The sequence below is a fragment of the Varroa destructor genome, unplaced genomic scaffold, assembly GCF_002443255.2.
Source record: "Varroa destructor unplaced genomic scaffold, Vdes_3.0 BEIS01000006.1, whole genome shotgun sequence".
Lineage (NCBI taxonomy): Eukaryota > Metazoa > Arthropoda > Arachnida > Mesostigmata > Varroidae > Varroa > Varroa destructor.
Window position 1 is genome coordinate 3,664,361 of NW_019211459.1, and position 72,089 is coordinate 3,736,449.

Below are 72,089 nucleotides of genomic sequence, written 5' to 3' on the forward strand. Positions count from 1 at the left end.
AGCGTCAACAGGATTTTTTGTGGCAAAAAAAAACCATTTCCCACAAGCGTCTAGCCTGGGTCCTGTAAAAGAGAATCATTGTACGAGTAATTTCTTGGCAAGTTACAACTATTTCCGCAGTTTAAATAGTTCCATTGGCATGCTATCTTTTAGTTCAACTTTTTTCGACTGAAAAGTAAGAGTATCGGGTATAGATGCCTCAAAAAATGTTTTGTTTTCAAAAAAATTAGTTTTTGACAGGTTTTTATGAAGGAAGAGCATTTTGCTAGAACCCTGAACCTTAATGTGTAGGGTAAAGGAATAACAGGACATGGAATTCTGTAAGATATTCTGGAAAGGTAAGAAGATATACCTAAGGTGACAAATAATAATAACATTTGGATTACCATTACGTACCTACTTTTTGTAGTAGGATTCCATATTAGGTTTAAGCTAGCACTTCTATTAGCTATATAGTAGCTTTCTTCTATATAGGAAGGAAATCGTTTTTTGGTACTACTGGGCAGCTTTTAGGGAAGTACTCATTTTTGGACTAAATCACTAATCGCTCAACATTTCCACAATTATCCAAACTTCAAACAAACGTCCATCATACTGTCCATTCTTTAGTCGCCATGAGTTTTACAAAGCCTTTCCTTTCGTCAAGCTTCGATATCTCTTCGAAAATATAAGCTAGATTTTCGTCTTATTTTTCTTCTACCATAACGTACATCCTTCGTAGTTTTTCTCAAAGCTTACATATTCATCACATTAAAAAATTTCATAGTAAGGATTGTTGATAAACTGAAACAAGTTGTTTTTGTACGAAGCATGCGTTCGTCAGCTGTTATTGGTACTAAACAGTCAATTCTTTTTATTAAGCTATCTGGAAGTGTCTAGAGGATTGCAAAACTTGAACAGCTTTCAAGCTAGTGAACCATATTGGTAAGTATTTACAATAAGTTATTGCCTCTACACTACTATAGGCTGATTTAGTACCCTCAGAGAATCATTAACCTAGAGACGAAAATATTGTGAGGCGTTGTAGATCAATGCTCATCAATGAAGCTCCTGCTTCTTAAAAATGAAAATGCTAGTCGAGTCTAGGGAAATGAGAACGTAGAGTTAGAAGTCCCCTAGAGAAACAATAGTTTATTATTGGGACACGCAATCAAGCTGGCTAATGATGATGTGAGGTAAGCATGGGTAAGATGTTTAAAGCCTAAGACGTCAATCTAATTGTCGTGATTAGAAGCTTCTGGTTTATGGCAACAATACTCTGCAGCTGGGTCTTTTGTTGCTAATAGTTGCATAAATTATTGCATGTTTCTTTATCTTCGATTTTCTCATTTACTATAATTTCATAATTCGCTGTAACGTACGTTATAACTCGTTGTTAGTAAAGACAGGGCACACATTGTTCTTGCCTTATCTGTTCAGAAGCTTCCATGATTGCGCAACCCGTTAAGGGTCCTGAGATGGTCAGCTCGAGTGCATACAGTCTCCTAATTCCCGCTGCTGAATATACCCGGCACCTTCAGGAAACGGAAACTCAATCACTGAGCGTTCATTTTCAGATTTACGCGATACCTTTTCACGCGAACTCAGTATTCTCTGATAACGCCCGATCAGCTTATGATAGAAGACAGCCAAAGTTTAGCAATTCAAGGTGTTTTCAAATTCCATCCGCTATTGGTGAATAGCTTAACAGCTGGTTCTTTTTGTTTTAGGCTTAGTTCCGAACAGCCCCTAGGCGACCGATGCCGTCAGGTCGTTATGGCAAGAGCAGGAGGTTCATTTAAAGAATACCAGAGTATATAAACTTCTTCATGTCGTAGGTAGAACTCTGAGGTAACCTCCGAAGGGTCCCATATGCAAACACATACAAAAAAGACGGATGATTGTTGAGAGTTACTAGACATCCCGCTTCTGTCACAGTTGTTCTGGCTTTTGGACAATTATCGAACTGAGAATGAACTATAATTTTTCCTCTATGTTATCAACAACTTAGAAAATTACAAGAATAATAATGTATACTGTTGTATAATAGAGTAATAACATTGAATATAAAATAATATTGAATATATGAAGAATAATAATATTGTATGTCCTAACGCCCCCGGCATTTTTAATCCGTGTTACACGTCAGTAGAGATAGAACTGTTGTTTGTTGACTTTTCCTAAATAATAATAATAATATTTTTTTCTAGAGGATTAACTGTAAAATGGCTCGTGGACTAGTTCCGAACTTCACACATGGGCACTGGCCCGGAAGTGTGAGACCCGCTCTCACTAAACATCAGCCATGTGCTTATCCTCACCTAAGCCAATCACACATTATTTTGGTCGAGCCAATAACCGAGAACTGGTACTACGATATAATGATTGTAGGACCGTCAGTAAACGTTCCAACCCTTGCTGGATTTGTCGTCGTCCCGGGCAGTCGTTCAAGCTCTTTGTTTCTCTCCGTCACCGTTGATATTTTACGGTTGCTATTTAGGATCTAAGGCATAATTTTGGACTGGTCTTGCAGGGCTTATCCGAGTTTTCCTCAAACAGACTTATAAACCGACCTGGCATGGTAATCATTTTCCAACGCTAGCATCCGTGACATCGGTTGTCATGCTTGCGTTGTATATCATACAAATGGTGATTTCAGTCTTATTTATTGTACCTGGGCATCATATAGTACGTTGTGACACGACCATTTCTCTTGAGTCACTTGACTAAAATTCTAACAATCAGTCTGTACTTCTAAGGAGTTGTCTAACGGGGCGCTTCGCCACTGCTGTCATTCCCTTCTAATTCGCTGTTTTGTCTTTTCCTTTTCTAGCTTGATTGTCTCTTCGATGATCTGGGGCCAGATTACGAGCTATACTACGGTGATTACTGCCTATGTTTCCCATATTTCATAGACTTTCATCGTTCTTTTTACCAAGCGCTTCTTCCCTCCGCAATGTTTCGCCCTGTATCACTTCTGTTCGATCACGGTCATTTTCTACGTGGACGCTGCGCGTAGCGTCACATATTCTTGAAGGCCTTCTTTTTTGTTTTGTGGCTCCTCTTACAGTATTTTCGTTAGGCTATTCACCAGGTCTACTACCTTCTTAGGTGTTCTGCCGACATATGGATCCCTATAAAAATTCGACCCACTGCCACCTCTACGTATCAGCCTTCCTAATCTCTATTTCTATCCTTAATGGAAAAAAATGGATGAATATGTTTTGTTTACAATTACTTGCGGCGTTTCATTGTTTCCTTGGGCCGTATACTCGTATGCCTTTATCCATATACCTATTTTCTTCAGAACAGTTTGCGTTCTGTGTTGTAAACTATCTTAGTTACGCGCTGTGACTAGAATGTCCATGTGATCCGCGTATGGTATCGTTTGAGCTCTTTAGAGCTTCAGAATTTTTATTTATTTCTTAACATGCTTGTATTGGCCTTCGTTGATACGCTGGTGGTCATGTAGAAGTCTTTCAGCTGATGATTAACGGCTTTTTTACAAAAGTGGGAAGCCTTAAGCTTTTGAGGCTATGAGCGGTTTTTTTTACCTTATTGTGTCTATTATGACCTATGACCTAAACGACTTAACCGCATAGCATGTGTATAGGTAAATAACCATGCACATTTTCCTGGACCTCTGGTTTTGTTCGTTTGAATTTCGGGTGTCTTGTAAAACCTGTTTTGACTGCCGTTTAGCTAGACCGACTCCTACGGAATTTGTATTAAGTATCCAAGACCGCAAATCTATTCTTTGGTGACACTGTTAGTCTCTTACCTATTCAAGACCCTTGTTAATTGTGTCTAGTAAGTAGATTAGGCGGTATGCTTTAGGCTCTCTGTAAGGTTTCTCTGGTTCTCTGATGCGGACCAGAATGGCTCTTTTCCATCATTTTCTTTCACATCCCGCCCGATCCAGGTGCGTTGCATTTAAAGAATCTTCTAGTCACTGACTCAGTTTTCTTTCGAAAGTAAAAGGGAATAATGCATTTATTATTATTATTAATTATTTTGTCCATCAAGGTTTGGAATCCGGTGACTACTTTTTACTTCTTCCCTCTTGCGCTGTCCTCCACTTATTTAAGCAATTCTTTCTAGCTCTTATCTTTGTGTTTTGCGAATTCATATTTCTCTGCTTAAAATAATATTCAATTCCTTTGCGTCGTCGTTTCTTCTTCTTGGCTTTGGTGATTTTCGTCCGGCTTTATCGCAGGCCTTTCTGCGAGCTAGAGTGCCTGCTGCGTCCATGGGCGTTTCCGAAGGTGTATGTCGGACCATGTTGGCATTGTGCGGCCGCTCAAGAGGCCTTCTTACCTGTATTTCCAACTTGTGTTTTAACAAAACCTTAGGCTGAAGGTTGCAGAGAGAAGCAGAGATTTCGCACATCGATTGTACCTACAGGATACCTGTTCCATGCTAAAGATGCTATTTAAGAGTAATAATTATCGTCTTCAAGAACGAAAAAAAATTCTGGATGGGATCATTTATTTGGTGGGACATAAATGGAACGATTTAACTCTTTCCATTAAAAACCAAAGAACAGTCATCTTTGCACGTCATCGAGGATGGCGACCGCAACATTTCCACGATAACCGCATATAAAAGCATCCTCAATTGTATCAAACTGCCACAAAACTGCTTTTTACTTTGCATTGTAAACATTTTTTAATATAAGTATGAAGTTGGCGACGACATATTTTGGTTGGCAATGATACTTCACACAATTCTTTCTTAAGGACAGCTAAAGAAGCAGTGGGAACGATCGTTACGCCATACGTAAAGAAAGCGTCACCCTAACAACGGGTATTGTTTGTAAAAAAACAAAAGGTGCCTTGCTTACACATATCCGTGCATCGGCTAACAGTTTATTTGTCGCTAATCCTTATACCTATATAGACATGACATTGAGAATAGGTCAGTGGAAATCTACTACCTAGGCGATATACATCGTACTCTTGGGGGGGTCATCGAACGAACAAGTCAGGGCACGTTCTACAAGTAATCGCATATTAACACTTCCATCATAACATTGTGAAAAAACGTACGTTTACGCTATAAAACATTAACAGTTTTTTTTTTTTCTCTCAGACTCATAGCTAATTTGTATTCTGATGGTTTCCCTTATCACCTATTATAGTCGTGCTGGCTGCCTGGTTTTAGCTATGAAACTGTATTCGATAGCCGAGGAAAGTAAAGACATAGCATTCACACAATCCGTGCAGATTACGGCTGGCCATACCGCATTGTGTAGACAGTCTGAATGTTCAGGTTAATTGCGTCTGATTACTTACTGTATACAAAGCGTTTTCTACAGTCATATAGTTTGATGTTTTTGAGCTAAATTGCATGTAAGTTAAATTCTATTTTTTAAGTTAACCCGATACTTGATTTTTTTTTATCTAAAAAAAAAAAACTTTTAGAATCTCTGTGTCAAATATCAGCCTGATAATATAACTTTCGTTGTCTAAATTGTGTAGTATACTAAACAAAGAATGACTGTTTAGAGCTGCACAGCGAATTTGAACGTACTCGATCTTTCTCCACCACTCGACCATACACTTATCGTCCAGTTTTTACTGCTTTATTATACGTTTTGAATTTTATCTTCAAAACCCCAAAACTAATAATATAGTAGACGGCCAGAGCAAAGCACGAAATAAACACGACAATATCAAGCTTCGTATATTACCCTAAGATTCGCACACACACGGTGCTTGCACGTGAGTTCGGATGTCTTTCAAACTTCGGCGTGAGTGTACAGAGTCTTGTACATCGTGCTATTACGGTAATTATACTTGTGGCTAGATAATTTTTTTTTTTAACTAAAAATAGCCCATACAACATTAAACATTGAGGCGGTAGTATTTCGAACATCGCCCTGTAATCCCCTCAAGCTAGTCTTCGGTTGTACATGAAAAGAACGGTCATCAGAGCGATCATTGAGATTCCTGAAAGCGAATGTTGTACGGGATAGCTGCAGGTACGAACGAATACCGGCATCAAGATGTGCAATGTAATAATAAGGAATTGTGCCAGTTCAATCTTATCTAGATAGCGCTTCCAGGTCAGATAGGGGGTTAGACGGGGTCCAAATGTTGCTAAAAATATATACGTATACAATATGATATGCACACACATATTAACGCACACCCCAAATACGGCCTGACCCTCAACACCGTAAGTCAACCCGTACACCCCAATAGTCACCGAAGCGCAATGATGGTAAACGTGGAACAACGAAATTCGATAGAATTTCTTTTGTAGCGCGTATATAATTGTGCCAACGAAGTCGAAAATACGAACAAATAGATAAGAGTGCATTAGCCCAATAACTTCCATTGTGCGAGACGACCGGTCATCATAATCCACTCCTGAAAGAAAACATTTACAGACATTAGAAAGGTGCAGTTAGTTAAAACATAGTTCAATGCTTTTTAAGGCTTTTGTCCAACCATAACCGTCGAGCCTGAGTTGTAGATTTTATAGTCGTCCCGCTAGGCGCAGGTGAATTTTCAATTCTGATTTGGTAGGAGCCTGCACCTTTTTAGTTGATATGTGTTCGGCGAGGCGCAAAATTTCGTATATTATGCTATGGGCGATTACTGGTAAACAGCCTATTTAGCAGTCTTCTGAACGATAATATATTTTAATCCCACGTACTATTTTTTCGTCCCTTGCATATTATTACAGGGTGGTTTAGTAAACCCTCATCATCGGTAAAGTCAATCCTGGAATCATGATTAACGAAAGTATTCAATGGATCTGTACACTATGCCATTATATATGACCCGAGATAAATTTTCATCACTCTGCTCCGATTTAACGTAAGCTAAGCTTCGCTATATCCCGAAGAACGCGTTCAGATACGTGTTTGTGTCGACATACATGAGTGAATGAGTATGTGTTTTGTACATTTTGGCAGTAAAGGAAGAAGAAAAAAGAAGATGTTACGCATGCGTTAGTGGTGACGAGACATTTTCCGCGTTTACAATCGATTACACATATAAAGTAGAAGGGTTAACTTTTTCCGATTAAACGGTTTCTCTTGCCGAATATAATATGTATTTTCTTTGGGGGAAGGATAGAGAATCGAAACTCAAATGCGGCATTTTTCATTTGTTACTTTATAGTAAAGCTTTTTACTTAAGAGTGTTATAAACATTCAGGGGTCGTGTGGTACAAATCAAGTAAGTTTGCTACGTATGCGAAACGTTCTTACCGCAGTCTTGTGATAGTATGACTAGTCACCTTAATGATTTCTGACTGAACGCTCGCTCTGGTACTGAAGAATAACACACCTTCGCTTGATGCGGTTAAATTATATTCTACGCAGCGTAGCTAAAAATTGTACGAAAAACAGAAACTTTTTATGATCAATCCGCTAGATTTTAGAAAGTTATCATAAACAATAGCTTGTGTCAGGACGGCCTGACTTCGCGTGGTCTCGCACCTTCGTTTTTACCATTCGACCTAAAATGTGATATCAGATTAGGATTGGCGCTGCAGCAGCAAACAGCAGGTAAACAGCCCTACGCATTTTTATGCAGTGGTCCATTTCTCAAATTCATAGATTATCTTGTCGAGTGCAGGTGGAACCTGGTACAGCCACTGTTTACACTCCTAGTTAATAGAATTTTCTTTCCATTCGAACTAATTCGAGTAGATGAAATTTTTTGAGAAAAACCATTTTTAAAATCTAATTTTCTGCGCAAAATTCTCGGGTTAAGCATCCACTGCTATGACGTAACCCTCAAAAATAGCAGAAATAGTGGCAATCATAAGCGGTCACTATCTCCACGTTAGAACTTGAACTAAACGAGGAATTCGTATCCAAAAATGGTTTACTTTGAGTGTAACCAAAAACGATCCGGTTAGAAAAAAACACAATTCTTTTTGCCGCCTGACTAAACGGCTAGATCCTTCAAGGTTTCAACTGACAAAAACTTCCCGCTCTCCCAGAGTACTTCACAGTAGAGAGCGCGCGAGAAGTGCACAGCAGGTTACTGCAATTGAGTCAATTCATACATGGTACTCATTTCTTGGAAATAGGTAGACGGCCATTTGACATCTGAACTTCGTTACCTTTTACCAACGATATCCAAGATGTACTGCCACAATGATATGTACCGATCATTGCGTAAAGCTACTAAATCTGACTAGTCGTTGGCGATGTCTGTATACTGTTGACGTTACAGCAGCTAAAATCGTAAAATGAGACCGGCGTTAGGATGGCCCACATTTGTGGTCCTGTATGCGTACATATGCTATCTGATAAACAGTCGTGCATTTAATTGCCCTAGCCTTTTGCGTAAATAAGTATTTCGTGCTAAAACAGGAAACGTTTCCACGACCGAAGGAGCCGGGGCTAGCCTGTGTAAGTATGTGAATTGTAGAAACTACCAGGCTCGTGATGGCTAAAAGTAAGTGATTTGAACAAATAGAAATCGACGCGTGACAGACAAATTCCCACTTTTAACTAGAACGATTTTTAATATTTAAAAGACACAAATTTCTATATAAAAATACTGTACCTAATTAAAACTGAGCCGGTATTTATTCTGGCCAAAACGTATCTATCTCGCGAATGAATATTATAGGTTCGTTTTAGATAATTCTTGATAATACCGGGTAAACGATACCTGCTCTGCAAAATGCCTTGTTTACTATTAACGGAACACACATTTATCGGAAACTGAGTTAATGTTTTCGCACAAATGTATTCTGTAGTAACGTCCAGGAATTGAATGAATAAGTTAATGCCGACCCGACCCGGAAAGCTAGAGTATTAGCTCTGTAACATAATAGTTTCCTTTCAAAATATTGGCCTATTGGCTAAAAAGCCAGCACTCAGGATGCCATATACGTACTTGATCGAATTCAATGTGTTCCACCCTTCACATGTTACGAGGCATTTCTAAGCGTAATTAATACAAAGGCTTTTGCTATAACGAAACAAACTAATATTAAGGCAAACTTAAAGTTAAGAGATAACTTATAAAATAAGGCAGATAAATATCCAAGACAAAAGGACACAACGAATCATAGAACTCTTTTTATAACCACAACAAAAAAGCCATTCGCGGAACGGTACGACCGAAGGGACAGCATGACAGTTCGAAAGTCAACTTACCTTGGCACAGGAAGCTGTAGCCTCCACCGAAGTACGTTAAAGGTAGCGTCCTGCACAAGAAATATACATTTGAGGCCACCATAATTAACGAATAGAGCCTTGTAGACCACACCAACTCGAACGGTTTCCGGTTCGCCATCACGGACGGGATGGCACGTTTTACCTGGTTTAGCACATTTGCAGGGAAAATGTCGCCGAACATATAGGAACTTCAACTCGATCATCTATTAATCTAAATGAATATCTATTTGGCTATAGAGTTTCAATAGAGAGTTTCTTTGTTTAGATCATAGTTCGTACCTACCAAGTTTCTAGCAATAAAAATAGCCAGTTCCAACAGGCGCTAACGAACGTGAGGGCAAAATACGGTAAAGGATCTTCTTTTCGTTTCAAGTGGTGGCCTAGCATTGTATAATAACAGATGTATCAAACACTATAAAGAATATGGTAAAATTCATTTCAAATGAGCTACAACCACTTGACACGGTACTTACTACATTGTGTATGTAGGTCTATTTGAGGGTTAATTAGAGCGCGTGATCAAGTCGTTTCGAAATAAATAAATAAATAAAGCTTCGGGAGGATCAAGCTTTGGCATTTTCGAACTGACAGTGCACGCAGCCATGCACGTATTTCAACTGTATAAAATTGCTAATAATAAGCATTGCTATTAGTTAGAAAGCAGATTATCTTAAGAAGGATTACTGATTACCGCTATACAGACATAGGACAGAACGCTTTACGCAGTTTTACTATAACCGGAGTAGTAACTGTGCTGTATTTTAAACGGTGAACTCATTTTGCAAACGTTATCTACAGTGATTGTTTGGGACCCTGTATAATTCATTCAATTTTGATATCCATCAAGCGGTTGAGAAGCGAAACAGACCCCCTGGCTTGTGCGAATAGTAGTCTCTTACCAGATAAACGTAGCAAGCGAGTATGGTAATAAGTAATTTCGGATCGTCAAGCATTAGCCATCCTTCCGTCCGTTGATCCTTGCTGGAAAAGAAGGGACTTTGAATCGGGCCTAGCACCTCGGACGACATTTTTGCTGTTTGTGCTGCAATAAATATAACGATAGAGAAATTTAAGTTCATGCCACTTTGGTCGACGCATTCAAAACGACCCCTTTCAACATCTCGTAATTACATCTAAACTAGAACTATTAACTTAATCTAAGTTGCGTGGAAAACCTGCCCGTATAAGGGTATCATAAGCCAATGCTGACGAACTTAAAGCATGTACATGGTGCTTCTAAAAAATGTATTTGGCTGTGCCAGTAGAATATTAAGTCCAAGTCCGCGTTATCTAAAATAATAGATTGCTTTTAACACTGCGGACATAGTTATGATGTAGGCCTGTGTAGGATGACTAAAACTGGCTTCAGGTATTAGAAGCATGACCTATTTTTTGAGAGGCTCTAAATAAAACGCAAGCCTCGGGAACACCCGAGAATTCCGGAAAAATTTCCTATGTCGCAGAACAAACAGCTGCCTAGGAATCTTATCTGTTTGAGCCTTAGCTATCTTTTCTAATATGATAATCTATAGAGACATATACGTCGGAGTAGAACCCTGTGCAGCACATTATTTTCTGCAGCAATATTATTGATGACTATATCAATATGTTATGCTGCAGATCGATAGTAGAATAAAGACTAACTTGTATGTGCGTATGTACGGTGAAGCAGGTATTAGTGAAGAAGTTGGATTTATAAGCGGCTCGAAGCTTAGAGATGCCACTGTGGGCAACTGTGTATCTGAACATATCATTGTGAGGAAAAAATATTCCAGCATTTTCAAGTGTTTTACGTGACGAGCCCGTGAAAATGAGAATAAATTTAATGCGATCTTCAGATACGACGAGGCATAGCATCACCACTAGCAACAACGGCGGCGGCTACAACATTAGTTGCTACAACAATCGATAGAATTATTTTCGTCGTTATTAACACAGTTTAGGAGTGAGGATCAGCTGTGCCTGAGCGGATCCTTAATGAAATCTCTCCGTAGATCATCGTGGACGGTTCAATAGTTAGGAAAATGGATATCGTCACGCATACGTCTAACTTGTTTAAAACTGTTCCGTGTGTTCTTGTTTAGAAGTGTTCCTGTGGCGACAGCTAGCAGTCGGTACGCTGGGGCTGTGTATGCTCAACGCCGACGTGAGCTTGCGCGTATCGTGTCATGCTAGCGGCATTCTGTACAAAGCAATTGGCAATCCATGGCGGACGATAGCACGGTAAACTCGGCTTATCGTCATGCTTGCGATCCCCAGTGCCGTTCTACAGAAGTCTGCATGCAAGGCGATGAAGAATGTAAGATAGAAAATGGAGAATCACCTAGATAATCTAGCACTAATATACGGAGCAAATAAAACCTTCGAACTAGGCATTTGTTTTATTCCGGTAGTAACCAAGAGGCCTAACGAGAATCGATTGCGAGTCTGTTGGCTTTTCATACGTCTAGCGTAGCATCCGATCTGGATGAATAACGACAGTGTCCTTTCCAAATCCTTAGATCGTAAATCTGGCGGTTCTGGGGTGCGAAACTGATCACTGAAGGACCACATTGTTTTGGTAGTGCGTCCTGCTATCCTTTTTATGTTTTGTCATTTTAGGCCTCTTGCATAAAATTAAATAATTATATTTGTTATATACGCCTTCCTGGCGGCAATGTCTGGCCTTTTGCACACTTGCTCCTAATCCGACGAACTGCATACTTTAATTCCACCTGCAGACCCCAATCCTACTGTCTATTTTAGACCTTTTCCCGCCTGTGACATCTCATCAATTCCATCTGCTCCCTAATGATTCAAGCTTTCTACAAGACCGGGCTAAAAGCTAGTCTGGACTATCGTAACGGTAATTTATAGTGGAACACGAAACGTGTGATAGCCAGTATGAGTTGTAGATTATGTAGATGCTATAGTGGTTACGGAGATCGGCAAGGCACGGATGCAAAGCCATTTTCAAAGAGCTCCATGACATGCCTAGAAGAAGAAAGAAGAACTACTTGCAGTCCACCTATGACATTTGCGTTCATCTCGTATCAAGTTGCTTTATAGTGGCTATAAATAAGTATATAATTATGTCAAATCTGTAAGTTACTCTATTTCTGGTTGCGCAAGATGTCGTAGTCAAATAGAGGAGAGCTCAGCGCTTCTGCCTGCCATTATTCTTATTGCATGAGAGGCTTTAAAATCTTTGAAAAGTCGACTGTTTTTGGGAAAGCTTTACCTATGTGTTAACAAAATGTTTAAAGCCATTATGTCAATTAATCGAATAAGTGATTCAGTCTCACAAGCAGGAAGTTTCCCTCGTGTTATCTTTCCCTGTAATTCATACAAAGCGTTTGACACATTGAAATGAAATAGGCGCGGTCCTTGAATAGATGACTGATACCCGAAATTTAATTAATTTTAATGGCAACAGTGACGCGTATGGTAAGATCGCTATTTGTTTGTTTCTCGAATGGGGATGCTGCAGGTAGCCTTAGCTATTGTATGCATACATATTTCATTGATGTGGTTTAATTTTTTCCAAAAGCTTCTAAGTTGAACAAGAGAATAACATCGACATGGCGATAGAAAACGTATGTAAGTAAAAAGTAATTAATAAAATTTATTGTATTATGAATTGGTTCCAGGGGTCAAATGTTTAACAGGAAGCTCCATCTTAGATCGGTAGTCAGAGGTAGGCCTTTATCGGGGGTTTTAAAATGCATTTTTAGTTTCAAACGTATGAGGGTCATGTCTCTGAAATTTGTAGAAAAGTTTAGGCAAACATTTCTATTGCCTCGAAACCTATTATAACCAAATTTTTATCTATACAAATCAATTTTAGGACATATTAAACTACTGGTGATCGACTGCAGCTGTGTTAAAGATGCCGCTTCGAATACTCGACAAGGAGTATCATCTAAGAGAACCTAAAACAGCCAAATTGAGAAATTGGACCTTGTATCCAAAATCATAAAGTAATCAAAAATGACAGAGGCAAATAACGATTTACAAGGGCTAAGGACAGGCTATATTAAAAGGCCAATGTACAGAGCTGTCCGATAACATGTAAAGACCTAAATTACTTTGTGAACCACAACAAGTGGCGCTAGAATACAACTTTCTTCTTCATACCCGAACTGATAGCAAATAAGAAGTTCACTTGCGCCACCTGTGTAATTGGCTCCCAGATTCGAAAAGAAACTCAAGCTAAAACCCTATCACTTCATCAGCAGCGCCTAAACAGAGCTCTACTGTTGGTAATGCTGATTCAGGATTATATTTACGGCTATTAGAAATTTTCTCTAGACGCTTACACGCAGGTTTAAACGGTTATACAGCTGGGAGGGATAGTCGTTTAGAATGACGTTGGGGTTGACATTGAACAATTGTTATACGGATAATGAGGGGTGTTTGGTTGGGGGGCGAACATGGTTATTTTTTTTCTGGCGAAACACGTTGGCTCAACGTTGCCGTCGGCTAACATCAGTGAGCGTCAATATCATCACAGACACATATTTATTCGTTAACTCATATTAGTCTCCGTATCAGCACAATGTATTTTTCAAGCATTTCTGAATACCTGAATATCTGAGTCAATAACACAGTGACGCCTGACACGAACTGAGGTAATTATCTTATCTATCTTCAAACTGCATAGCATATGAGCTGCTTAGTTAAAAAATTTCGGTAGACCGTTTGTAAGCATAATATGCCAGATAGCGATTTCGCATAGGAAGAACATGAAGAACTGTGGTAATGGCGAATCGGACGACGGCACAGTTCGGCGCCTCATGCTAAGAAATGATCTCGCAAAGCTCGGTCCTGGCGCTGAAAGCAGGATGCTTTGCGTTTTTGTTGCACGTATGTAGCGCTGACGTAAAGCTCGATTTGAAAACAATGGCGCCAATTCAGAAACATGCGGTCGCTATGGCAACCCCGAAGCAGTTGTTTCAAGTGGAGATGTCGCGGGTGCTAGCATGGATATTGTTCGTCATAGAAATTATACAATGGTAGACTTTTAATAGTTGGACTTGTTACTGGCCCTGAGGTTGAGAACCTATAATCGTTGTGGCAATATATATTACTTCTGTTTATGGACGCGCTATAAGCGAGTTATTGGGGAATCTTTTCAATGCGCGAGGCATTTCTAGATATATTGTTGTTCGAGCAGATACTTTTTTAAATTTATGCTATAAAAGTAAAGTCGCTTGACGCATATACCCTTTAAAAAAATGGCATATGAAGGTAAGATATGACACCTCACACAATTGTTATTATCGAGTTTTGCAGTAGTAGCACTAACTGGATGTTGGCAGGGCAAGCATATAAATGTGCACTGAATACATAACCTAGCCACGGAGCTTTGTCCTTAAAAATTGTTACCTGGTAGTTTCCAAATACCCTGCCAAAGCTCTTAAAAGGGCACGCAATAAGATTAAATATACAGTACGGCATCATCTTGAAACGATGTCAATGATGCTATGCGCGTTGTCGAGCCTCAAATATCAAATTTATGACGGAAATTCGTTGGATTTCCATGTGTATGATATAATACATGAAGTAACAATGCTATGTGATATGCAAAATGGCATCAACCGTTAGGTCACCTTACATGTCCAGGCCTTGTGACAGAGTTTGCCGCCACAATGCTGAAAGGTTTTAAATATTACCGCGAGTGAGAGGCGTTGCTGTCTTCTTGAAAGCTCACGAGCGCATGCATATTGAAACTGCTTAGATTTCAAAGGCTAAATTTCCAAATCCCCTAGATTTCCGGCATCATTGGCAGCGCCGTTGCCGGCAGCAGAATTACGATGGAAACTCATAATGATCCCTATGTACTTTTCAAGTTGATTGGATCATGTTTACTGAAAGTCTGCTTTCGTAAGGTTACGACAGGATCTTTCACAAGCTCGGGATTCATGGATTGAAATTTTTCTCAAATTTCCTTGTTTCTGAAGCATTTAGTTGCAGTTTATGTGCTTCTCGATGCTGGCGTCTTCACAAACTGGTTCCAAAACAATCACTTAGTTATCGAGGCTTGAAGAGACTAACCGTTTACCCGGAGCTGCCCGCGGTTGCTTGGTATAATGGCCTTGGCGTAACCTTATTGTTTCTACCAATCTATGTCGCATGTAAAAATGTCTCATAGGCCCTTCCCGACGTTCTTATGGATTCGCCTTGCTTAGACTTGAATTCAGACCATCTTCCTCAGATGTAACTTTCGCATATTGATCTGAATATTAACCCATGTCAGTTGGTAGTTCCCATTTTAGGTGTCACTCGGCCTTTGTTGTACATGTAGGGACGAGCCGATATGCAATATATTAATGCAATCGAATGTTACGAATCCAGCCACGATGCAACACGGTTAGTACGACGCTGTGTATAACTCATGGTGGCTATATAGTATCGAAGATTGAGCATTACGTAATGGGTAAAGGATAGTTAGAAAATGGCGGACGTATTTACCGCTGACGAGACAAATTTTCTCATCTATTATTATGGGTTGTCTTGATGAGTTTCTATGTTGCAATATTACGTTGTGGGTAATAGTATCTCTGGTTATACCAATTAGGATCAGTAAATCGCCATGACTGCAGATCCAACATTATTTCATGAAACGAAAACAGAGTCATATTTTTTCTCTGCTGCAGTTGCGCATATCGAAGCGTTAATATGGCACAGATATCCAAATTCCGTGTCTGATCATCATCAAGTCTGGTCTGTACCATAAGCGTCTCTTTTAATTTTAGTTTATATTTTTCCTAATTGTCTTAATTGATATCTCAATTTGTAGGCTGCTCGAAGAGTACTTCTGAATGGAACGCGCAACTTCAAGTTAGCAACCACCTGTCTAGTTCTATACTGAACACTGAGCTGCAACAACAAAAATCAAACCTATTTATAGAAGGCACATTCGCACATCGACCCTTTTCCTTTCTCATACGACACCTTTTCATATGAAGCTCAAGTCTCCTCAATACCTTGTGGAACCGCTTGTGCCCATAATCACCGCCAAATTACGCTTGAGAATAAAATAATTTCACTGTTGGGTTATATTCCAAGTTCTAAATTTAGTATTATATCTTATATATGATATCTATTACATGTGGAATATATAGATATAGACATGATAGATGGCGGCTTCCAGCATGAAACGAAGTGTGTCTACACCCCGGGTCTCTCTCTCTCTCTCTCTCTCTCTCTCTCTCTCTCTCTCTCTCCAAGAGTACAGTGACTTACATTTTCAAGACGCACACCCGAGTACAGCTATAACTGTGCCGTTGATAGTAAAGGCGTCAAAAATCATTGTCACTATTCGTATATTTCCAATGTCGCTTAATGAATCGTATACTTCTTGTAAACCTAAGTCTTCTCTAAACCTGTCTCCCGGCTGCAAATTTAGCTATCGGCCTTAATAAAATGAGATCGATTTCTATCAAATACGATTGGTCTATGTTTCACAAAAATTCACTTTAACCTAATACTGGAATATGCGAACAAGGATCAGTTCGACAGGTTATGGTACGCTTAGTGTTCAACACACTTTTACTATAATTTTTATAATTGGGGTACTTGAAATAGTTGGGGCTTAGTATAGTTAGAAGCGAGTTTTCTTTGATCCCTACTTATGGGGCCGTATGGTTGGGGCCTTAGGCCACGATGTCTGCGGTTCTAATCCTTTGCTGAATAACATTATACGTTCAATTCGAACTATAATAATAATAATAATTACATTTCTTTGAACAAAAAGAACATCCAACATTACAGTTATCCGGCTTAGTGTTCATAAGTGCTATTCGAAATTTTCGATATGGATTCGGTCGCTCAAAAGTGGGGTAATGGAAGAGAGGGGTTGCTGCGTTTTCTCCAGTACACAGGCTAGTGAGGTCTTAAAAAGCCTCTGAACATTGTCAAGAAGATTGATATAGATTATGAGTGTTCTGCCTGTTTTTAAATGTTTGAAGATTCTACTAGTTGTGGTGTGTTTTGGTTAATATTATATTTGGTTGTCACTTCTACACAAGATCCTTCGTACCATAATATATTTTGTAGTTATAGTCGAGGAATGAATTTTTCAATACATTTTGCTCGATATTGTTGCAAAAAAAAATATCTACGGTTATTTAACCATATATATATAACGAGTGGAAGCTAAATATCTAATAAAAATTGACGCCATTGAAGGTTAAAAGATGACCTCGCTGTCCCTCTCATCTCACACAATGCAGCTCAGTCCATCATAACTAATCATAAACTATTGGTGCTGTGGGGTTTTTCTCACTGATCAGACATTGTCAGCGACACGAAACCAGAAAATACCACAAAAGAGATGTCAAAGTGTGTACAGAAGGAAAATGACCGAAAAAAAAAAAAAAAGATAGAACAATAAAAGCTTTGAGTTAGCTAGCGGCCCTTGCCTTGTAAAATAGTTTCCTAACAGTTTGTGCAAGTTTATTAGATTGCGGTAGAATAGGCTCGTCACGAAGGCCGTTTTTTTTTTTTTTTTTTTAGTGTTACAGTCATCCCATTCACAGTACTAATAGGCAGTTATAAGAAAATTACTTGGATATATGTGTTTGTGTGTGTATGTATGTGTAGCGTGAACGTGGCAAGCTGACGTTAGATAATACCGATTATGCGAGGGATTTGTCCAGCATAATTGAGATATTTTTTTTAGAAGTATTTGCGTTTATGTTAATCGGTGGTAAAGGTACGCAAATGTCGTCACACGCGTGGGCTGCTCGCTACGCTCTAAATCAAGAGACGGAAAGCCTCTCAGTGTGTTTATTATTATTTATGGCACCTAGATTATGGAATCAATAACATGTTCAGTATGATGGTAATCTCCAACGTTGAACTCTTATTGTTAGCTTAGCGGGCTCGCATTATTAGCAGACTATTTAGCGGTTCGTTTGAACTGAGCTGAATAGTAAATAGGATAAAACATAACGGAGGCATTATTTTTATATAGCGCTAGGAATGTGTACGCAACAAATACTATCTATCTGGTATTATCTTGCTACCTTTTCCGATATCAGCTAAAGTGGGTTCGATGTTAGATTCGTTTATGGCGTAACTGCATAAAGCTATGTAATCAGTTCGACCATCATTATTGTACTGGATATTCGTACTAGATATATATCTAGTAAGATAGTTTACGATCGTGTGTTTGAATCGTCTTTTGATCCTCGTGTTAACATCCGATACGCTCCCATCGGTCAGTTGTCTCTAACTGTTAGCAGTTTAATTTTTTTAAGCTTCTAGGTAATTATTAGACCGGTCGAGAAAGCAAGCAACGTACGTGAAAAGACCGATCCTTTCTCAGAAACTTCTTCAACAAGCCATGTAGTTCTTAATCCCTCCTAGTTCACGATAGTCTTCCCTGCACTCCAATATAGAGCGAATCGTTAATTTTTTCAAATTGTTGTCCAGTAGTAATTGTTGAGATTGTTCTCAAACATGTCTTTTCTTTTTTATCATGACCATATTAGTCATTAAATCAAAGCTAAATTGAAAATTTATTCGAGACAGACGTATTTCCGTTCACGTTGATCGGCGACAAAGATACGCAAATATGCTTATGTTATAAAAATATCATTAGAAGCATCTTTGAGATAACTGGCACGTACGGTTATGTTCAGTTGATCTCGAAAACGATTCGAACGATTTTTCAGATCAACGAGGAGACGTTATGGGAAAATAAATAGCCCATCAAAAAATGCTTAGGCTAAGAATTTTATGGATCTTTTTTCCACACTCTGATATAGACGGTGTTGAAGTGGCACATATTCGGACATTTTTTTTTTTCAGCAATGACTTAAAGCTTGTAAAACTTCTAAATATGCTTAATTTTCAGAGCGGTACGCTTTAAGATCTATGTATGGTGTTTCTCCAGGTAACGACGAAGAAATCGAAACCAAGGAAATTTCACTTGTTTGGTTTTTACCTATCAATCTACTTCTTCTTATATAGTCGTGAAAGTTTCACCTCGAGATAACGAGTCAATGTGACCACGAGCAGAGTGACGGACGGCTAGTTGCAATAAAAGAATAAGTTTATTGACCTAAGGGAAAACATTTCTTATAAGATTATGGAGTACCTAGTACGTTACGGTGAAATATCTGAATCAAGTGACCGCGCGAGCAGTCAACGTGACGTTTCATGCAATTCTTACAAGAATTATGTAATGAGCTTACTGAAACAGGGTGATGGGAGAGCTGAATAAAGAAAATTGCTTTGGAACCACAAGGATAATTTCGGCATGGTAACTACATCATTGCTTTCAAGTGTAGATTCAGGACATGCGGGTCTGAACCCACTTGAAGTTAGGCTACGGAAATAACAGCGTTCAGTTAGAGTGTCCGGTATTTATGTTCAATGCGAATCAAGGATGAAAAATATAACAAGGAATAGACAAAAATTCTGGGTGTCTCCGGATGAAAGTGGGCTGATGCTGTACACGTATGTTGCTGTTTGCTATAACATAAATTAGATAATTACAGGCACTCCATCGTGATCTCACAGATGTCCATATCTTTCGGAGTAAAAATAATAACAAACAGATGGAACCTGTTATAACTGTTACAGTGCCGTAGGAGAGGGATAATTGAGAAAATTATCGTTACCAAGCCTAATTCGCTTAACTACTGCTTCTCTGATAAAATCGACATCTATATAACGTAAGCCATTAATCATATTATTATTATTATTATTATTATTATGATTTTTCACAATATATAAATAGACACAATAGAAATTACACTATCTTAAAAACAGTAGTGGTAAAGATTTGAAGTCATCGCTTAACGTTGAAACCATAGATGCTAGCCAATTATCTTGAAACACCTATATATATATATATATATATGTCCAAGTTTTGTTCGTTCAAAATCTACAAAATCTTGCAAATGTGGTTTACATATTGAGCTTATTTTTCTGGAAACGGTAACTTAAAGCTGCGCGCCGCTGTATAAAATGGTCTAATATCTGCTTTCAAACGTATTTGCAGTACTTAAGTCGCTATATAAAATTACTTTTGATGGTCCCCACTTGAAGAACAAATGAGTCCCAGGGTTTTTGGGCTAAGTTGATGAAGTATTTTCCGTACGAGAATGGATACCTGCAGATACGCGGTTACCAAAATTTATTACCAAACTGGAACATTTTAAGATTCTGGTGAAAATATTAAGCCTTTTGAGAATACGAGGCCGATTGAAAATGGTATTGATTGTCTTTATTGCACAGAATATACAAGCGCTTTGGCCAACAAACGCGTAGTGCTTATATATTAGAATAGTAGCACTGCATAATATTTTTATTTGAATTAATTAATAAATATTAGTTAATTAATAATAAAAATTAATTAATATATAATAATAACTTAACTCGAAACAATAGAGCCCCATTTAATTTAAGGCAATAATTAGTGACACTTTTAATACGTCTTGCAAAACTTCGGGGCCTCGTCTCACAATGCCTGCGTAAGCTAGTTGACTGTTATAGCAGAATAAGTACATTCAATATTGCTCGTTCTCAAACCTCTCGATGTTTCACAATTAAAGAAAACAAACACAGATTGTTGAAAGATCATAATAGTCTGTCGCTCACGGTTAAACGAAGTGTATAAGTTCCATCTCACCTTGCTACGTAGAAGGGTTTGATCAGCCTCACTATTCCGCTATGACCAAACAAAGTATTGCCACTACACTGAGTCTCTTTCTATACGTGCTCTGTCATTCGCTTGTGACTTACGCTCACACTCGAACACTTAACGTGACTTCACGCGACGAGGCGTGAAGTCCTAAATGCAACGAGCAGGTGAATTACTAGTAGTCCTAAGGCACACGGGCACTAGTGCCAGATTCAAGTTGAAGAAAGAACAAATCAGCAAATGGCACAGACCATCACGACGACCAACACCCGGTCGCACTAGGATCCTTCAATAGAGACCCAGGGACAGGGGAGCCAACTACAACGAAACTTTTTGCAACCCCAAATGTGCACAGCTGGCGGTTAAAAGAACGGATCTAGGATTTAGATCAATGCGCACACCAGTCTGCTTCAGAACGGAAGTGACGCTAGTTCAGCTGTTGCTTCTGGGCTCTTAAGTGATTGTCGCTACAGATCTTGTGCTTTGTTAACACTGCTACAACATCGGATTGATGATTTTCCAAGGATAGTCGCATTCGTCTAGTAGCCAGTCTGTGGCCGCTGTCTTTGATGCTCCTTGGCGCTAGGCGCTGATCGACGGTCTGAAGCGAATACGCGTTGAAAGAGGGTCAAGAAAGTGGCGTTACTTATGGTGATGATGGCAGCTATGAAACGAGTGGCTTAAGACCATATAAGAAGGACGGTACAAACCGAGCTGCACTGAAAAATAACTACGAGTCACTTCCAGTTTCTATCAGTCTAATGCCTTTGCTTTGTAGCGGAATGGTTATTCTCTCCACATCGCTTTACTGTGTGTGTACAAGATATGGCCTATGTAAAGGGAACATTTTTATCTTGCCTTTACTTGTATCGACTGTAATCGTTGGTAAATTCGGGTTAATTTTCTAGCATATTATATTAAATAATAAAATAAAATCTCTATTGAACCCACAAAGCACACTTCTCAGAGGTGTCGATTGTTACGCTGCAGTTATAAAAATTTAATAATGTAAAATTTTTGTACATCAAAGCTTCTATCTATTAACATTTAGAATGGATTTAATTTGGATTAATTAAAAGATAATGGATTTACTTTCCGAGAGCTATATTCGCTCGTTGTTCAGAGGAAGTCCCTCGTCTCCTTTGATGAACCAACAAGTCAAGTATCAGAGACAATTCACTTGGGAAAGTCTGACATTATATATGAAACAATAAATAATTGTTTAGCAAATTCAGCAGGTTATGATAGAAGTGCATCTCGAACTTTTAACTTAATTACATAAAATTGAAGTAATGTAAAGTAACTGTAAGCAGAACATCAGTGATTATTTAAGTTGTGAATGCATCTTTTGGAAGTGAACGAATCCACTATTTAGTGAGCATATATGTTAGCTTTGTTCAAAGTTGCCATATTTACAAAATGTAACTATTTTTAACACCGAATTGGATACCCTGTCTTTTAAAAGTTCGGACATCTCGTCGGTAATAATGATATGCGCTGGTCGTCAAAGGCGTGGTAAAACTAGAGAAGTGCAGCTTATGAAGAAAAATTAGAAAACGAAAGGTTCAAGTGATAGCAAAGTAATTATACAACTTGGCAAATGCCTTCGTTTCCTATAATATTCTAACTTTTGCTTATACCATAAAACGGCCAAGGAACAAACGCGAGTCCTCTATTCTATGGAAAATCATACTATAATTAGTATTAATAATAGCAGAGGTAATATTAATAACAAGAATAATATAATGGTGTTTCGGGAAAACGTTGACCGTTTTTCTGACGTATCTCAGGTAGTGTGAATTTCGGTAAATTGACATTACTATCATGTGAAAGCTGACGTTTTAGTAGAGTGTTTAATTTGTTTGAATATCTTCTTTAAGATAAAGCACCATGAAGATGAGTAGACTTTCGTTACGTTCCACAAGTTTCTTACGATAATGGCGCAAATACTGTCCGGACCCGTAGAAAAAAAATCTGTGCTATTTATAATCAAAACGGCTTATCGGAAGAACCGGCCCAAAGACGGTTCTGTTGCTTTTATTCTGGGAACTTCATCGGGAAAAATCAATGAAGTTCTTACAAAAGTTAGGCAAGAGTAACACGTGAGTGGTCGCGATATCGCCTAGAAGCTAAGCATCCGCAAGCGAACAGCTTTTAAGTGCTTTGAAGAAGGTCAGCTGCAAAAAAGCTCGTTGATTGGGTGCCACACGAACAAATATGCTTGGTTGCATTTTCATCTGCGGAACCCTACAGAAATATAACGAAACCAAATTACTTCTAACATTGAATTTCTTGTTCATTGATGATGAACAGTGAATCACAAACGTAAGTAAAAAAAAAAAACTAACAGATAGGCTGTAAAATTTATGGCAAATTTCGGACTACCGCCAAAAAGACGGTACTAGGTGTTCGTGAATTGTGAGTTGTTGCTATAGCCTACCAAAACGATGGATACGGACTTTTACTGTCTATAAAATTGCAACAAGCCATTGAAAAGAATCAATTAGCGAACGCAAGAGGTGTGTTTTTTGCCACGGCAAACTGTCAGACCATGTATATATAGTTACTCCCCACAAGTTAAGGAATCTTGAATAGGAAATTTCAATGCATCTGCCGTATAGCCTAAATCTTATACCGTCACTTAGGTTTCTGTAGAACTTCTGTTAATTTAGCTTCAATGATGGGCTACAGAAATTACTTGTCACAATTTTTTCGCTCAGAAAGCATAGTTCTCCGTTATATATATTACTGCCGAAAGCCTAATTATAAAATAAGGTCGGCAAGCTTTGTAATTACAGCCTAACAGACTCTTCGTTCACGTACTTCGTGCTGACGAAACAAGTTTACTCTTATTGTGCATAATAAATAAATTACTCTGGATTCAGATAGACATATGGACCGGTTCATGCGGACACAGTAACATTTCACCCCATCTTGTCAAGATAAATGGTTCCCTGCTTTACAATAGTAGCTCTCATTTATATGCAAAGTAATGAAACGCCTGCCGTATATTAGTGTATATTTCAGTAAACAATACGTTGTTTGGCGTGAAGAAAAAGCTTAAAGTATTGGATGTCGTTGCATTTTGGACTTATTTAACTGACAAATAAACGTGGGCTCCGACAGCCAGCTGTTTCGGGTCAAGAGCAAAAGCCAATGTGGTAGACAAAGACTGTAAAATCTAGTAACGTTTTATTTATTCAGATTATCATTACCGTTATCGTACATTTGAAACGAGTGCTGAATATCAAGCTTGCACAGATAGAAGCAGACTTTACAAAACGAGTACTAGTATCAGACCTACAGAGAAGTCACAGAAAAATCATTGTAGCAGAAGTATATGAAGTTGTGTGTATTTTTGTAGCGTTGTAGTTTGCCCAAGCCCACATTGTCGTACTACCTACAAACCCGAGAATCCCTGAAAATCGGCCTTAGCTTGGAGGTGGACATATTATAAACGATCTGCGCATATCTCATTCCATTATAAATACGATAAGCAATAATATCCTACTCATTGATGTAAAGAGTAAAGATATTTCCATATCAGACGGTAACATCTGAATTCGGTGAATAGCTGATTTAGACAAGAATTAAACGTTTTTTGTACAAAGATTTGTTCAAAAAGGAGGTTATTCGAGCAGTGAGATACAGCCTGATATCGCGTATTAGCTGTTTGTTTCTTTTATGTACATTCATTTTGCGATTGTGTTATGTTTCTTTTGAAACATCGTTGCGTCGTCTGCCATCTATAAAAAAATAGAGCTACTACGATCAAATTCACGAAAGGAACAGTCCAAACTATTTGCGTCGTATAAACGTCCATATGCAATTATGTTTTATAATTTGCTCTATAATCAGTATCGATTCGTTGTAGGTCGTCGTACGGTAGAAATGAGCCTCAAATGTTTGTCCTTATTCCACGTATCCTCTTTTGAACCTAAGGAAATTTTAGCCTGCATAATCATCGTGGTAGCGCCATCGTCTCAAGAAATACCAATAATGCAGAACCCGAAAATGTGTACGTGCCGTACTAGTAATTCAATCAACACCTCTATCTCGCGTCATTCAAGCAAAAGGATCACGAATAGTATCGAACGGTAAATAGATGTGCGGCGTTGATCGAGGTTTATTTACGTTCCGAGAGTAGGTTCCATTGGTTATGTCCATTTCGTAACTACCGCGTTCCGTAAAGCTGGTGTAAATATTTATTTATTTTTTCGTTATAATTTTTGGATGTGAGCCAGTACAGCAAGTTTCACAAAAATATTCTCTTCACTTATTTATACTTTTGGCATATAAAATTGTTTTGGTGCATCTGAGATGGCTGTGCGTACGTATATACAGTGAAAACAACCGGTTGATGGTGATATGATTCGGATCATTAATTTTTAATAAACGAAGTTTAGTACGGCTTTCAATTAGCACATGTCATAGGTGCAGCAGGCCCAGCGCTTGTCAGACCACTGGCGTTGGTCCAGCCCGGCGGTTGCGTAAGCGTATTTCATTACGTGAGGAAGGGAACATAAAAGGCGAAAAAACGTGGCCAGCGACTCGATTAAACTAGGCAACATTGATCTTTTTACCGAAACCCATTTGTAAGGCCGCTTACAACTTATGATGAAGTTATCAGCCAGCGCGCAGCTTTGATGCAACCAACTTATTATCGCATTTAGCGTACTCGAAATTCGTATGCACAGTAAAAAATAATACTAATAATAGCACTAACTAATTCTGAAAAATCAATAAGTTGAATTTTATGACAAATTTTACCAGCTTGTTAAGTAAGGTGGCACGAGACAACGAACCCTATCGAATCCTGCAGATCTGTCGTTAATCGATATAATTAGGTTTGCGTATGGAAGAGTGAATAAACATATGCTGTACAGAAACTTCCGTTCCTGCACGGCTTGTCAAAATTTTAGACACATTTTTCATAGATTTGTGTAAAATTCATGGTTCAGAAGGAATAGCCATATAGATAGAAGTAATGTTTATGAATTCTGAAATTTTAGCCGTAATAACCAGCATAGACTGCTACTGTGCCGCCTCCTGAAAAATGAGAACATTTGCGGATGCAGCTATAGATATATGTATATATATACATAAAACATAGATACATATATATATATTTGCATCTGATAGCTACTCTGTTTTGTGGTCGTACGAAATACGCATGGGCCAACTAAGCATTAAAACATAGCCCACGATATATATATATATATAGATATAATAACATCTACCTACCTAGATCTTACCGTAAAGGGTTGTTTTATCGTATGGAGGAGTATTAATTAACTGGGCTTTACTTTAGTAAACTTATAATCCAAGATGGACTTTGCCTAGCAAAGTTATTAAGTCACACTTCCTTTCGCTGTACAACCGGCCATTGCATTAATGCAATCTCATATATACATTTAGTGGTACCTTGTTCATATGTGTTTTCAATTAATTTATTATTAATCTAAATCCCAATCGTAGTGTTTGACATAATTGTATCAAAGATTTAGATATTTTTTTTTCCAGAACTAGCAGAGCTATTAGTTTTAACTATTCTCTTCTACCTTGCTTTAATTTAACCAGTGCTCACACGACAATAATGGAACGTCAGGTTCGAACTTCCGCAAAGACAAACGCTCCCTTCTAAGATAGGTAGAACTTCAACGGTTCAAGGCAATCTTTCAACTTATATGTACTCTCTCTACTGTTCGATTTTTCTTTTTAGTTTACTTAATCCATTTAGCATTCCATCACACGGCTGGATGAAGAAAATCGGCAGTCAATGACCGGATTCGAACCTAAACCACAACCGTCCCTACGACTATCAACCAGACTCGTTACCCACCAAGCTATCACAGGGATATTAGAAATCTACTCAGCTATAGTATGCTCCCAACAACACGTTTTGTTTCAATTTCACATATGTATGTAGTTAGGAATCAGCTGAGCAGTAGCGGAAAGCTGATCACTGTTCCGACACGGCCCATGCATGCACATGGACGATAGTCGCGGAAAGCACCATCAGAAATAACCAAAGATTAACAGCCCACCTCGCAATGATTTCGCTTGATCCATTTCCAAATACTTAGCCCCATGTTTGAGCACTTCTTGGCTTCTTCGTTCGCAAAGATCGTGCTCGCCATTTGTTGTCTACGGTATCGCACATTACTATGCAATTGAAATGAAGTAAGTTGCGCGAATCAGTTCTGCATGTACAGTATATGCAATATTATGTGACTTTACCTTTTGCATAATACACATACAAACACTTAGTAATCATGTATGCCGTAAAATTTTGCTCGAACCTATACGTGGGAGAAAGCGTTGTTCACTGTTATGTAGCGGAAATACAGATCTAGATCCAGATGGTCAGGTAAGCAGTGTTTTCGAATACTTATATTTCTATCGTTTTTTTTTCTTACTTCACTGCATCACTCACTTAAGCGCACAAACACAAAGACATGTAAACCCACTGTATGATCAATTGCACGTAAAAACGAGCCTGCGAAACGTTTGTGTAGGTCCGGCCTGGCCTAGCAACCCGATTCTCCAGTCGTAGGAAGTTTTTCAGATATCTTACAAAGGGCCTCTTACATCCTCTTCAGCGGGTTCCCTTGACTAGCGGAAAAACCAGTTGAACGCAACCAGTAGGAGCCTGACGTGGCTGTTGACTGGGGTCGGTTCGCTCTGCAGTCCGGTCATCAGCCGATCACAGACGACAACACAGGGCGCACCGTTATCATCTAGCTGCAACTCTAGCGGCTAAGAAGACCAGACAATCCCGTCTTTATTTCCTTCACTATGTTGAGCTTAACACTATTACGACCAAGCTGAAGAAGCTAGACAAGCATCGGAACACGTGAAGACTAAATAGGACCTAGGAACGCTTCTTAGACGAAGTGCCACCGAAGCAAAATTTAGCATAGAAAAGATTCGAGCCGATTCACAACCATCCTTCTGCTCCGCTCGACGTAGCCGGGAGGGTCCGGAGCGCGAGAAGACTATGTTATAGAAGACACAGATATAGAGCGACAGTCGTGTGTTACGCAGACATGCGCAGGAAATATGTCGCTTATGTTGATATGAAATTATTACTTCAATACACACAGTATTCTTAAAGAACAGATAACGTTAAGTAACAACTATACAAGCACTTGGAAACATGCACAAAGTAGCGCCTGTGATATTCCGGCAGTACGGTTTTTAAACATCACGAACAAGAATCAATGGATAAACTATCTAAAGTCTCTGAACCGAAAGCAACGGATATCGATCGATTTTAAATTTATCTAGTTGTCTCGTCGAAAAGCAATTTATCGAGGCCGGACTTTCCACTTTAATAGTCTGTCAGCAGTACTTTGAAAACGCATAGGAAAAAACGACCACTTTTATACGACCTTAGTCAAAAGCATGAAAAAGTGTGAAAGTGAGAATCATTTCAATAATGCAACGATATATTTGAATTTTCATTACGTGTCCTGTTCTACTTTTTAGGCCCTATACTCTTTCCTGTTCTACTTATCGAATCCTCGGCTGAGCCCTGTCAAACAATAACGATTCCTGCATCCGTACGAAAAACATTTCGATTTAGTTGACGTCGCCGACAGTGCAAACAATTAACTCGAAAGATTAGAAAAAAAAAAAAAGAAAATTTTGCTTTGGCAAGCAATTATCTGTGTAAGGTACACGCAGCGTGATGAGTTTTATTAATATAATTGGAATTGATTTAGGCACGCTCACAGGATTAGCGTCTTAGGACAAATTCCCTGTTAGCTAGTTTGACCGGTCTTCGTCCAAAGCATTTAGTATGAATCAGGAATAGTTCCCTGGTTCGTGCTACGAACCACACGTATGTATAGGCAGTCATTTTCACATGTGGGCATAAGTTGTAGAAGCCACGCTGTGCATTCATCAGTAGACGAGCTAGAATGCCGTACGTCAGTAGTTCGCTTCGCTTTCAAAAGACGTCGATACAACGTTAGTAAATTGTCTGATTCTAGTAATTGCCGTGACGCAGAATCCCGATTCGGGTTGTAACGTTGCACGATGAAAACAAAAAGTGTTGCCAAATTAGTAGCGTTCCGGAGGCACCGAGATATTTCTATTAGTTCTATTGCGTTCTGGACGATCCTCCCTTCTCCCGCATTGACCCATTTACGTCAGCCACGGACTTCTTACGGAAAGAAGCGCAGCACCGCACACCGACACACAGATCGTTTCGACTGACGTCGAAGGTATACACGAGTGTTTCGAACCAAATAGTACAGTTCTTCAAAGAAGGCTGCGTACCAGCTCATGAGATCGCTTCTTCTGCCAGCATTTGGTTCAGCTTCGCGCACAGTCGTTACTAGCCATAAAGATATTCAACATGGTATGATTCGCCCGGACACGGAGCTGGAAGCACGGGAGCGGTACCAGCAAGCAGCCATGGATCGCCGGTTTGGCGCTTCATATATTCTCTATTTATAGTTGTTATCTAGAGTTTCGCTGAATGCCGCCATTTTGATTTTGGTATGTAAAAAATCGACGACAATCAGATATGTTTAATAGGCCCAAGTGAAGCAACTATATAAATATACTGGTGGTAATACGCATTATCATATAACAATATGCGTGCATTTTGCACGGAAGCCAGATGCGGATTAATTTCCTAACATGCAGCAGAACATCAGCTTGATAAAGGAAATTTTGAGATACGTATTGAAACTTACAAGCGAAGGCCTAAACACACGCTTAAGTATCACGATACATGCCACATATATCAGTATGAGTATTGAAATGGATATTCTAAAGTGCTACACAATTATTTTAGGATAGATTGTTCAGATCACTTAATTAAATCAGTTAGATATATAGACATTAAGATATATCTTGTATCATTCGTCCTAATAGGCTTTAAGAGGCAGCCTTCGCAGCGCGAAAAAACTAGCGCGATCTACTAGGTATTCCTCTACTAGAATAGCTTGAACGAGTGTACAGGACCGCGTATCTGTTAGATATGTTGGGGGATTTTTGAAGAGATCTGATTGATCCGGAACAGCTGAAAATATAGCTCTCTCCACTACAGCCTGATAAACCGTTTGTACTGTTGCCTGGTAGAGCGATGCTAAAAATCAGTATCCAGACTTGTCAACTGCGAGTCGGCTATAGAAGTATTAGCCAATTACCATATATATCAGCCATAAGTAAACCAATATTTTATCTAAATTTATATAAAGATTAAGATATGTTTGCTAGGACCTTCCGATTTGTGGGTGACTGCTATTAATTGCTGACGATTGTGTGCGTGCTTTCAACCTCTTTACAGATTTTAATCATTTTGAATAGTTGAATTTATTAATATTTGAAGTAATTTCTAATATTACAGGCTGAAAGTAGAAGCAAAGCATGACGCTTTCCTTTTCGTTGTATTTCATAGGGTTGCCTCAGTGTACGAATATTTAATTTGTATTTCCTTTCGATTTATTCTGCTACAGGTAGAGATTAACAGATAAGAAATAAAATTACGTCGACGTAACCTCACTGCAGTGTGGGCTTCAAATCTAGTGTTGCCGCATTCCCGAATAAGGTGCCAATTTTTGCTATTAATTAACCTCTAAATCGCTATAATCGTATTATATTCTTTACGAACACCATATTTGTGCGCCAGCATTGTGCCAGATCTTCGAGGAAGCACAAGGCTTTTCCGTCATTAAAATATGTGCCTTCTACGCCTTTTTAATAACATATAGTAATATGCTTTGGACATTTTCTTATTGCCTCTCACCTAACCACACTTTATTTTCTCTAATTTCAATTTAATTTATACACATGAGACTGGCGATGCTTGTAAATCTGATGTCTGAAACAGTGAAGAATGAACGATACAAGGCGAAATAGATGTCCTACCTAACTAACCTTACGCTGGATAAGTGCGCAGTAATGTAAAAGCGCTCGAACATGTCCGCAGCATGAGGCGCGGGGTATACGGGGCAGATTGGGCAACGAGTTGGCATTTACCACAATATGGTTCACAGAAATTGAACGACTGAGGGAAACAGTGAGTGATTCCTACTTAGTATAAGATAGCATCGTTTACTAAGATTTGTATAAATACTTGTGTAATCATATATGAAGTAGCTGCGCCTTTCTTTTTTTTATGTTTACGTTCCAGTCTCTCACAGTATTTTCATGCTGACAAGGTGAAACAGAACGAGAGGTTCCGTGGCCATTATGTCACAGCTTGAAACTTTCTTTGATCAGGTGCGTGGTACCAACAGTATCGAACAACAACAACAACAACAAATCTTAACGGCGCCGGCGGCGGGCTAACTGTCCATTACAACCAGGTACTACTCGATAGCCGTGGCGTCTCACCGTAGTGGACAAGATATTCAATCGTAGGGCGCTCCACCCTTGCAGTAACACAGTAAGGCGAAGAGAACAATCCACGGTTCTGAGATCGAAGCTATCCGCAGTACTTTCGACTTTTTTTTTTTTGGCAACTTTCACACTTTGGCAACTTTGTGAACTAAAATTAGTTACTAAATATTTAGTTTTTGTTATTGTTGCAATAGTTCGTATGTTCAATTCAAAGGTTCGGTTGACAAATAGCTTTTGCATGTACATAATATATTTTATTTCAAGCAATACGGTATTACGGTGACACCCAATGTAACCGGGCGAGACGACACTTCGTTTCGTACTGTGGGGCCGGTTATGTGAGGCATTGATTAACTGCAATACTGAAGTCGAAAACTCAAAATGGTTGCTTCAGCGTAATTTCATCACCAGTTGGTTAAGATCGATGTTTTCCTAGCGCATACCCTATGTTTCATCCGCAACATAAACTAGTTAACGTTTAGCAGTAATTAAGCCATGATTGAATGGTATATCGGGTGAGTTCTCATTTAGTTACCTCGCTAGTTACTATCGTTCGGGACGCGTGGCTATCTAGTTTCTGTTGCTTTTGGACCTGATATTTCTCAAATGGATGCTATTGCCAGAATCTATAATTCGAAATTTCCTGCACCCTCGTCTCCACTCTGCTATTTCGCCTCGTCTCCCTAAAGCTTATCGATCAGTCCAGGTAGCTCTTTAGATCTATTGTGCCTTAACGCAAACTTAGCGTAAAATTAATTGTGCGCCCGTTATAAACTTCAAATTTATAGGTCTAGCAAACTTAAGTATCGCTGAAGGTCTAGAAGAGCGTCTGTTATGGACCACCGTTTGACTTTGACAAGTGAACTCTGAGAGCAGTTGCCAAAATACAGCTCTAGGTTCTGTGTGTGCGATTCAACCTGGACAAGGTCGGATAACGACGTAAATAGCGGGTGTCCTCATCGGAGTGACCTGTTAACATAAACCAACATAGTGTAACCTAATGAAAGCAAATTTGCATTTTTTTATTGCTGTAGCCTATTAAACGGCAGGACTTAAGCGGCGCTCTAGCTTTTTCCCCATTCTTATATTATGCAAACACACGTGTCACAAAATATACTGTACACTAGAATGCTGTCTTCCCCATTATCAGAAAACAACGGGCTAGTTTCTAATATTTTTCTTTATCTATTACACCGTATATCTTCGCAGGAATAGGGTTATGCCGCCAAAATTAATTATATTTTTTAGGCATGATGTCGTTTCCTCGTAATAAACAGACAGTTCATTCATTATGAACCAAATACTAAAAGTGACTCTGTTTGTTGTGTACCCTAAAATCTGCAAAAAGCAATCTTTGCCGAACTGCAGGAGAAGGAAAGAAACGAATTTTCAAAAAGATATAATTCGTTTCTTTCTCTTCGAAAGCACGACGTGTTTCCATCGTCGTCTCAACTTTGCGCATTTTTCTCAAATCAACAATTTACGTTAATGCTAACATTATTAAACTGCCGAAAGATAAGCAATTATCGATTTGGGCAGTTACCTAGATGGGGTAATAAAATTGACGCTGAATAATAAACTGTGAAAGGAAAAGATCATAAAGCGCAGGGTGCTATTTTTATATAATGCTTATGGCAACGGAAATCGGTTCCGAAATCGATATATGCACTGCTTTGATGGGTACTTAGTTGCTTATTATTATTATATATGCAAATAAAAATGCGACACTTCCCTATAGTGGCACATCAAACACAAAAATTCCGTATATACCGGATGAGATAACAATTTATAAAGCTGTAAGTGAAAACGAAGCTTTCGAGGACTGTTGAACGCTAGATTAGAGAATATCTATTGTGAGTCGACAAAATTACAAGGATATGGCCCAGAGACAGCAGATTTTGAGTCAGCGTGATCCGGAAGATATATTTTATGTCTATCCTACCCCAGCCGAATTCGTTGCAAGCACCGTATTTACAACAGGTTTTCTGTACATGTTCTACTCAGCCTTCCGCCTAATTCGTGGTAGCGGCTTTAAGGGGATAAAATCGCCTCGGTGCCATTATTGTCTGATGAAGGCTAGAGAGAAGCAGTGGTATTACAGCTTGCCAAATGCTCAAAATCAAAGGTTACTTTAAACAAATTTCGGAGCAAAGCTTCGGTGACTGACCCAATTCACGCGCGAACAGAATCAAGCTTAGCACTTCGTATCAGGAAGTACCGAAATGGTCAGGATACGGTAGTTAGAAAAAGCGAGCGCAAAATTGATACATAAAATTGTTGCGTTTTACTAAACTCTATGCTAGTATGAATTTTGATTTTGGCCTGTTTTACAATTATGTGTTGGTCTCGGTGGCTCTCAATGTTTTGTAGGTAGCACCAAGAAACGACTCATTCGGCCATTCGTTAGAGGTTTTTTTGAGGCACGATTTAGTGACTAGAAAAAGTTGGCGAAATGTTTTTAAAAACGCAATCCTTGCGAGATACGTTTTTATGTCGCGCTAATGCAGCTGTAAATTCGCGTAAAAGTTCAAAGCCATTTATATGCCTTATATACATTATTTTAGGCTTAAGACAGTTTGTATTAAAAACGAAGATCAAAATAGCTTCGTTTTGTCGTATGTAGCTTTGGTGCCTTATCTAGGTTTGTACCGATTATTTTAGGTGCAAAAAACTGTAATGAATATTGGAATACGCTCTTGGAAATTACTCATTATACACAATCATTTAAATTGCATCCGCATACAATATTTTTTTTTGTAGTACAAGTATACGTGTTGTTGGGCAATAATTAGGCAAGCAATTATTTTGATTAGTTTCTTTTGCGACGCTTGTCTTAATGTGTAAAACATATCTAGAATTGAATAGTTTATTTAAATGTAAAAATTATGGAAAAGAAGATCATTCAGGTATGAGAGCGGATGCAAACGATCCATTGTGCAGCCGTAATAAAATATATAAAGAAAAAACCTTGCAAAATTATTGATCCTATCTTAAGAGACCCTAGAAGAACTGTGCAACGTTGTAAAAAGAGCGTCTTGTGTTATTTTCGTGAATACTAATGGGAGTATAATTGCATGCTGTATGCGCTGCTGGAGTATCCGAAAGGCACCAACTTGACGTGCAAAGTGTGTAGCATTTAATTTCATTTTATAGATGCTAACCCGCCATAAATTCTAGTCCACATTTTTTCAGCTAAGTATGTAAAGTAGTTTATACTTAAAGACAAATCTAACATAAATAAAAAGTAATTGGATCTATGGGTGTCTTACGTACTTTCCGACAAATTATCATTCAACCAGCTTGTCGCACAGATATCGTAATAGTCACTTATTCGTTTGAAAAAATATTTTAATTGGTAAATCACGAGTATTCTAATTATACGTAATCGCATCTTCCTCAATTATAGGATTCTTTAATATTTGTCGTTCATTTACATCGGTTGCCAATAATGTCAGCTTTCAGGGCAGTATTTCTTACATTTCTACATTCTATATTTCTACTGGGTGCTAATCCTAAATCTTTACTGCTACATTCGATTGAGGGCTTGTATAATAAAGAAAGAGCTATACACTCAACTCCATTAAACTTTGTGTTTGCTTTTTATATGAAGCCTGTTCAGTAAGAAAATCTAAAAAAGTTCTTTATTTATTTATTCTTGTTTAAGTAATACCATTTTCTGATAAAATGCAAGCTAAAGCTTGTAGAGACGTAGATAAAGCCAGACCTGATTTTTTTACTCGGTTAAAGAAATATCAGGCCGTTTGCATCCAATAATGGGCAACTTTGTACGTGCTACGAGAAAAAAAAAAACAAGTATTCGTGTCACAATACAGATTGGTAACTATTATAATACAATAGATGGGTGAAAAATAGATCTTAGGAAAATCAAACGATTTAGATGTAAGGAGAAACGAAGTGTTGTACGAAACAAAAACGGAAGAGTTCACCGCGTGGTATCACTCGAGTCGCAAAAGCTAACAAAGGACTCACGCAGCCCCCTAAACGGTTTTCCCTCGAAATGCGGGTGCTGCGTGCGCTGGTGGAACCTACAGCGCCGGAGGAGTGGGCAATTGTTGTAGGGCCCCTGGTTGTAGGGGCTGGATTTTTCATAGCTTCTGCGATGTTCACGATGAAGCGCTTTGGACTATTTGAGGGGTCGTGTAATGCCCACCAGGAACTTCCTATTCGCGACTTTCGAGGGGCTATGGCTCCGGGGGAAACGGTCGTATGCCCATGCTGCGCTGTATCCAAAAACTATTACAGGCATTTTTAGTGCATTCCTACTTTCAATGCAAAATTTAATCATCTAATAAACAGCGAATCCACGGCATGTCAATGGAGTCCAAAACCGAAACAGCGTATTTTTGTTACCATGGAGCACCGAGTGAACTGTTGCATACCTCGTTTGTAGAGAGTGTATCAGGTCTGTGCATGTTGTTTACTGTTTATAAGGAATCCAATTCTCTTGTTTATCCAGTGAAGCTGGAGAGGAACTAATGAGGTGTTTGTGAAGTTTCACACTACTCGCGTATGTTCAGTGAGCTATTAAATTATCTTTAGCCGAGTTTTTGGTAAACTATGATGCTTGTGAGACCAATTGTTATGGCCACAAAAATGATGATTAGCAAGAAAAGCAACTTGTGGTCGAATGTTGACAAGTTGACAGATCGAGGATGCATCTTTAGTTGGGCATGTGTTTTAAACGTTTTAGGGACACACCATGATCTTTACTTCGCTTTCGCCGCCCGAAATGGGTCAGTATTCGTTCTGAGGGGGTCGGGAGGGGTCCTATCTATAATATTTATATGCTGCGGTATCCCTTGCTTCAAAAATCGTAGAGGATTCAAAGCATTGCGAGAATCACATTTAAATATTACATCGAAAATGCTCCCTTTAGAGGGCACTTAACGACTGTATTTTTTTATTTGTAGGTATTTAAATTGTAGCTGCAATAGTATGCAATTCTAGTAATGTATTTAACGTGTCCAATGAGCTGAATATGGCCATTGTTCAATAAACGAAGCATGGCCATTTTTCGTAGCTTAATTTGACTCTCGAACGTTGCGTCTATTGAAGTCATCAAACAAAACTTGAATGCAGTTTTTCTCGATGTATGAGGCCTTTTTTCAGTCATTGTACACCCGTTGCAAGAAAAGGATGGCTGCGAAAACTGCGCCCCTCATATTTACAGTACAAGGTAACTCTGCGACATGAGGCACCTGGCGTCAAATGCACACTGAAATATTACAGGCGCTGACCGTTCTATCCTAAAACAGGCTAATTTTATTGTTCTCCGTAGGCGTTATTCGCACTAATTATCTCAGTTTAAAATCACTGAAATCTGGTTTGGCAGTTCTTTTTAAAAATTCACAGGCTATTTTTAATAGCAGTATGGTATACCTTGACGAAAAATGCTTATGTTTCGCTTACGTACGCCTTATGTAGATAGATCAATAACAATGAATTTACGCTATTAAAATATCAAAAAGACGTTCGAATCCATGAAGAAAGAAACGCTAACTGTTGCGACTTGAACAGACGGTAAATACGTTACCCGTTTCCATAGCAGCGGCTAGTTCTACATATCGGTTCCAGGATAACGAAAATGAGTCTTCGTCCCGGTGACTAAGTCTGACTATGGCCGAATGGATAATATCTTCCTCATAACCTTTTTTTGATAGATTTCGAGTGCCTGCGAAGCGTACGCGAAAAGCTTCATAATAGCGGTAATTAGGACTAGATTGTCGACAAAACACGCTGACTCTAAGGTAATCCATCGTCAATGGTATGCACTATTATAGGGCAAGATTGCTCAAAACTACGAAGGTATAAAAACAGTTTTCTACAGATCTCAGTTTTCTACTCATTCGTTAACGCTTTCGAACATTTGAATATGGTCCTTTCCGAAATCAACACAATATAGTGTAGATGTAGATCTTGGAACCGTAAATTTCGTCCCGCGCTAGTTTTGCTTTTGATCAGTTAGAGTATTTCAATTCATTAATGTTTTACATCCAGCTTAAAGGGAACTGTTAACTAGGGTATAGGTCAACACTTCATCCTTCGTAGAAAACCTAATACTTCGTTATATGGTTAGTTTGTGAAGTAATACACAAAGTTTTATGCCGTCTTCGCTATTGAACAGCTCATCGCAACTGAGTTTCATCAGCCCGAAGTCCCATGCAAACAAGGCGGTATAGTTTAAGTACAAGTGTGCTTAGAATATAGGATGATGTATTCCGCCAAAGACTCTCGCACCGCTTTCACTTTTCATGTCAGTGGACATGTTTTGCCTCGCTTCCTTGGATCTATTTGATCTTTTTTTTTGACCATTCGTTGTGACAGCAAAAAGAGCCGAACCCTGTTGATTTTTTGAAAGCTTCGCTATATATATCTTCCCTAAATGACATTTTCCCTAAAACGATGAAAGCTGTCTGCTATAACTTGACTACAACAACAAATGTTTACCCGTGAGGAGGACGACGTACACACGGCGTCTATACGATAACCTTTAATAACGTTGCGTGATCACAGTGATTAGGATACTCGGAAGTAATGGCTTAAATAATGTGGTTTCTTCTTTGCCCTGGTAGTAATAGAGACGGGTTTATGTTAGTTAAGATTTCTGTGTATGCTGCAACCTGATTTGATGAACTCATATAGATTGAGATTCAATAAAGAGAAATACGTAAACCAAGTATTAAAAGTCAATAACGCACTGGTAAATTGTCGTTCAAAGCAAATCTTGTTGCTACGCAGAGACCTTTCGATCTGACTAATGCATCCCATCCATATCTTTTGATATGTGCTATTTTCAATAGAGCAGATAAATACATTACACATTTTTTAAATAAAGTGTATCTATTCTAGATCTGTAGTGTTCGAGCAGAGGTCTACTTAGTCATTCACACCGCTTCGAAAACACGGGGCCAAGCAGTAAAGTAAGTTGAAGTTTCTAATTTTCCTCCGTGGCACTGTCACAAATACTTTAATTGAACATAGTGTGTAAATTACATCTGGTGGAAAAAAGTATAAATAATAAATGTGTATCTTTACTTTGGCCTATCTGAGTACAATTACTTGTAGCCGCAGGCTGACTCTGAAGTATTACTAGAGGACATTATTACAACATTAGTATTGTATAACGTGTTAGGTTAGCGTACACGGAACAAATGGCTCCGGAGTTTCTATTTCGTCGCTGTGCTTCATTTGTGTGGGTAACGTCACCGACCGCTTGTGAGGATTTGGAATGGAACGAGAATTCATTCCAGATCCTCACGTATCGCCCTCTAATACTGCACATCGCAGTATTTACGAATCATGAAATTTAAAGGAGAACTCACAGGGCGGCTCCAAAACTGAAGTTCTGTTGGTGGAAAGAGAAAGAGTGGAAAGGGAATGGCGGGCTGCTTGTGTTGACAGCGCAAACTATAACAGCCAATCTAGAAACAGGGCCAAAATAGAGGTGCCATCGAATACAATAACAACACAATTTGTTGGACAGATGAGTGCGTGATGGCGTGCTAGAATTTAGTATCATCCACTAAGTTAAGTTGTAAAAATTCTACACAATGAAAGGAAATTGGCATCGTGAAGCACTGTACGATATGGCTACAGCAAAAAATCAAGAAGTAGGCATCATCGCCTAAGTGAGAAGAATTGACCACCATCTTCAAAGCATCGTGTTCGATTGACCACCATTGAGATATTAAACGACGGTCAAATAAAAAACCGAACGCGTACAACAAGCCACTAGGTAATCATCTATTATCAGGCTGAATAACCTGTAAATTTTCTAGTATGATGAACGCACTTCGGGGCATAGGAAACCATTTGCAAGGTTACTGCCTATTTTCCATTTATCAGTTATTACAGAACTTGTGTCAGGTAAAAAATGAATTACTTAATTTTATTATTATTATTACTATTATTACTTGATTAAAGCAATGCTTTTCGCTGTTTCGGTAGCGCCAGCTATCTGAGCTGCATAAAGCATTAGGAACATGAGGTGCAGTATGGCCTTATCGTAAGGGCATCTTAATACAAGTTTTTTTAAAAGGCGTAAATATAGGTCATACGGATATGCGAAACAAGATAAATTGCCCTGTATCTATACTTTCTTTCAGCAATTACGCCATGGTACCCAGCCGCACTGCCCTAAATAAGGCGGCAAGCGTGGTCTCAAAGGCAAGTTCCGCCTTCTTTCCTAAAGTAGTTTTCTTCATTTCATATCTATAATGAATTGAATGAAATTATGACTTGCAGCTAAGATCGTTTATATGCATTCATTTTAACTGAAATTGTTGTTAACTACGTAGATTTAGAAATATATGAACGCTAGTGCTGTAAGATGTAGTAGTTCCGATAATGTATCATTTCGGAAATATTATTATAGACTGTCATGAAGTAAGACTTCAGTTTATTATTATCAAGTAAATGTCACCATGATCTATAGTGCCTTTCTATTTATCAGGCGCTACGTTGATCAAAAAACCCGAATCCCGATAACCATTTTCCCAAAAGCTAAACCTACCTTGTTTACCATCGCTTTTATTAATTATTCTCTCTATTAATTCCCACGCTGATATCGTTTGTATATTTTTGACAGCATTTTTTTTTACAACGACAATAACAATTTCTGAACTGAATAATTACGTGACCGCTTCTCAGACTACGCTTTAAAAAAATAGCTAATGATAAGAAAACAGGATATAGCAATAACGGTGAGTTATCTTTTAATCATTATTTCTTCTTCACGTTTTAGATATTAAATAGAGAGAAAAGAATCTAATGTTTAGCTATATTTTATACTTGAAAGATTATATTAAATTATATAGAACGGTTATTGAAAGACACAGGGCATAATGCAGTGTGGTAGCGCATATGGTTTGGAGTTAGAAAGTCGGGAGTTCAGTTCTCTCTGCCCTGACTACTTTTTCTCCAGGATTTGCTTCATTTCTGGTTTTTGTTAGTTACAAAGTTCATATGTCATAATCATCTTAAAAATGGCGCTTTCATAGTTTTATTACATGTGAAGTTTAAGGTGCAACCTGATATCCAAATAGTATTTACATATATTAAAAAAATAAACAGGATACGGAGCCTTAAGTGAAGTTTACTGCCACTAGATAGGTACAACATAACACCCCAGTTCCTCAAAATACTGTAAATTCAAAAAACCGTAAAATTTGAGAATTGTATCATTCTCTAAGCTTGTATACAAAAAGAGTCAACGGTTAATGTCGGTAATTCGTTGCATATCTAGCATATTGTAGTCAGGATATATTTGATTTATAGTATTATACTTGATCTGATACAGAAGAAAACTGCTGGTGATGTTTTGGTGATGACGTAGCGGGTAACGTCACTTCAGAGAGTGGGTACAAATCCGAGCACGGACAAACTTCGTTTTGCGGTGGGAGCCGGCCATTTATTGGACGGTCTAATGGCGGTGGACGTAAAATTCGAACTATTTATGGTAAAAACTCGAATGAAATCAGGATTTAGAAAAAAAAAATTCTCATTTTAATTGATAATTCAAAAATGTTTATATAGAACTTGACAGTTGATTGCGAAAGAGAGTTGTTCATTGCCAGTTAGGCGCCTAAATAAGCCCCAGCAATTGATTGTTTTTACACTTTTGTATCTTTTGAAATTTTTCGCTTGCGGAAGCTTTGAATATTTCGAAATTTCGGTGTTATTATTCCGCAAGCCAAAGCCGCTAACGTTCTTTTTATCGACCGTATTCGAGAGTATTTTTTACAAGAACACACGGGTCAATGCCACTCTACTCACAGTAAGTGTTAAAAAGTTACTCATAGTTTGGAAAAGAAAGTAGAACTTATGAGCGTTTTAGCCTAGACCCGAAGTCATGGTGAAAGTGTAGTACAATTACATTATAATAAACACACCCGTGAGGAATCACCTTGTAGACATGCAAAAAAAAACTTAATACAAATGTTTTCTAGCCCATTAGGAAGCGACGTAAATCATCTCCATTTCTCTCGAATGTACATGTCCGGTGCGTATGTATATATAAATTGATATTTATGAAAACATTCATAAATCGGTTTACCTTCTCTTGGCTAGATAATAAGATTGTTACTTTCGCGTACCGATTAATAATGGTTTCCAAAACCTTGGGCATAGTCATTTATTGCAATACCAAAGGTAATCACTTAGAAAATATACGTAGATGGCATAAGGCTATACAGCCTACCAAGTGCTGAAGAAAATGGAAAGGATCGCAAGTGTTGGTCGAGCCAATCTTATGACCGTTCTAATGAAAAGTTCGCTCATCATATATGACACAGATGCGTTGGATTTTAGGAGGGGGTGCGGCTATATGAAGGATTAATGACTCCCTGCAAAGAAGTCGGTCATTAAAAAGGACATACTTTTCTTCTTAGAGAGGGCTGCGACTATGGCTAGAAAAAACGATACTCTTGTACAATCATTTACTGTTAAATTAAGCAGGCCAAAGTTTGTTTTTATTATTATTGTTCGTTCAACATAGGCTCACCTGAAGTTCTACTGTACCATATAAAGCCATGTTTTCAATGGCCTAAATACTGACACATCCACGAATTGCATTTTCTTTGAGAAGCGGTGAGGAATAGTGGTAATGCGCGTACCATCCATTGAAGCCAATGCAGATGTAACTGTCGTGACTGTGACTCAGATCCATAATCGTGATTATTATCAACGTGATGCGTATGTCGACAATATTGTTTTTTTTTGAACGATGTGTCACGCCATTAAATCTTTTTTAAAAGTGACCTTACGTGACGCGTCGTGAACAAAAATTGTACGCAGTACAACAAAAATATGATGCCTTTAGCTTGACATATCTCTACATAAATACGCACTCCATCCAGGTTAAATCTAGCTAAACCGAACGAATCTCATAGTTTTGATGGTAGTTATAGCGCCCAAAATGCTCCAGGAAAGATATAAGCCGCTCTTCAGGCCGATAATCAGTCAAGGAGACATTTACAAGCTATGTTTTACTTTAAAATTATTTATTCGAATTTCTCTATGAAATTAGCATCGACGCAACATGCTCAAAGTATAGAGGCCTACATGACCCCACCCCATTCTGTCCTTATAGTGCTTGGGACTATAACTCGATGTAATAATTTTCCTTAAACGTAACTTGCTTTCATTTACTTTTAAAAAGGTAGAAGAAGAGTTGATAACTTTAAATCATTAAAAAAAAAGTTTGTTAAAATGTCCTATATATAGCCTTACCCTTCGAAAATATCGCTTAAAGAGTGGAATTACGTGGAGCACACTGCAGTAACGTCCTGAGTTGCGGACACCTAAATAATTCTGAATGCTTGACAATTCAAAGATATTGCTTTCTTACTAGAAGAAATGCAGCAGTCTCTGACCCGCGTAGCCTCATTTTCGTCTATGTTCTCAATATTTTACTTTTAATTCTAAATTTAACGAGATATTGGGGCGATGTATCTATTAAGTGTGATCTCAAACACAGTACAGTGAATTGGAGTTTTGATTGAGTACGGGATTTCGAGAAGGTACTTAACATATTTTAATATTCAAAATGAGCTTCAAAGTAAACAAACAACATTTGCGTTTGCTTCAGCAACGATACAGGATATATTATATGTTTAATAAATAATCTATAGGCATATTTACTGTTTGTGGTTTCCTCGGCAAAAAAGTTGTACAGAATAGAGGCTTCTCCTCTATGCTTTATTATATTGCCCATACCTTAGTATTGATATTTATGTCGTATATTTCCAGTTCGACAAGCCTGAACATGTTCTTCGGTTTTCAGGAAGCTTCATCTCATTTCTCTTTCGGAATCGAGCTGTTTGTTGTTGTTTTCTTTAATCTGTTTTTGGATTCTTCGCGTCCTTACTATTGACACATTTTAAGAAGAACCAAGGCCTTCAGTGATCTCGCAGAAAATCATTTTTGACTCGCGAATATCATCTTTGATCTGTGGTTTTAGGCTGTGAGAGAGGATCATGCCAAAAATTACGCCGAAGCTTTCCGCTTGTATACGCAGAGCTTGGAATATTTCATGCACGCGCTTCGATACGAACCATCAAACGAGAATGAGAGAAAAATTCTTCGTGTTAAAATCACGGAGTATCTTGGTCGAGCAGAGCAGCTAAAGAAGCACCTTCGAGGTACACGGGGTAGTAGAATGCCTGAAAGAATGAACGGTGAAGGCGATAGTAGGGTCGTGAAGAGCAACAATCCGGAGATAAACAAACTAATGGCCCAGCTTGAAGGAGCTATAGTCACTGAAAGGCTAAATGTGAAGTGGAGTGATGTAGCTGGCCTAGAAGCAGCCAAAGAAGCGCTCAAAGAAGCTGTGATTATGCCGAAGCTTTTCCCTGAACTATTCACAGGTACTTTGTATTCTAGTTATTAGGCACTGACCATACCCCGCCAATCAGCTCGTCTATATTATACTCAGCTTCGGAGTTTTCTCAATGCGTTATGGGCCATTAGGGCCGGTTAAGAAAGGATAAAGTAAACATCTTATCGATCGTAAACAGTACTGCTTATCAGGTGACAGGACATATTCCTATTGTTTTCATCAAGCATTACTTGTTGTAACTATAGAATACTACATTGCTACTATGTCTCAAGCTAACAATCAATAAAAAAAAATATAAGCAAAGATTTTTTTTTTTTTAGGTAGTGTCAAGCCCTGGAAGGGAATCTTGTTGTTTGGTCCACCCGGTACGGGCAAATCTTATTTGGCGAAAGCTGTAGCCACCGAGGCACGCGAATCAATCATGATATCAGTCTCTGGCTCTGACCTTGTACGTTTCAAGATAAGCAATTCAATAATTTTACGAAAACCAAGTCCACAATAAGCGTTAGTATTATTATTACTGTTTAATTTTATATCTGCCCTAATATTGGCTTCGTTCGAATATATATCAAGCCTTTGAAAGGCAGGTTTTACAGCTAAATGACATACTGGCTTTGTTTCATCGAGTCACTGAACGTGGGCTAACCATGGCTTTCGAAGAACTGTCTATGTTCAAATGGGACTTAGCGTTCGATACACGTTTTAGAATCGAAATATCATTTTTACGAAAGAGTATATCGATATCTCATCTCGTGTAAATTTAGATTCAAAACATATATATATATATATATATATGGTCGTCTTTGCAGTCTTTTTGAAAAATCCTGAAATCATATCTACATACTTTCTCTGACCTTTAATTTGTCTACTCTCTTCGTCACAATGTTCAAAATTTAACGGTTTATTGAATGAAGGAATACTGAAATTACAGGTAAGTAAATGGCTAGGAGAATCCGAGAAACTTGTACGAAGTCTCTTTGAGCTAGCGCGCAAACTGAAGCCAGCTATTATTTTCATCGGTAAGACAGAATAATTCGTCCCATTAGCTTCGTCGTCCACAATTAAACCTCATATTCCTGTATATATAATATTATAATTTGAATAAGCCTGAGTGTTGGTAGATAAAACCCGTTGTTTGTGAGCGCGTTAATCGAAGTTCAGCGTCATTTAACTATATTAACTAATTATTTTTTTGATTCGTTTTTTTGTTGCCAAAGCTAAATGCGGTCATTCGACCATGTACTTACAAAACAACAATAAAATCTATTTCGTGAAAGGTTACATTGCTAGTAAGCAGATTTGTTAATATTTTATATGCTTGAATCACTTTTTTTTTTCTTTATATATCATTCTAGTGTGTAGTTTCTTATATGTATGTTGTGCTGTGCTTTTAGACGAAATAGACTCATTGGCCTCATCACGTTCAGAGAACGAGGCGGAACCGACAAAACGCATCAAAACGGAGTTGCTAATTCAAATGCAGGGTGTTAACAGTAACAACGATGACGTCCTTGTTCTGGCCGCCACCAACATACCCTGGGCTCTCGACCCAGCCATTCGCAGACGCTTCCAGAAGCGAATATACATACCTCTGCCCGATGCGGCTGCACGAACAGCTCTGTTTGAGATTCACGTCGGCACTGTCAAGCATACGCTCACTAAAGATGTAAGCAGGGTTCGATTTTTATTATATCGCTTAGACATTTTCAGTATGATATTATAATTATCTGTTTTAAATATACCTATTATTCGTTATAATACTGTACTAACGAACAAGGCAAACGAAAAAGATTTAATAATACTATTCAGTTGCTTCTGCTTTGATAAATGTGTTCATGCGAGCCTGTAATTTCCAGTGGACGCGTACCCTTCCTATTCTCACTTGTCCTAGTAGATTTTACCTTTGAGTTATGGAAAGCTCTCAACTATTATATTTTCAGAAGTTCGTTTGTTATAAGATGGTTGGCAAGTATATTCACCGTACCCTATTGAACCTCACTATTAATTGAAGATTCGCTTCGTAATTCAATATTAAAACTGTACTTATGCTAACAACACCATTGTTAGATTTCACGCTAGCACCCGAGAAACACTGCTTTACCGGAACGCCTCATTTATGACATATAATGATACTTTTTAGGACTTTAAGGCACTTGGAAGGATGTCTAAAGACTACTCAGGTGACGACATATCGGTAGTAGTGGCAGACGCCTTATTACAGCCCATTAAGAAAGTGCAAGCGGCAACACATTTTAAAAAGGTTAGCGGACCATCTCGAATGGAATGCACCGTGATCGCAAACGACCTGTTCACCCCATGCAGCTCCTGCAGCAGGGGAGCTATAAAAATGACCTTTATGGATGTACCGAAGAATAAGTTGCTGCCTCCAGTAGTAAGTGCGATATAGAAAACATGTGCGCTTGTTTTTGATTCTCTCGTTTAGATCACCGCCAAATAGTTAACATTGTGGAAAATAAATAGCCAGCCAATGTATCACTGAAAGTAACCTAAAGTGTTTTCAAGATATTAATGAATATAACTAAATAGTGCACTGGCATCGCGAATCATTGAATTTTCAAAGAATAGTAGGCGAGACGTTGTATTCGGCCATGCTATAGTTCTGTTTGAGCATGCGCATTTCGTTATTTTACCTTATGATACCTGTATTGTTGGTGGAGACCTATGAACACGCGTTTCCGCTTAAAGTACGACAAAACTTGTTGTTTTACACGCTACATATTATTTAGCTTTATTTAATTAACGCCAAATCTGTTCTGCAAGTATATTTCATATCTAATAAATGCTAACAACAATATATATATGTTAAAACTAATGTTGCGAAGGAAAAACAACGATCCGATCCATATCGAACGTAGCACTAAAAAATGTAAAATAAAAAATACTTTTTTGTTGCAGCTCACAATGGCAGACATGCAGTTATGTTTCAATAAATCCAAGCCATCGGTGGATGCATCAGATATTAAGAAGTATAGACAATTCATGGATAAGTTTGGTCAGGCGGGTTAGCACGCGCCTGTGACAAATGGAGTGTACTGGAATCCATGTTCATATCGTTGGTAAAATGAATAAATAATTATAATATTATTATGCTCATTTTTCCGTGCTACATTTTCAGGGCTATCTATAGAAGCACTAAATTTTTTATTTTATTATTATGTATTTAGCTAATAAATTGGGTGGGGTTTAAAGACTTTACGTAATCGTTTCGTTTAATAATTTTCTTTAAATTGTTATTTATTCGATCTAACGTTATATACACCATACGAGGTAGCTATACAGGAACTACTAAGCATATGCACCCAACTTTCTACAAAAAATTGCCTAGTCTCCTACATTTTAGTACAATTTTTATCTTCGTCTCTACAAATATGTACAACGCGGCAATCCCTGAACTGTTTGTAATGATTATCATTAATGGCTATTACTAAAACTAAAGCAACTGGACAATGTCAACGTATAATTAACGGAGTGTAGAAGTCAGATTTGCAAGTACAAATAACGTACGCTACTCTATCATGTAAATAATCTTGATACTGGATAAAGTTGGGTCTATGGGTGTATGGGTCTAATTGGACTTCCGTTTTTAATTTGCATTTTGCAAATTCAAAACAAATAGATTATTTTTACTGCGGCCAGTCACCAGTCTGGAAGAAAATTTCTTTTTTGACGAAACCTAGTCGTTTGCCGAATACAGTCTTCGGTTGAATTTTATCACAAACCTGATGAAAGAAATATTTTTACCAAATTTATTACCAACCACAATCATTATATATTAAGCAATCCCACCTTATTTGACAACTACGTATAATCAGTACTTTTATCCCCCCAGGGAGAACAGAGATCTGTAGCCGTTGTGGCAGAGCGCTAAGTTTCTCTCCGAAACCAGGCGGCGACTTTGGCGTAGCATCGGCAACATCGAACAATTTGAAACACTCTCGATTCATCGCACAGTTGCTCCAAAACCGAGTATGCCCTGAAATATGTCATCTGACGATGGCTGTGATTAATATTACTAGCCTTCGTCAACAATTCAAATTGAAAATTTTGCTTTAGAAAAAAGGTCGTACACTGAGCACTCGCACAGTTGAAAAACACGATGCGAATCTGCCGCTCAACTTCGGTCAACTTCGAAATAAATATTTATATGGTGATCGTGCGCAGTGAAGAGCTTAACTAGGCGTAAACCACTAAATAGGGCAAGTGGTGCGTAATAGTGGCGGACACATAAGCCGTCGTACCATGCACACTGCCAGAGGCCCACGTTGCGCCTTCGGACCTGAAGATAGGCACATATAAAAAGAAAAAAAAACGTATCACAAGCTGCCGAAGAAACTGGAAAGCCGACCGTATTCGCCGGCGACTTGACCGGTAGAGCCGACCAACGAAAGGTTGGTCGCATCTCTGCAAGTCTAGAGAGGTTTCGGCTAGTGGGCGACGATTGACTCAAAATGACTAACCTTTATTCGATCAGTACAAGCGCCTGTAATTAGTTCATTTGCCACCGATATTAATAGGAGGACATGCGGCATGGTGGGCCGAAAGGGAATCTTATGAAAGATCGTTTTTTGAAACGACATCTATCGGTCAGAGTGGAAGTAACTCTCAACATCGAGGAAAAACTTGTTGGAAAAACAAGTTGGGGAGGAGAAATGAGACGCCATTACACTCGACAGCGCTATCTTTCGTTACATGGTAAATCTAAATGTCAATACGCATTATAGGTGTCTAAGCACGAAGTTTAATAAAGTGTGTGCCCCCCTAAAAGGTCCAGACACCAGGCCATTCTGAAATACAGGATGCTCGTTGGCGAAAAGAAGATTTTATATTCTGGGCCATAGCCTTTTGGCCGGTCCCAAACCATTCGTCGCAAAGATCACTCGGTACTCAACGATGCGAATCAGAATTTCGAAATGAAGCGTGAAATGGAACTTCTACAAGATACTGCCCAATCCTCACGCATGTGGCTTCGCAACTTCGTTGTACGACACCCCGTCAACCCGAAGAGACTTCAAACGCATTTCTATGATATTTTAAGCTCAAGCAACACGATTTCAGTCGAAGTATCACACTACCACTCATGTTGACTAATCGAAGATCTCGAAAATATCGCAGCCCTGCAGGGCGACCTTAGTCTCAGACAACTTGCCAACAAGAAAACGTGCGTATCTCACGGGATGTTTAATGAGCATATAAAAAAGCCATAGCGTTCTCACCTTATTGGGTAAACCTATTTAGTGCATGGTTGGCGGCACGGAAAACCCCAGAAATCTGGAGAAAGTGCATGATAGCTGTAATTAGCAAAGCCAAGGATGACTCGAAAAATCACAAACCTTAGAGAGGATTTACAAAAAGAGCTGCATCTGTAGCCGCGTGTAGAGCACTCTAATACGACGCCTGAATTACGATTACACGTTACCAGCCGGCTGGACTTGACCAAGGGGACTACCTTGATCCCATGCATTTCTCGCTTCCGATGAATACCCTAGCCCTCCACATCAAGCATCGACACGCCTTCCTAAAACTGGTATTTTATGACAATTAATAGCAAGAAGAGATTTTATCTTAAGTAGGCGTTATTAAGTCTGAAGGGCTACGTCGTGGACATTGAGCTCTAAATGGATAACGGGCCGGCGGAAGCCACGAAATTCTGGAGGGGAAGGCTTCCCGAAAGTGACTCGTTTCGCGTGGACTGTGAAACTCTCGAAACAGTTAAGTCTTTTACATACCCCGCATTAACCACAACAACGACAACAGATTTTTTGCTATTGCACGTTAACAAAAGAGTCAGAAAATTATCGCGGTAGCCATGATTCAACAACCACACAAAGCACTAGTCGACAATGCTCTTAAATTATTGGCTCTAAGAATTGCTCCAATGACCACTTAGCCAGGAACTTAGATTATCAGGAAAAACGTTACCAGCCTAGATCTAACGAATTTTATCAAGATCAGGTCGGCATTTATGAGATCCGTGTTCGGTCTTCACGCGACGGAACCAATCTTTTGTGTCTGCTGCCCGGCTGCTTATTGATCGTAAAAGAAATCTGCCAAACGTTTTATTTTCCAGAAAGTGACCACAGCTGGGAAGTAAACGAAAAAAAAAGTTCTTTATAACCCTTGCTGTAACTGACAGCAGCCAAAAACAGACCAATAGAGTAGATCAGCGCATTGCCACATTACTGCTAGGTTTGTAGTACATGGCACTAGTTCTCTGGGTTATTAGGATATCATCAGCTAGAGGACAGTTGCGTTTGTAAACACTGTAAGGCTAGCATTAGTAAATATTTCATAGGTTAATGTAACAAAATCATATCAAAGGGTTAGTAAGTCACACATAGCATCGCCTGACACCTAATTTACCAATTTCATCAACTTTATCAAAAACTTATCAATGTGCATTGAAGTTTATTATGAACTTGTCACGATATGTACATATTTAAAAGATGCCAACATTATACTCTGTATAACTCTATGAATGTTATACAAATAGTGTAAATACATATATGATATAGGTTCATTGAAAGATTTGGCGCTTCCATACAAACATTTGAATTAACGTTTGAGAAACGCTGTAATAGAACCGTTAGTCGGTTGCTTAGCCCCTCGAGCTGGACTTTTTGTCCTGTCTGCGGTTCCTTTTCGCTTAGTTGGACCTTTGGAACCGGATTTCTTGTTGTTTGTTCTGCGGACTCCTGCGCAATTAACTTTACAGCTAAAATTCATGTCACGTTCGTGTTTCTGTTCACGCTGCAAGCATTCATCGACGTGCCGATTTACGTGCCGCTCGGATACGCCACGCATGATGACAGCACAAATCGGACAATAGGTTTCTTCGATGAGGGTTTCAGTATTGGTTGATTTAGACCTTTGGCTAGGAACTGTTTCAGGTCGATTTTCGACAACTTCGCCAGATTTAACATACGTTTGGCACTGAGAATAATTAGCAATAGGCACTGCTTGTTAAAATACAACTATGCATGTTTCTCAAGTATTAGTTAGGAAGGAAATGCATTTACTTGATACAACAAAATAGCTTGAATAGGCTGTGGATTTTTCTTGGTTTATGACAAGCTCCAAAATATAATCTTGGAGAAAAAGATTAACTATTTATCTTATATCTGCAGAAAGAACAAATACCGAATTTTTTTACCGGTGTTTCTTACCTCATCTGTACTAGGAACGTCAGTGCATCTACTCCGATCATTGATATTCGATTGACTTGTCAAAGGTATCACGTCGGTGGATTTCGAACTGTTCTTCAAATGTATTTTGTTGTCCGACCCCGAAGGCTGCTAAAAGTATTAACAAAGTGAGTGATACATCGTATCTAGGTATACGAATAACTGAATTGAGTCTATGTACAGTGTTTGTTAATGAAATTCAGCTATTGAGATTTAAGTGTTGCGAAAACTTCAATTTGTTATAAAAATTTATCAATTTTCGTATAATTAGATTATAATAGATTATCAATAACTTTATCAAAATGATAAAAAGCACACAACCGAACAAGAAACTGTTGACCACAGTCACCTATATCTATATCATATATATCACGCGTCGGGTGTCATCTGTCACTTATGTTAGAGACACAATAACAGTGTTAAGATATATATATATAAGATATATATATAAGAATATCTTTATTATAACCTAAGGTAGAGCACGTTGAAGGTGAAATTTCGTTACGATAAGAGCACAAATAGCGCCAAGGCCCATAAAAATGTTTATAAACAGTTAACGCGTTATTGAAAGATACGGTTAAGAGTTTTGTTACATACAAAGTATGCTATTCGTAATGGCTAACAAGATAAGTTAATTAAATTATTGCCAAAACTGAGCAAGACCTATATTTGAGGAGTCATTGTAATTCTAAAAAATCAGACATTCAACACCAAATAGTTTTACACCATTTGAAGAAAACTGACTAGAAAAAAAGAAGCTCGATGCTTAAGTAAGTCTACATAAAGGAGTTTACTCGGTTGTATTTCCATCTTCAAAATTCTATAAAACCCAAAAAAATTGGACGAAATCAAGCTGTGCCTAGAAAAATTGATCACGGATTGGAAAAATTGGTCATACACACACACACCACAATATATCATGCAAATTAAAAAAACGTACTCTATAATCGGTCGCAAAGCCGAGACTGACACTAAAGGAGGTAGCTATGTCTTTGGTGGGATCGGAAAGTAATTGCGTATAATAAGGCAAGACGATTGATTCGAGACCCTACTGCCAACAACTAGCAACAACTAACCGAAAGCAATGAATAGGAAAAGCGTCGTCTTACACCATGGCAATGCCAGACCATATACACCTTTAGCTACCCGGAAAAATTGAGAAAACTTAGATGGCCAATTCTACTATATTTAATATTTCTTTAGTATTACTATACGTATAGCCCGAATCTTGTATTATCTGTCTAAGTTTCTAGAAAAGTCCCTTAATCGCGTTAATTTACAGTTTAAACGAAAGAACGCAAAAATCATTTGTCACGATTTATTACCGGGTAACCATCGGGACAAACGGCAAAAGGTCATAGCTTAAAATGGCGCGTAGTTGGTTATTTTAATATTAAAAAAAAAACATATTTGGTTCAATACTGGTTTAAAAGGATCAATACTTTTTCGACATTTCAGTGCTCAAAAAGAAAAGTTTTAAAAAGTGAGATGATCTTAGTCAGTAACAATTTTTACTTAGAGTCACCAACCGAAAATGACTTTGTCAGTCAATTGAAGCAAAGTTGTGTTTAAAGATAACTTTAACATTATTGATATTTCCAGTCTTGATATCTACTTCAGAAGTTAGACAAACAGGCATTATGTATACAACACATTTAGTTTCATTAATTATTCATTTGCTTTCTATTTAGGACGTCTGAAAAGACGTTAAGGGTTCCCGATTGTCATCACATGGGCCACAAGTATTATGAAAACTAAAGATCTTTTTCTATTCAAATAATTAAATTCATTAAAGTTTAACTTAGCCACAGAATACTTAACACAACTTATGGCAACGTGTATTCAGTAAATATGGCGCAATGAACCATTCAGCAAGGGCTAGCGCTTGTCCATACAGGCAATTATTTCTCGATATGTTTGTGGTAAATTCTTACGGTATTATGTCCATGCTTTTCATTCGACTCCGAAATAACGCTGATAGAAGAACGGCTATTTTCCTCGTCTATAGAACGATCACTCGTACGGGCTCCAGCATACGCATTACTGGAATTGTTGGTTTTAGAAATCAACCCGTCTTTTGCCAGAATTTGACTCAATGTTGTCTGACGTCCAGTCGAATACTGCATGTAATAGCCACATATACACACATGAAGTACACACGTAGTTAAAATACTGATTGTTAACTTAAACCTATAAGCAACCAAATAATAGACAGCTGATATATTTCGATAGCTATTGCTAGTTATTAAAGCTGCTCGAGATGCAGCTTTGCCACCTTTCGATAAAGACTGGACCCAGCAAATTATTTTGAACATGTTTTGAAGTCTACGGCACAGATGAATTCGTAATGTGTGAGTGGAACCTACAGAATCACGGCGCTCATCTTCAAAATTTGACATTTTTACGCCAAGCAGACGCAGCGCCTGGCCTTTCCGCCGATCGAGTGCGTATCGGAGAATTCGCAGAGAGTGGTTCGTTATCGCTGATTCGCTATTTGTTGCAATCTAAATTAACATAAACAGATAAGGCTGATTTTAACATAACAGTGAAAGGTAAACGTTTCATAATTCGCTGTGTCATGTTGATTCCTACGCTCACGAACCAGATGCAGTTAATCTCCCTATACCTAGATTCTGCCTAAATTAAGACCTTATTTTTTTCAATGCAGCGGCTAAGGTTCATTTTTATGTAAGGCATATCACATTTTGTCTCACCTCAAGTGCGACAGAGTGGCTGAACAAATCAAATGACGCCGTCTTTAGCTGAAATACAAAGACAAGGCATCATCAAATCGTAACCATACAGATGATGTAGTGAATATTTTTTTGAAAATTAATATGTCACTTAGTACAAAAGTACTTGGCTTATCCACGCAGATAGTACAACTACAATCGATATGATTTTTGTCAACTAAGAACAACCAGTTGAAAGAAGGAATTGTGTTTACTTGCACACAGAATTTACTCCACCAACCTTGACTGTCACAAGTCGTCCACGAAGATTTGCTGTAATCAATTCTTCCGAAAGTCGTACACATAATTGCCTGACCACATCAGCAAGATATTCCGGGTCTGCAGTGTCATGAAACGTTGCTTCAGCACTTTTCGATTTTCGACTGCGACCATGGCCAGAAGCTCTCTCATCTACAAAATATATTACCAAAATCGAATACTGGGTAATCCACTGCAAATGACATACTGCTGAGCAAGTAATGCCACTTGATTATCATTTCGATCAAATATAGGTCCAAAAAGTCGGCGTGCATTTTCAATTCTATATTAGTAGTTCAAATTAGATCAAAAGCAGAACGTTCCAACAGCCAGCGGTGAAATAAACACAACCGGAACATTAAGCGTTTCCCTTTTACGGAATCAGCATGCACGACGGATTACACTATAATACATTTCCTAGAGAAGAAAATGGCCATACGTTCGCCCAACTGCCGTCGGTGATGTAGTACAAAAAAACCCATGACACTTTTCTTCAGATTTGACTTATACCTTGTCTATAACTGGAACCAATTCCCTTGGCAGCCCTGAGATACGCTTCAGCTGAACGTTCCCCAAGCGCAAGTAAAAGTCGCTCGCCATTTTCCAGCAGGTCTCCACATGATTCAATGCCAAGGGCTGACAAGATCTGGAACATAGAAAAGGTACATTATTAGTGCAACGTACCTATGTTTAGCATTTTTAGCAAGACTGGATGTGTGGTACATTGCGAAGTAGAGCTGTGCCCTCGTTGTTCCAATAGACATTGGTCGTGAAGTGCCTCATCTAATAACTCGAATGACTACTATTTAAGTGCAATATAGATGGATTGAACATAAAGGTTCACATATATTATATAAAGCAATCTGCAACTGCAGATACAACGAAGAGTCACCTTTTCTTGCACTTGGCCGATCCCCGGTATTTTGCGGACTTTCAAAGGAGTTAAAAATTTGTTAATATTTTCCAGTGTATCCAAGCGGAACTGAAAAACCCGAAAACATTTACGGGGTTAAGTATTAGAAATGTCTGAATTTATAAAAATAACACAAGGCCCTATAATATACATAAATAAAGCATGCGCAATTTTATCTCGTTTTTGATATAAAGCAAAAATTGGCTCGAGTAAATCCAATTTGTGTCAGCAGTTTGACTTAGATCGGTCAGAAGTATCGGTTATTTAGTGCAATAATTTACACTAATGAAAATTTTTTGTACAGAAAATATAGCGAACGTATAAATACATACCTGTCCATCAGGTTTGTTGACATCAGCACAGATTTTGGCGAGTAATCCATTCGGTGCAATTCCTGCACTACAGGTCAGTCCCGTCTTTTCGCGCACCGCAGCCCGCAGCCTATTGACAGCCTGTAACCAATATAAAATATACTCTTAGAGTTCGAATCTGGTCGTAGATAGCTTTTATACATTATTACAAACAAACGTAAAACAACGCTGACTGTTGCTTGTGTTCACGTTTAGGAGTGCCTAATAGCCATAGCATAGATAAATAACAAAAAAAATCAACGCTACACCTGTAGAATCTAGTTTGGCTAAGTAAATTGGGATATATAAATCGATGTAATTAGGTACCTCATCTGGTGAAATTCCGGTTTCTGAAACCGATTGACAGTAGTCGGTGATATCTAGGGCAGCTTCATCCAGACCGAACACAGTTAGGCTGGGATCAAATTTGGATAAAATGTTCATGACTTCGAAACTTGCCTGCTCGTATTTGTCCCTTAAACAGCACAATATAAGCAAATAGTTAACGATACACTTCTACCTATAAAGCTGTCTGCAAGGTCATTTAATTGTAATGACTAAAAAATGTTGTTAGGTAGTGCTTTCGGCTAAAGACTCACGGATTAATCGGCACAATAACGAGCTGGGGACAAAGTTTCCTCGCTATAAATCCTGGCAGGCCAGCACGAACGCCAAACTTTCGTGCAACGTAGTTCGATGTTGACAGCATTGAAGTGCTCCCTACCGCCATTGGAAGCCCGCGGAGCCGGGGGTCGTCACGTTCCTAGCACCGTTGCATTAATATATATGAGAACAGATACACGTGATGAAGTACAGACGTCCATATAACGGTAAAGAACTTCGAATGGTTGCATTTTCGGTTTATTTAGTACGCTATGTAATTGCACCGATATGACTTAGAGTAACAGAAATAATAGATGTGTGTAATAAATTATCTTCGCTTGATAAAGAAAGGACAAAATGGTTTTTTGTGTCTTTTGTTTGTGCCGTACCCAAATCTCTCCATTTTTACTTGAATTTAGCAAGTATCCTAGTCTGAGTTTGCTTACTTCGACGCTGGCATAGAAAGCATCCATATCGACATGCACCACATGGCGAAGGCTCTCCTTGTCTCCACTTTTTTGGAAAGCAGCATCTAAACGCTGAAGAGTTGACACAGTCCATTGCTTGGCGTCTGCTAATTCCTACCGACATCAAGTAAAGACAAGATGTTGTAAACGAAAGATTCCTTTTACGCAAGATGTGTAGCATATATGTCTTGAGACAGAGCGCAAAATATCTTTGGGTTTTCAAACTAAGCTCGGCTGTCTGAATCACAGCTACAAACTGCAGAATGTTTAGATAAACACATCCTTAAAAATATTTATACTCAAAAAAATAACTGAATTTTCCGTTCACCGTCTACCTTTGGAGATGCTGCTGCGAGCTTCTGCAACGTCTTCCGAATGCGCTCTGTGTGCCGTTCATCTCGTCGTTTCTGATGCTCCCAAAACGGAGTTCCTCGCGATGCCTCTTCGATGATACGATTCACATTAGCCTATCATATAATCCACCATCTTTGGCTGTTAATATTTCTATTAGCGTAACAAAAACGGCTGAGTTGGGTTATACGGAGACGATTAAAAACCAGGGACTTTTATGGGTCAGTTACTCGTTTTTTTTTCAAGTGACCATCGTGCCAAAGAACGCCAACGACATCTCCTCTCTGTGCATCTGACAAAGAAAAAAAGAAGGAAAAAAACGACCCGTGCATTTGTCCCGCTATACCCATTTAGAAAATTTCACGCATAATAAACAGTTGTTGTAGTTGCTTTCTTTTTATTTTTTGTCGCGATATATTTTACGAATTACAAGATTGTCTGCTTTCTTCAAGTTTACTATGAACGACGCTGATGTAGGCAAGTATACTGCTGATTGAAACAAAAATGAAAAGATTAATTATAATAACGAATTACGATTTTCCCTATCACCACAGAGTTCGTAATTGTTTATGATAACTAGATAATGTCGCTGTTCTGTTTCTAAGATTGTAAAATTGATAACCAGTTCCCAGATAGGCAAAATACATTAGAAACAGTCAAAATGGATAAGAGAAAGTGCAGAGCTTCAGATTTCCGTCACAAATCTTTAAAAATGTTTATATGTTCTTCTTTACTATTCGTTGACCAACTTAACATAGAGAAGCCTCATTCGCAAGCGATCATAATTATTTGATTATCATTGCCTTATCGACTTCCCCTAGGCCAGCTTTGTTAGAATTAAACATCTTCCATGGAGCTTAACACTGTGCTTTACACCAACTGTATACTGGAAAGTATAAGACACATCATTTGCACTTGAGTTTTAAAAGGATTCTTGTTTCAGACATTCATTAACTTGTTTGCAATCCTTCAAATTTTCCGTTCCTGTCACGTATCACCTCATAGAAACGGAGATGAGATCAGATCATCAATTTACAAAAATTCGAAATTGTGCACTAGTTTACTCTGATAATCTTTTTGGGTAAACAAAACATTGAACACCTCAGCAGGTCAGGCCGAGTGGGCGCGATTTCGAACACAGTCCTTTCAATTACGAAAAACAATTTCTAACTGATCGTTGTGTCATTTAGTTGTAAGACACCGTGCTACATCTAGCCTCGAATCTAAGCGCGCACTGAAGTACTAAAAATGTAATGTCAGAGGTGGGATCTAAAATAGTAGTGGCGTAATATCTAGCAACACGACAAAAGAAAATATCTAATATTTTACGAAATTCTTGTACGGCTAATGGATAATAATTATATTATATTACAGATGACTAATAGCTCAAGTGGCCTATAGGTTAAGTTTGCGCCCATGGGCTGAAGTTGAGACTTAACAAAAAAAGGAGGTAAAAGATATATGGATTCACAACAGCGAAAGCTAATGGCTTCACGGAATCAAACATACATTGCATTCGTAGCCAATTAATGGCTCCGTAATTTGCCACGTTCATTATCGGTGGCAGTCTAAATCTCACCTTTTCTCTTTCTTTACCTAAACGATTTGGACACACACATTTAGCAAACACGTTGACGGAGGTCATGTGTAGGGTTGAATTTCCATAGGTGTAGTTGTTTACACGGAGATGGCTTTCGACTAATTCTTCAATTTAAAACGTTTTTAAGCTTTAATGTCTGTTAGCTTGGATCTCTAGTTAACATCTAGATAACATTAATTAGGGAAAGTAGCGAGTGCTGATCGCAGCTGTCATTCATAAAGTTACTCTCTGTTCCAAATCACCCAAGACCATCACGACGGATTTGCGCTTATCGTGGATTCGATAAATTAGGTTGATGTACGCCATTGTTCGTATCTGCCAGTTCTTGCTCCGTCGCTCCTAAATCGAGAGTATATACGCTTTCCGTGTTCATCGAGCGACCAAGCTTTCCTTGAGGGCAGCGTTGTCTTAGTGACTAAGGCGTATCTCTTTAAGTCCTTTGCTATGGTAATAGTGAGCATGTAAGCATTGCTGATTCAAAGGTATGCGTTGGTAACTGGTAACTACCACATATTGTTGCTTCATAGATCTGCTGACGAAAAATCAACATAATTCCAACACAACTCGCAAATAGAACAATCGATAGGAAGGAACATAATAACTTTACATCGAAATCGCAATGTGAGTCTGCTTCTTGTAGGTTCCGTTGCGGACTAAAATGGGCCCAGTTATGCTGTGAACGTCCTCCTGAATAAGCACATACCTTAGCGTTAATGTCCGGGGTGACTCAACATGCCTGGGACAGAAACCGAAAACTAACGCAAATTTATAATAATTCGATATTGATCTCAGCAGCAAAATAGCTGCCGCTGAAATCTATTTTAGAAGCCGTCATCCTGTAAAGTTAATGAAAAAGGCTCACAAATTGCTTTATACGCTTCTTAAGAAGTGAAGATAAAGTGCGAAATTTTTCTTCTTGTCTTGTTTTTTTTTTGTTTTGCAGGATTCCGCCTCCTTCAAAACTGGGAATATGAGAAGGGCATGGGCGGCGCCATGCACAACTCTAATTTCGCAGTGAACATAGCTATAAGAGAAAGTCTTATCGATTTTAGCTAGCTGAGCTGATACAAGCTAAATCACGATTTTCCGTTTACCTAATAAGTTGCTGCACAGATGTACCCATTACTTCGGGAACTTCGGAGAGCAAGGAAATAGGTCCCCTTTTCTAGATAGCTTCAACTTCTCGCGAGTCTGCCAATAACGTGTCAGTAGGTAGCATAATATCATTAGGTGTGCAGGTTCGTTACACGTATATCATACATTTTTTTTTATGCATATTTTATTGGCGATTGTTTTGTGACCAGTATTTGTTTATATTCCATTGTGAAATAGGGAAACTTTCAGCGTATTTTTCACTTCACAATAATTATACGTTGTCAACATATAATTGTTTTTAATCTCGAAAACAGTGTCTGCGATGTCAACTAGTTCTGCTGTGTACATCTGTCCGGACGAGAAAGCTTGGGCGGTAAAAAAAACTTATGTTCGGGTAAACCAATTCTCAGATTTAAAAGCTAAAAACCAATCTAATGGCTTTAATAGCACTAATGTGCCAGGCTATTGTCTACCAAAGTATAGTTGAAATACTATTATGAGTTTGGAAAGTTAATATTTGTAAACTGCGGCCACAGGGTGGCCCAAATGTCTTTCGGCAAATTGAAAACAGGTTTCTTTACAGTTGAAGAGTATTCATTGTACATATGTTAGGGTAGCGGACTGTTTAAGACAGATTTAACGGTGCTACACGCTTATAACAGGAGCATGCATAATAGCATCCCAAATAATTCCCATAACACTATCCTAGCAGAATATTTTAGGGCGTAATATCAGCGTATGTAGTGTATATGTTGAAAGCTATGAAAAAAGAACGATGATATATTTTTTAACTAAGAAAAAAAGGTTTTCAAATCTCGACCTGAAGCCGGGGTCGCCTTTCGAAACTTCAGAAAACTCTCGTATTCCAGACGTCTACAACAGCGGAATAAATAACTCGACATCTACGTTATAATGGTACATATTTCCGTCGAGAATAAAATTATCATGGTGACAAAACACAAAATTGGAAAGTTAAAATTTACTATCTCGTATTCCATACTAAGTGAAACCATATTGGGTGGGATCGATAGTGATACATGAGTAGGGTACATTTTGCGGTGATTCAAATAGGTGACTTAGTAGGCTATTTCTTTGAATTTCACTTAATTATCCGTTATCATCTATTTCTGACCTTTTTTTTTATTTCATAATTTATTTATTACCATGACGGAGCGACATCTTCTACAAAACTCGTAAAAAAAGGGTAGATCGTAGGAAACGTCGTGAGAAACCAAAATAGCTAGATACGCAGTATTCAGCGAGCATTGTACTGCGAAGGATTGCTTGGTCTGTAGGTTGCCGACAATTTTAACAATATTATCTATCTACTGGTAAGATTTACTCAGCGACGTACCGTTCTGTGTGGTATTCCTTTTTTTGTTTTGTTTGTTTTTGTGTGTTCCACTTGCATGTAGTATGTATCAATGCACATGCAGTAGTAATAGAGACAAGTGGTATAGTAAGCAATATATTGAATTTTAAAATTAGCGGAGTGGCTGATAAATCAAAAGAATGACTTAACGAAAATGAATTTTTGTGTAATTTCCTTTCTTCTATTTTTTATCCCATTAAAAATGTTAACTTTGATATTAGAACAACTTGGAAAAGAACAAGTTACAAACGCGTTCGCTACCGCTTGGCATGCGACAAATTCGAATAAAACATAAAACTGATTGAATCAATTTTATTATTAGACGTTCATCTGATTGACAACTTTATACAGTGGTTTCATATAGTACAGGAACTTTCGTGTTGCATTTTGGCTGTACAGACAAATACTCCAGCGAAATGACACTTTTTGCATATGGTAAAGGTACCACTTTTGTACGGTACCGTTTTACTTAATATAATTATCATTCACTGTCATTAGAACTTCAATTAGGGGCTAAAACCGGCCAGAGGCTGTTCCTTTTGCAGATGCAGACGAATAGCTTTTTGGCGGTAACACGAGTAAACGACTTGACGTTGTCATGGCGACACTCGTTTGATTTTCCTTAACTAACACTCAGTACATAGTAACCTAGCGAATTAAAATTTGGGCTGGAGAGGTACGTGAACACGAATGATACATCTGTACGAAAGGTGGTTTTCTCAAGCGTTGTACTTAGTCATTCGAGATGGTTGTTAACTAAGGCACTGGCTGCGTTTAAGCTTCACTTTAAACAACCCCGATTCGTTCTTCCATCAATCGTATTTCAAGCACACAGAAGGGAGTGGCAAGTGCTAGCGTATTTTTGTTTCGATGTCATTGTGGTCGAGCTCTTCTCTTCGCAGAGAAGCTTAGTCCCAGCCGGAAGGCATTAGCCCCCCTGTTTTTCTGCAAACCCGACTTCAAAGCCTCGTCTACGTCGCCCCAATCTGATCAGCCAACACTCTGCTGGCTTTCCTTTTTCTATAAGACTTCTTGCGCCCAGACCCCATCCTTCTTCCAATTTTCTGTAAAGCCATAGATATACTTTACAAAACCCATCACTCCTTTTCTGTATACCTTTATCGAGTTATCATTTATGAAGACAGCCTGACATCAGCTCTAGCATTGTAGTGCGCCTGGGTTCGGAGGGTAGTATTGTTCTTGATCCGCAAAATGCCTGATTGCTGCCTCTAATACAACAATGTGAATTCAGGTCACCTGTCTTGTCATGTTCTAAGGGTAGTTTTTCCACATATAAGTGCCAAAGCTTTCTTCCCCTTTTTGCCTTACGGTCCCGGAAAATAAAGTGTTAATGCGAACAGTGCGGTACGCTTGAGTGATTTTGAGAACCGCCATCCTTTGTGTGCCTCAAAATACCTTTTCAGTGGTGCTGATCGAAGGTTTCAAAGAAATCCGTTTTAGTACCCGAAAAAGCTCTATGGGTTACGTAACCACCATTAGAAATCCTTTTTTTAGACCAAGTTTAGAGATGACTGGCCAATCCTGGCGATTTCCGCAAAAGCCTAGCTGACTTCTACCACGGCCTGCCTCATGTAATAGTTTCCTCTAATGCTTTGGTCCAGTTATACTCGAAGATACGCTGCCGTATTTACTGTGATGGTCCTCCTTCTTCTAACTAGTATTGAGAAAGAAAGATAGAATTGGCCCTGTCCGTTCACTCAGTGATAGATTTCTAGGGGGTGTGTGGCTTATGCTGCGTTGTAACACTTCAGCAGTTCGCGCTCGTTTTGTGAGAGCGAAGTTGTCGACATAAGCGATTGACCCTATCTACCGAAAACGGTCTTTTAGCCTAAGAGTATCAACTACGGAATAGATACCTTAAAAGCCTCACCCGTCATAGCAAAGACTATGTTTACTACACTTTACTTATGTAAAAAATGTACGACAATAGTTTAACTAAGCATTATGGTATTAATCTAAACATCCGAAAACCGTGCGCTAAGACAAGCTATTAGAAGCATTTTTACGATAAACAAGACGGGTAATAGAAACCCCTATTGTTTTATACGGACCGGCAATCGTATCTTCGCTGTAATACAGTGTCAATAGCTATACGTACAGACTTTGTTTCCTAAAGCCAAAGTGGTTCTCAGAACGGTCCGTAATGGTCAGTATAATCCTAAGCCGCCGATCTATTTCGGGTCCGATTCTTTTCGTTAGAATATTGAATAGGGATATTGCTCTGCGTATGCCAATCAAACAAACCACTTGTATCCACTTGACTTCACGGTCAATCCGTAAAATAGCGTTTCTACTCAAATCCGTTTTTTTCGTTAAGGCCCCATGAAAGCAAAGGGACAATAAGAAATGTATTTTGAGTCGGCGTAATTTATGGGTTGGCAGTGTTTTTTCTCTCTTCAGTTCGTTATATTACTTCGTTGGGCATTGTTAATGATTCTACAAACACATATATAGATTTATATATGCATTTGAAACATCATGGACTGTAAGCTTAGGATAATCCAAGGTGTTTAAATCTTGGCGGGGAGGGCGTTCTAGCGCGAAGATATTGGAAGCATATGTGCCATGGAAAATAAGGCATGAAAAGGTTTCCTAGATTAGATGGGCTAGTTCTTGTTGTGTCGATGTCAGGCGGCCGTTGTCGGATAAAACAGCGTCTAGTGGACAACGATGTGTGCGGCTGTTCCTAGCTTCCTTGCTACATCGCGAATAGAGGCATACTTCGACACAGATTTAGCCTTTCCTTCAGAGCGTGCAGGATTGATTTTTGGATCTTGAGCCAAGGCAGCCAGTAGCTGCGTAACGATTAGGACGCACCAGTACCGTTGCTTTTCACTGCAAGAGTAGAAATGTAATAGCGATGCCTTATGTCTAATGAGATGGTTCAAAATCAGGCAATTTAAAAACGGAATATTTTTTTTCAACTGAACTGCAGTTGAACATGGACCATAACGAAATTCATTATTAAAACTCGAACATAATCAACAGGCTATGGGGCAATACTTCTCTATCTAGCAGTGTAGCAGTGTAGTAAACTTCTATTGTCTATTAGGACAACAACCGCCAGCCTAGCTTCGATTACCCTCCTATATCGGAGTTGTTTCGCCGCAAAAGTAGAAATAATATCGCAGTGTTGAAGCGGGTCCGCTACACAGAGCTAAGAAATCACCATGCTTCGCCAGACTCAACTTCAGTGCCGTTGTTCTACCACCATCTTCAATGTAGGTCTTCGTAGTCCCATAAAGTTCGGCCTAGTCAGGCTGCACGCACCATATACAAACACTAACCACGTTCGTCATAGAAAATATTTATTCCATCGAAAAAGAGTAACTCATTTTATTTATTCATTATTTATTGACACGTATTTATGTAGGCATGGCCAAACGTAAGGGCGATGTTCTATGGAACGTCACAAAAAAAACCAATTCTGCTATTCCAACTCTTACAATACGAATGCATTTAGAGAGATATCACTAAAATGTCAATCCGTATATTCCGCTTTTAACACATATATACTTTAATAACGTATTGCTTTTATTAGTAGATACCGGCTTTCTCTCTCTCAAAAAAAAAAGCTTAATGAAACTTTTTTTAACTCAATAAAATCGTTTCTTACATAGACAGTATTTAGAGAAATGCTTAGAGAACCATATCATCGTGTCATAAAATTTAAGACAGTCTAATAGACGTTGAAAAGAATCTCTCGATTGATTTCTGATGTTCAATCTGTACTACTAGACTGACCTAACTAGCTATTATAGGCTAGATAGTCTGTTTTAATCGTATAGTAAACACTCCCATATTCCACTCCCATATCGAAACACCCACCTAAAATTATAGCTAACTTCAGCGGTGCGAAGCCTTGTCTACCAAACGTTACATAGATGTTCTCCATAAATGTAGGTTTACAATCTGCTGCATTTCTAATTGAGCGTACTTGTTAGATTCTACGGTATAGTTTTCATAATACAGTAACCTTTGCTTTGCCACCTTTAGGAAACGGCATCTCTTGCGGAAGAAGAGAACAACAGAAGCAATAAAATGACGCGCATTTAATCTTACATATTAATTGTGCTTTACGGGTCTCAAGCTAGTCTTTTTTTTAGAAATTATTTCTATATTATGGAATACATCTTGTAACGACACTTTCCTATACGGGGGTGAAGCTTATCAGAAGTAGGTACCTGCTGCCTTTGCAGCTGTCCTATCAACTGTTGAAGACGTCGATTGCCTGAAGCCATTCTGGCCGTACGACCTCACCGAAAAGACTCAGTGCGACAGACTGACGGATTGTCAGTAGGTGATAATTGGCGCGCAAGCTTCGTGGCCTGTCGTCACGGCCAACAGCCATCTGGTCGACGTCACACTTGGCTATAGACGTAAAGAGTTTATAGCGAACATTGAGAGGTTGCTAAGGTAATGTAGACGGTCCTTTACCGCCATTCGAGTGTTTATTTCTTTAACAATAAGAGAACAATCGTGTTGCTGACGACGTGGATCGTATGGTAGCATCGTTGCTCGGGCTGTAGACGGCGACGCGACATGACGCGATACTCGCTTGCAGGACATATTCGAATATTTGTACTTACACTGAAAAAAGTTGGCGTTATGTAACTAATCTCTGTAATGGTCTTCAGTGTAAAATGTAAGGTTATTTTCATAAGCATAAGTTCATTGTTTATGCAATAGCTTGGGTCTGACTTCCCGTCCATATGCTGCCGAGTACGAGCACATAAAAAGCAGAGTCATGTTAGCACGAAACTTAGACGTGGCGTTTCGCCAACGGAAATCTTATCGGTCTGTATAGCTGCTTATTAAAATTCGAGTGTATCGTTGGCTTATAGTTATGTCCGCGCTGACCGTGCCGGGGTTCGTATTGACAGAATATTCATTTATGGCAAGATTGACGAACTTTGCATTTATGTGTACGTTGCTTCGAAAGGGATTTGTAGCGAAAAAATATATATATTCCATGTAGGGTCGTTTAAAAACGAGACCGATTATTCATTCTATTGTCGAAATATCCACTATTAAACCCTTTCTTTTTTCTGTCAAATTTCGCATATCATGGTTAATAACTTCACGATTTCTTTGTTAAATTGTTATGTTTTCTGATAGATTATAGCAGCTTAATCCAACTGTATACGGTGACACCCAGCGACCGCTATTCACTTCGTCCAACAAAAAGGCCACCCATGAAAACCTGGCAGAGTCCTGATAATGTCAGCAATGTAGTCATGGGCCTTCTCTTCCCTTCCACCAAGCAGAAATCTACCTTCACGCATACTATTCAGCACACGTTTCAATTTACGCTGTTTGAAGCTGTCGTGTATACGTTTTAAGAAGCAAAGTTGATCTTTTGGCCTTATTACAATGGAATTTGTTTTACGACCGTACTATGGTTGTTATGACAGTAAGTATTTTATGTACGTTATACGTAATGATGTCAGTATGTTTGATGCTTACTGGCGTTTTCCGTTTCTGTGAAGAGCTGTAAACGTATTTCTATTCTCAGTAACGTCCCTATGGTGCACTCGTCCGTACAACTAGAATTACTATGCGGAACAAGTGGTGTTCCATTTTGCATCATGTTAGACTATTCAATATAGTTTTCCTTTTCTACAGCATTCTTCTTGCCGAATGTCTACGGCGTTGTGCGAACCTAGACGCCCTCTGTGCCCCGAGGGCGTGAAAACCTAGTTAAATGTCGCAATGCTTCGTAGAAGCTGTTCTGAAGGGCTGTAGAAAGACAATCATTAATTACGTGCATTCGGCAAAGGTGCAAATTTCCATAGGGTGAAAAGTACCTAGATTGCAGGAAACAAACGTCGATTGCTTTTGATGCTCGGATCTAAAATATGCCTTTTGTGTAATTACATGGCTAGAAAAAGCGGTCATCTTAACCAGATCATAGAATGATTTATCAATATAATGGATGCGTCCATCCGATATCAGTCAGCGTATCGGTCAACAGTTGTACGTACCACTGTACCATGTGATTCTGCGGCAGAGTTGAACGACGGATCTTACAAATCTTGTGGGAAAACCGTTCACGTTGTTTATATATATGTGGCAGTTCGGAACTCCCATTACTGGGTGGTTTTGAAAGCTGATGATTTCTGTATGCACATACTTATGTTTATGCCTTAATTGCACGGGTTTTTGAAAATCTTATACGCAAGCGCTTGCGTAAAGTCGGAGAATCTTCTAGTAACGTCTCCAAAACAGAATTCAACCCCTACGATAGTGATCACCGTATTAACAATCTGCGCCTTCGTCATTGCTAGTCGCAAGGCCTGGTCGTAAGCAAATTAGAAACAAGACCAAACAGGGGTCAATAACCGATCACGATAATTACATTGCGCGAAGATTGAAGATAGTCGCTACTCGCGCCGTGGTCTTGTAGAGACGCCAGTGACGAAAATCCGGAGCTCTGAAGCAACGACGACATGGTGCTGGTAGAGTCTTCTGCTTGGCGAAGCATCGAAGCTTCTATTTGCTAACGCTGATCTGGTCTAATCTTGACAGTGGACGCAGGCGGCTGTTTCCGACGCGTTTGCTGAATAGATTGTCGATGTTGTAGCACAATCGCTTGCTTGGCCGCCCGAATTTCGCTTCTAATTGTCGATGTCCCGTTTTATTTAACGTACTGATGGACGGACGAGCCGAGCTTGTCTTTGATGCCGGCGGCTATTTTTTTCTGGTGAAAACACCCGTTGTCACCCCGAAATGCGCGACCGTCGACAGCGGATGAAAGGACTTTCGAAGCCATGTTTGCCGATTTGATGCACAAGAAATCTAGCTTTAGCTGGGTTGTACATGTGCGAAAAAATAAAGCGTTTTAAAAAAGTGCCGGCTTATTTTTGTGAACGATGATTTTTGTGCAGAAAGTCCAGACAGGCAGCCCTTTATCACATCCTGCTGTACGAGCATGTAAACTAATACATGTTATCATGCGTCCATTCTCATTATCCATAATGCAGATCTGTTGCATGAAATTGCTATCTCCCAACCGTTAGCAAGCGAGCACAATGAGTGTTTCGCTTGACAATATTTCTAATATTTTGCGAATTCTATCAAACACCACTCTGAACATAGTTCAATAGAATGGATATTTCGTGTTCGTTAACGAGACGATGCTAATTAATGCAATGGTTGGACGTGACCGTTTCGTACTTGACGCCCAACAACAGATTCTGTTTGACCGTATCTAGTTCCAGTAGGGTTACTATTGTATGCATGATCTTCCGCCCTCGATCGCGAAGCTCTGTAGATGGGCTTATATGATGCTGTGAAGATCGCAACATCTCACTAAGCATGACAACACACGCGGATTAAACAGCGATCCTCATTTAAAAATCATTATCACTTTTAAAGCATCTGTATATACTCTTTAGCATATCAGTTTCAGACCGATCAATTGATCGTTAGATCGGCAATTATTCTTTTCTTCGTTTTATATATTGAAGCGTATCGACAGCGGCATTGGATGAGTACGCACTGAATAGGCTAGTGAGTCATCCTCGCAATCGAAGACTGGGGGGTGCCATTTATGTCTATCGTGCGTCATGAAAGTAGCCATTCCTAGCGATAAATATATGACCAAAACACTCTTAGCAATCGGCTGGTTACGTAGGGAGACAACGGCTGTGGCGTGATGTTATAACCCATTAGGGCTTCGTTAACATAGCTTAAGCAATTTCATTTATCGCTTGAGGTTGTATAATACCTGAAAGTAGTAAATGGAGCTATTCGCTTTGGCGGCGATTGACAAATCGTCTCCGATATGTCCGCAGCATCCGAAAACCTTTGTCAAGCGACGACGTTGGGGCAAGCAACTCGGAACACTGAAACGTGCGAGCGTTTATATGTTTTCGATTAAAGTAAAGTAGAATTTGAAAAATGTCCCAGATGTCTAGATGGAAATGCAGATTTCTTTTAAATATATGGTGTTACTCTCGGTACGTGTCGGCCATTGGCCAAATGCTGCGTAGTTCGCTGGTGTCGTTCGTTGGGCCAATCCTACGATCAGTCACGGAACAGACTCCGGTGTCACAGACTCAGCTGTGTTGTGTGGACAAAATTTAAGAATATCATTACGCATAGTATACTTTAAATAGCATTTTGACGTATGGTTTACACTCGCGATGCACGTCACAGACGCAGCAAGGTCTTCTCGCTTTCGGTGGCTCTGTAAAAATATTGGGAAAGCCCCTGTCCTTGCAGTGGTCATTTCTCTGTTGGGCTTCATGGCGACTACACCGGGAAGTTGATGCCGATAGCATATATAAGCGATTAAACTACAGATAGTCAAGAGTGTACTTGTATTAAACACATTATAGCTATATACACTTTACTTGCTTACGTCCAGATGAGATTGCATTCACTATTGCATATATATATATATATATATATATATATATATATACACATTAACCAACTTAAGACAGATTATATCTGTTATAAATTGCCCGCTGGTATTCACGACTTAAAAGATTATGAACCCATAATAGAGAAGTTTCATTGTCTGCATTTATTGGCTGTACACGCATCAAGTCGTATTGATTCTACTGTTTCGGCCAGCCTGATTTGCTATGTGAAGTTACCTATGATGACTGTAGTTACGACAAGCTTTTACAATTAGAATCGTTGCCGTGCTCGTACCGTGAAGGCGGACTTCAAGGAAAAAAATATTTATTTAATTGAATTATTTAAGCAATTCAACAATTCTAGGCGACTCTTGGTCACTGAGAGCGCAGGGCTGATTTTTGGTAACGTCAAGTTCACAGTTGCCTAGCCTTACAAACCTGTTGTTATGGAGAAGAGTGTTACCTCTTGTCCAACAGGAATTTTGCATGTCGCAAAGATTAGCTAGCTGTCTGTATGTGTACCCATTGATATTCTACGCTCTACAAGGCGTATTGCAACACGCATAACACGCAAGTTTCAAAGCCGTCAGGAGTTGAACATAGGGCTGTCATCATTCTACAACTGAGTCCCGATCTTAACACGAGACAACTACTCGTTTGACGGCCGTGACCCGATGACGGGATTACCCACGCGCCTCTGTTCTGCAAAGATCTTCCTTCGACAGACGTCTGAGAAACTGGAGTTTTTTAGTAAGATTTAGTGTCTACATTAGAGAGGTAGAGGAACTGCTAACATGCATTGTTCATTTGATTGACGATATGTGCCAACATAAATAAAAGCAATAAGTAGAAAATATAGCAAGCGTAGATATTTTTCTAGTTCATCAGTTCCATCAGACTCCAGGACTTGTGTTTAGGAGTTAGTGCGGCGTGAACTTTTTTATACATACACAACTCAGGTTATAAGACGAAAAGTTCCATGGCTAGCAAGTTCCTAGGGGCTAATTCTACTACCTGGAGATCAACACCCCACTGTCGAAACCCTTCTCTGTGATCTCATTTGTTGGCGACGACGGCCTGACTGAACTTTGCGAACAACTTGTAACACATATGAATTTTTTTACGGATACCTCTTAAACTACCCATTAGACAAACAAGATAGTCTAGTACAATGTGATTCTCAGAAGGATGTTCTGTCATCGGAATGAAGTCACTTACGCTGCTAGGTCCGCCAATAGTAATACATCTACCATAGTCTTTAGTATCCACGTATTATTTCGCATTAAATTCACATAGATGCTAGATGGTTAGGCTTAGGAGAAACGAAATATGCTTTACTTATCGTCCGGAATATATATATATATATATATATATATATATATATATATATATATATATATATTTACATAATACATATATGTCCTAAAAACGATCATTTCTGTCAATTTTCATAATGTCCATTTTACATGATATTACGTGAAATACTGAGTATGTGCGCATCGATCCGCACACGCGTACACAGGCATAACCCTAGTTTGTATGCTGGTAGAAAAAATGTAAAGGAATATCTAATACAAATTGGTTTACAAAAAACAGTATATTCGTAAACGTTTATATCAGATTTCGATTTGGCCAGGTATAGTCTATCGTGGCCGTAAAGCTGTGTCACCCTTCAGATTACCTACACATCTTTTACGCGACTGATATCATGTAGCCAGTTGAACCATCATTCGCTTATCTAACACATCTACTTTAAATGTTTTTTACCATTGGATCATTAAGATCATCCGACTTGCTTTCTGCGGCAGCTCGGGCTGTCACGGGCCGTATAGTCAATTGCCACAGATGCTGTGATTTAGGGTGCCAACTTGACAATTTGGCAATCATGGAAGATCAGATGGTTGAGCATCAACAGTCACCGCTGAGCAACGTGCTATTACCACGAGGTTTCAATGGCCGGTCAAAGTTGTCCTTCTATGTATGCTTTTTTCCACACCGTCGCCCAATAGACCGACGAAGCGTCGACGATGATCTCATAAAGGGCTGAGCTCACGCGCGTTATCCGATCAGCGCACCCGAATCATCCCTCTGGGGCTGTTTCTGTCGCTAGCAAAGTAAACAGGCCGCAATGGACATTTCGGCATGGGCCACTTTTCCGGCTGGAAGCAAACGCTTAAGTCATTCACTGCACATTGGCCATAGAGTTGCATTAAACGACATCTTTCTTTCAACGGGCTTTTTTGGTTACTTCACGACGGCCGGCGGGGTGTGTGCCGTTAGTAGGCACCAAGTTCATACAAGAATTGTATTGCGTATATTGAAATCGCCTGATAGACTTACTATGCTTATTAGAAGTAGAGGTGAAAACTTGATGTTTATTTTTCTGCAACACGATTTTCGGCGAATTCTTAGTATTCCAACAGTTTCTACATGTTTTTCTGTGCTTTTCGAAAGAATGACATTTTTCACAACAATGAGATTATCAAATGAAAATTATCAGGTCAAACCACAAGATATCGTCAAAAATAGAAAAAAATTAAACAATATCAAAAGTTTTTAGTACGGCACGTATGATTGAGTTTTTTTTTTAAGACAATTTCAGCACAGAAAAAAATGCCGCCAATGTCCTCTCAAACGGATTTTATTAGGAAATAGGTCATTTCCAAGAGAACCTGGAGAAACGAATTGAAATTTAATAGATGACGCTTTTTTTTTTCGACAAGATACAGGATTCTACCATAGTACAGACATCATTGCTCGTAAACATATTAGCTATCCCAGATACCTAATACTAATCGAATATTAATTTGACTGAGGTTTTTGTCTGTTTTGTAAAAATAAACAGACGATCGAAAATTATTATTAATTACCGCTTACGAAACACTAAGGTAACGTTATTGATAGATCAGTTGTCCAGACCGTAAAAGGAGCGGACAAAACTAGTGATGTGCTTCAGAATGTGCGTGTTAAACTATCGTAAAGGAGTGTGCTAAATCACGGCTACTTGCGAAGAACACAGGATTCCCCAGAACGTTAGGCCACTTTTAGGAAACATAACAGGCCAAAAGGGAATCGATGAAAAGAACCACAATTAGATTAGTCAACACTTAACTACTACTGAGATGACTGACTTGGGTCAAAACTCTGCCTATGCATGTATCTGCATGTTTCAAGTTTTCTAACAGATAGGTTACTACAGATACTTAATGGGTGAAAAGCCTCCAGTGTGAGACAATATGGGATTTCAAATAGAATTCTCATAGAAAAA

At 38.8% G+C, this 72,089-nt stretch overlaps 3 protein-coding genes across 21 annotated transcripts; 1 reads left to right on the forward strand and 2 right to left on the reverse strand.

Annotated features, from left to right (window-relative positions):
• Positions 1-4,814: 4,814 nt before the first annotated feature.
• On the reverse strand, positions 4,815-36,901 carry LOC111253140 (very long chain fatty acid elongase 7-like). Of its 8 annotated transcripts, none has more exons than XM_086992190.1 (4): positions 36,685-36,901; positions 10,033-10,175; positions 9,113-9,275; positions 4,815-6,353 (listed from the first exon to the last, which is right to left on the reverse strand). In XM_086992190.1, the coding sequence occupies exons 1-4, from the start codon at positions 36,692-36,694 to the stop codon at positions 5,872-5,874; spliced, it is 798 nt and encodes a 265-aa protein (XP_086848316.1). In that variant the 5' UTR covers positions 36,695-36,901; the 3' UTR covers positions 4,815-5,871. The 8 variants fall into 8 exon arrangements, with proteins under 8 accessions (XP_086848316.1, XP_022667876.1, XP_022667875.1 ...); XM_022812141.2 differs by lacking the exon at positions 36,685-36,901 and adding an exon at positions 27,363-27,709; XM_022812140.2 differs by lacking the exon at positions 36,685-36,901 and adding an exon at positions 27,349-27,709.
• A 695-nt stretch (positions 36,902-37,596) lies between these two features.
• Positions 37,597-46,602, forward strand: LOC111252513 (vacuolar protein sorting-associated protein 4B-like). Of its 6 annotated transcripts, none has more exons than XM_086992186.1 (10): positions 37,601-37,682; positions 38,001-38,071; positions 38,709-38,886; positions 39,257-39,317; positions 43,111-43,516; positions 43,809-43,936; positions 44,420-44,507; positions 44,883-45,154; positions 45,629-45,880; positions 46,405-46,602. In XM_086992186.1, exons 4-10 carry the CDS (start codon positions 39,267-39,269, stop codon positions 46,513-46,515), a joined length of 1,308 nt encoding a protein of 435 aa, XP_086848312.1. In that variant the 5' UTR covers positions 37,601-37,682; positions 38,001-38,071; positions 38,709-38,886; positions 39,257-39,266; the 3' UTR covers positions 46,516-46,602. The 6 variants fall into 6 exon arrangements, with proteins under 6 accessions (XP_022666308.1, XP_086848312.1, XP_086848315.1 ...); XM_086992189.1 differs by lacking the exon at positions 38,709-38,886 and adding an exon at positions 40,450-40,608 and having other exon boundaries at positions 37,605-37,719; XM_022810569.2 differs by having other exon boundaries at positions 37,608-37,719.
• A 3,280-nt stretch (positions 46,603-49,882) lies between these two features.
• Positions 49,883-58,024, reverse strand: LOC111252512 (uncharacterized). 7 transcript variants are annotated; one of them, XM_022810566.2, is made up of 14 exons: positions 57,944-58,024; positions 56,349-56,480; positions 55,993-56,127; positions 55,543-55,706; positions 55,271-55,418; positions 54,926-55,045; positions 54,573-54,662; positions 54,191-54,326; positions 53,664-53,833; positions 53,405-53,452; positions 53,057-53,194; positions 52,625-52,810; positions 50,673-50,798; positions 49,883-50,439 (listed from the first exon to the last, which is right to left on the reverse strand). In XM_022810566.2, the coding sequence occupies exons 1-14, from the start codon at positions 58,007-58,009 to the stop codon at positions 50,062-50,064; spliced, it is 2,037 nt and encodes a 678-aa protein (XP_022666301.1). In that variant the 5' UTR covers positions 58,010-58,024; the 3' UTR covers positions 49,883-50,061. The 7 variants fall into 7 exon arrangements, with proteins under 7 accessions (XP_022666301.1, XP_022666300.1, XP_086848311.1 ...); XM_022810565.2 differs by having other exon boundaries at positions 50,673-50,801; XM_086992185.1 differs by lacking the exon at positions 57,944-58,024 and adding an exon at positions 57,466-57,595 and having other exon boundaries at positions 50,673-50,801.
• Positions 58,025-72,089: the final 14,065 nt, after the last annotated feature.

Bases quoted from the DNA above. Each gene is read 5' to 3' on its own strand.
- LOC111252513 (XM_022810573.2), top strand. From the start codon at position 39,267: ATGGTACCCAGCCGCACTGCCCTAAATAAGGCGGCAAGCGTGGTCTCA. The intron at 43,517-43,808 runs GTACTTTGTATT...TTTTTTTTTTAG, and splicing joins TTTCCCTGAACTATTCACAG to GTAGTGTCAAGCCCTGGAAG. The intron at 44,508-44,882 runs GTAAGACAGAAT...CTGTGCTTTTAG, and splicing joins GCCAGCTATTATTTTCATCG to ACGAAATAGACTCATTGGCC.
- LOC111252512 (XM_022810565.2), bottom strand. From the start codon at position 58,009: ATGACCTCCGTCAACGTGTTTGCTAAATGTGTGTGTCCAAATCGTTTA. The intron at 55,046-55,270 runs GTACCTAATTAC...TATTGGTTACAG, and splicing joins CCGGAATTTCACCAGATGAG to GCTGTCAATAGGCTGCGGGC. The intron at 53,195-53,404 runs GTGAGACAAAAT...ATGTTAATTTAG, and splicing joins GCCACTCTGTCGCACTTGAG to ATTGCAACAAATAGCGAATC.
- LOC111253140 (XM_086992190.1), bottom strand. The intron at 9,276-10,032 runs GTAAGAGACTAC...GTGCTAAACCAG, and splicing joins TCGCTTGCTACGTTTATCTG to GTAAAACGTGCCATCCCGTC. The intron at 6,354-9,112 runs GTAAGTTGACTT...GTTTTCTTTCAG, and splicing joins CTACAGCTTCCTGTGCCAAG to GAGTGGATTATGATGACCGG.